Here is a 60,948-nt window from a genome sequence, read left to right on the forward strand (position 1 = left end):
TAAGGTATGTTTTATATCCAAACCGTCCATCCATTTGGCGAGCTCATTTTAAGACTTGAGACAAAAAATAAGATAGATCTAACCATCAACTGGACCACACTGTAAAAACTGGTTATAGAAGTTTTGGATCAATATGAAATTGTTTTTCCTCCTCATTCAAGTACGTGTGACCTTATGAAAATTATTTTTCTTTTTCATTCAGGTACTTGTGACCTTATGAACAGATTGGATGTAAAATAAACATTATGGTGGGCCCTACAAATTTTTTAACGGTGAAAATCATTATCTCCGCCGCTATTTATGGTGTGGTCCAGATGATCTTTGGATATGATTTATTTTTTGGATAATGCTCTAAAATGATCTCTAAAAATAGATGAACAGTGTAGATATAATAAATACATCACTGTGGGGCCCATGTAACTTTGATCTCCTTTGAACCGTTGTCACAACTCAGAGCTCGAGGAGTGTCAGTGCTGTCTTCGCACAACACGTACCTAGAGCGGCTATTATAGCTGGTGCTAGCTACAGGCTAGCTACAGAAAGGTAGTACTTGGTAATTATAAAGCTCCTTCGAGAAGCTATGTAGCGGGTGTAAAGCTTCTTCAAGAAGCTATATACGTTTTTATTTCTTTGAGTAAATTATGTGGGGCCCATCTAGAATATTTTTGGTTTATCCACACCATCCATCAGTTTTTTCAGATCATTTTAGTAGTTGATACTAAATTTTAAGTATATTCAATAATCAAGTAGATCACATCATAGGAGACAGTGAGAATAATGATTTTCACACCGTTGAAAGAAATGAACGAACCGAACCTTACCCAATTCGATCCGACTCGGTTTTCTTGACCGAGTCGGACTCGAATCAATTCAGGCCAGCAGGAGTTTGGATCGATTCGAGTTAGATGACCCAGACTTGGTCCCGGATCGAATCGAATTCGGGTCAAGCATTACAAATTTCGAACCGAGTCGAGTTGGACCTAACTCGATCCGACTTGGTCAGATGCCCAGCTCTAACTCCAACAATAGGATGACACAAAATTTAAATCTAAGATCTAAAAATCAAGCCTATCCATGATTCTAGTGTGCAATACAAAGGAAAATAATTTAGAAAGTGATCAGGACCTACCCATCACATGGTCCACCTGAATCACTGATTGCCACTCCAATCATTAGATGACACACTAAATATAGGTCTGGGACTTAAAAATCAAGTGCATCTATGATTCAGGTGGACAATTACCCATCCATCGTCTGGTCCACCTGAATCACATATGGGAGTGAGGTTTGAGCCCTTGGTTTAACACGAGGTAGCACGCCTGCTGGATTTTACCGAAGCGGATTTCCTGTGGAAGCCTTTTGCGGGGAAGTTCCTGCCCCAAAAACTTAGGTGGGGCCCACCTTGATGTTTGTGAGAAATCCAACTCGTCCATCTCTTTTTTTAGATTATTTTAGGACACAGGGAAAAAATGAGCCGGATCCAATATTCAAATGTGCAGAAAACGTGAGGGTTGGACGTCCATGGTTGAAATATTCATGGGGCCACAGAAGTTTTGAATCAAGATAATATTTGTATTTTCAGTACATCTCAGTAGGAATGATGTTATGAACGGTGTAGATGGCATGTAAACATTACTCTCGACCCCTGGGAGGTTTCAATGGTAGGATTTTCCCTATCCACATTTTCCTTTAGCGCGGCCCACTTGAGTCTTGGATCCTTCTCAATTTTTGTCTCAACTCTAAAATTAGCTCAAAAAACGAATGGACGGAGTAGATTTCTCCCAAACATCACGGTGGGACCCATCTAGGTAACTGAACGTATTGAATGGTAATTATATAGATTAACGAGGTAGTTTTTTGAAGAATAAAAAAATATTAGAAAAAGGTACTGAATGTCAATTACATATTAGTTGGGTAGTTCTTCTGCAAAATTCCCTCTCCAAAAACCGAAAGTCCTCCCGATGATTTATTTCTCCTGAAAGCTGTCTTCCAAAGACTCGAAGAGAAGAAAAAATGCAGGGATTTTGTTTTTATTCTTCAGTAGGTGGCGGAAGGTAGTATCAGCGAAGCGGAAGGGCATTTTCGGGAGACCTGATCCAGGTATTCCACTCTCTCTCTGAGAAATCTCTTTAAATGGTTTCAGAAAAGAGTAAAATGAGAGGATTTTGATCGAAGTCCGATGAGTTAGGGCAGACGATTGCTTCTTTTTTTTTAAAAAAAATATATTTTAAATATCGATTTTCCCTTTATTTCATCATATTTCCGAAATTGCAACCGAAGAAGAAACGAGAGCAGGAAAAAAATCTCCTGAAAATACGAAAATTCAAGCAAATATTTTTGAAAGACCAAGAATACCCCTGATTTTATGATTATTACGGTGTGAACCCCGTGCCAAGCCACGGATCTTATGAAAGAACAGGGGCATCTTTGTCTTATTAGAACCCAAGGCACAGTTTTCGATGGTGGAGGATCTTCTGTTCGCCAGATAGGCTATGATGCGCGTTCATCTTCACCGCAAGCAACTGCGCTCACACGTGATAACGTGGCACGTACGTGCGAGATCCGGGATCGTCGTCAGGTGGGCCCCCCTGTTTCGATTCTCTGGGCCGTGGGCCAAAGTATCAGGGTAGCCCGTCCACTCGGTAGGGCAACGCAACTGTTGCCCATTTATCGGACGCGGATTTCCTACGAAAGCCTTTTTCAGGAAGTTCCTGCACAAGATGCTGGGTGGGGCCCACGGCGATGTTTGTGAGAAATCCACCCCGTCCATCCGTTTTTTGAGCTCATTTAAGGACTACAACAAAAAATGAGGTGTATCCAAAACTCGAGTGGGCCACACGAGAGGAAACAGTGGGGATTCAGCGAACACCGTTGAAACATTCTCATCGCCATAAAAGTTTGGTACCAGGCCAAAGTTTAAACGGTTTTGATGGCATATAAACATAAAGGTGGAGCCTTTCGCACGAACATCACGGTGGGTCCCACCCAGCTTCGCAGCAAATCCGCGTCTCCCTTTTTCTGTCTTTTCACAGTCCGTTTAATTCGTGCACGTGTGGCCCACCAGACGAGCGGCTACCATGAATTCTTTGTAGCTGCGGCATCTACACAGTGCGCTATCGCACGTTTGCCATCGCGTCGTGCCAAGTGCTGACTCTCCCCTCGCACACGTGAGTGAGGTCGGCACCGTTATTGTAGGCGCTCCACTGTCTACGGCTACCCGGAAATTCCGCTGGTCTTCTTTCAATGTGAAACAAGTAATGGTGGGGCCTACCCGATGATCTGCTCTGCTGCTATTGTACTTTTCTGGTGAGAATCGATACCACAAACTTGCGGTACCTTTCCATCTTTGCTGACAACATGCTTCTTCGGAAGAAACTCAGTACGATTAAAACCGTGTAGCCCCCCCATGAAGATACCTCAGAACACATATCAATCTGGTCTGTTCATCAGGTGAGCCACACCCTTGAAATCAATGGACAGCGACGATTTGACTTAACGTATGGGTGTAGCTCCACCTAGTGAGTAGATCATCTTAATTCTGGCTTGAGAGATGAAATCTTGGTTTTTTCTTACCGTGGATTTTCATTTTATTTATTCACGGTTGATAACTAAATTTGAATTTTGAATTTTTAAAATATTCTGTGATATATTTATAGAATAGTGAATGGGATCAGATATATGCTCTCGCATGCTTTAAACACAAGGCAGGAGCATGTTGCATGGTGTGTTGATGTCAATAAGTTTTGTGGGCCCATCATGATGGATTTGTTATATCCCCTATCCATTTATTACTGTGATTATTAGCCAAAATAATGAGGTATATCCAAAACTCAAGTGGACCACATCACATATTGTACCCTAAAAATTTTCAACGGTAGGCATTCAATCCCCACTATTTTTTATAGGGTGGCCCACTTGAATTTTGGATCTGACTCATTGTTAAGCCATGCCCTTAAATGATCTGACAAATTGGATGGACTGTGTGGATGTAACACAAATATTATGGTGGGTCCACAGAACTAGGTGAGGCCAACACACCACCAAGTTACACTATGCAATTCGCTTCCCAGGAGCTTGAACATAAGATGATGAGTCCATTGTAAGAGAACGTTGGCTTCAAAATAAAGTAAATTTAAAATTGTGATGACTTGTAAAAATGAGTTGACTAATTTTATAATTAAAATAAAATTTTACATATTTTTTTAAAGTAGCTGTTTTTTATTATTATTTTTTTCCCCACGATATTGCCTGTATCGTAATTGTAAAACTTAATATTTTTTTTAGTAATTTATTACCCTGATGTGAATGGAAGTAAAAAACAACCGTTTAAATACTTAAAAGAAGCGATAGTGACGAAGGTGAAATATAACCCGCAATATTGAATTTTGCAAGCTTTTGATGTGTTAGACGACCTTATTATTTTGAAATATTGGATTTGAATTTTCAACTGCCCAACCTGTAATTGTGGAGCATGTCGTTTTCACGATACTCATTTTCTTAGGCAAGTGCTCTGAAAGTGGGGAAACATGTCACCGTATGACAATTTGCTGGACCAATTGCTGTAGGTGATCAGTTCTTGTAAAATAAAGGTATACCAATCACGAATTGGAAATGAAGCGATAGTGTTGCCTCCTTGACAAAGTAATCCATCTGGAGATTCCACCCATCCGTTGGAGCAAAATTTCTCTCTTTTGAAGGCATTGCATTGAATGTCTATCCATACGAGACACGGATTTCCCGACAAAAAGGAACTTCTTGGATGGGAAGCTAGGCGGGGCAATGTGATTTTTTGAGAAATTCATCGCATTCATTCGTTTTGCCATATCATGTTAGGACATGGGCATAAATGTTACAACGGTGTATGTTCCATCATCCTTGTTTCATGTAGTGCGGCCCACTTGAATTTTGGATATCTTCATTTTTTTAGCAAACGTGATTTAACAAAATGGATGGCCGGAATAGATTTCTCACAAACATCAGGTCGGCGTCAGCTCTTGGAAGTTTCTGCAAAAGGCTTTCGCTCGCAGGCAATCTGCTTCCCACGTACCATTTTTCTTTTCCTGCCGTTTCTTTGGACGCTGCTTATCGGATGGTTAAGATCATCTGATTTTGTTGGAAATTTGAGGGACATGCCACGTGTACTGCGGTCTGCGGGAGTAGGTAACTCTACTGGCTCTACCACCGCACAGTCGCCAATCTTGGAACGTCGCACGCTTCTCTTTAGTCAAAGTCAGCCCTCTTTTAAAAAAAGGACGGGATGCACGCCTGCACGAAGCGGATCCCGTGATGACCTCAACGAAATCGGATTTCCTGAAGGCGCTTATCCATGTATATCCCTGTTGACCCGACTCTCGGGAGCCATCGTGATGTATGTCCTTTTATCCACGCCGTTCATCTGTTTTTCCAGCTCGAGCCCAGCAACGAAGCAAATCAAAATCTCAGGTAGACCACACCATGGTAAAAAGTGGTGATTGAACACCCACCGTTAAAAACTCTCAAAAGTTTGTTGATATTTGTGTTTTCCCTTCATCCAGCTCTTCGTAACCTTATCAACAGGTTCGATGGCGGCCTAAGAATATTTCAACAGTGGGTGTTGTATCGCCCTTTTCGTACGATGCGGTGCACTTGTGCTTTCGATGGCTTCATTTTAGGGCGTGAGTAACTAAATGAGCTGTAAGAACTGACGGACAGCGTGGATGATAAGAAACATACTAACACTATAATACAAAAGGTGGCGTGATGCACAAGGAAGCCCGTTCCTATACGACTGTTTCGTATGCAAATTTACATCAACTGGTTGCATGTAGGTCCTCCTTGATGTTTGTAAGACATCCAATCCGTCTAAAAGAGTCTTACTACTTCGAAAATGAAAGAATGAGATGGATCCAATAATCAGGTGAGCCATATCATAGAAAATAATTAACAGCCACCTAAATTGTCCAAAACTACCTTGTGACCTAACTGATGATTGGATTGGCTGATTCTTAAGGAGTCCCATTTTCAAAGTAGGAAGACCCTTGAGGACGGGTTGGATGCCATACACAGACCATAGTGGAACCCACACGAAGATAGTTGCACCGAAATTATCCTCTACAACAGTTGCATCAGGCTGGTTATTATTTTTTAATATCAAGAACTGATATTATAAGGGGTGTCAGTGAAAATAGCGGGGCTGCAACTGGCGTTCAAGTCAACTAGAAACCCATTGACCCAACCCGCGTTCAGTTTGAGTCGTCAAGGCCCTCAGGTGGGGTTCGAGTTCAAACCGCCAACCTTGATTTGAAACCGGATTGGGCTTGGTTAAGTAAATTTCAATTGGGTTAGGAGGGGGTTGAAAATAATCACATGTATCTGGGCCGGGTTTGGGCTGAGTATAAAGGAATTCGTCTTGGGCCGAGTATAAAGGAATTCGTCTTGGGTGCCTTGGATTGGAATTCAGCTCTTGCCAGGTTGCAGGTCAAGTCCTCCCGAGCTCGGATCGGGCTTGGTTTAACTGTCAACTCCTCTTTTGTTCCTGAGGTGTTATTCGGGTGGGGTGGGGTGGGGTGGGTTGGGTTGGGTTGGGTTCAGGGTCAGCCCAAGCTCGATCCTACGGACTCAACCACAACCCGACCCTATCTGAATTCCATAGAGAGATGGGGCTTTTTTTTATTTATTTATCAAACTCTTCTTTTATTTCACATTCCTCTTTATAGAGTTAGAAAGCTCTCTCTCTCTCTCTCTCTCTCTCTCTCTCTCTCTCTCTCTCTCTATATATATATATATATATATATCAAATTGGCGGCCATGAAACCCATCGGAAAGAAATGATCAAGCCATCCAGATTCAAACAGGATGGGTTTAGATGACACCCTATCAATGTTGACTTTTTATAGTATGTGTTGTGGGAAAAATTGAACTGGTCCCTCATGCGGGAAGAGCAACCAATGTCTACAAGTGATATGCCTTCAAGCTAGGCTGACCGAGGTCCGCACAGAAGGGCCATCAGCATGGGACCAACAGTTCCTTTAACTTAGTGACAAGCCACCAAGCTAAACCGTTAGAGAACGAAGTTTAGTAGGAGAGGACTCACCCCACCAGGAATGTCTACAACATGAGTAAGGAACCCGTGGGGAAGTAGCTCCCCAGGATCCCGGGTTGACCAAGTTGACCACCGTCAGAGAGGCAGTACGAGAAATCCGAGGCGCATCTTGCCCTGGATCCAAAAGAGATAAGGATCCGATTTGATCTCGGCTGAATATCTCTCCTACATATTTGAGATAAGAATCCCATTAGAACAGGAGCTCTCCAACGTAGCACAATGGGATTCAGTGTTTCGGAACCTTCTCCCACGCCCTATATATACGCCCTCATAGGTTGTAGTTCACGTATCGTGGAATCGAGGAGGTCGACTTAGTTGCCTCGAGAACCAGGTCGGAACCCTGGCTGATAACATGGATCGTATCATGAGATTGCCGGAGAGGCAGCAAGTGTCCTCAACTAACCAATAGGAAGTAGCAGAGGAGGCAATCAAGCAGTCTAGCCCTGAACAATTGCGCCATGAGCTGCATCAGGGGCAAGTACGAGCTGAAGAAAGCCTCGCAGCCCCAACCTAGACGCGGGCGACTATAGAGCTCGCCGGATTCGACTTTTGTCGTACCCTTGATGAGAAGCAACATGCTCGGGGAAAGAAAGCCCCAGAAGTCATGACAGGAAGTGAGGTCTCCTAGGGGGCGAACATCAGAGAGATCTGGGACCAGCTTAATAGTATCCAATAAGCATACCAAGCAAAGGCCTTGGTATCTATAGTTTTTGTAGATCTATCGGAGGGCGATAACAAGGCGATAAGCCGTCTCAACTCTACATCAACCTCATATCTTGACCAGATTTAAGCATCAATACTTCATTCTCGGTACACTTGTTGGACCCTTTGATGCCTAAGTCAGGCTTGTAGAAGATGATCACAAGGAGATAAATTGGGGCTTAGATGCATCACCTTCTTCCTCCATTAGTTTAGAGTCTGTGGTTGTATATATAAGGCGTGGGATGAGTTTTTGGACTTTCGAATCCTATTGTGCTACGTTGGAGGCCACCTGATCTGGCGGGATTCTGATCCCGAATATATTGGAGTGATTTTTGGCCGAGATCGGGCCGGATCCTTATTTCTTCTGGATTTGAGGCGAGATTCGCCCCGTATTTCTCATACCACCTCACTGGCAGTGGTCAACCTAGCCAGCTCGGGATGCTAGGGAGCTCAGGGCTCACAGAGTCTGAGCTCCTTCTCCATGGGTTCCTTACCCATGTTGTAGACATTCTTGGTGGGACGAGTCCTCTCTTACTGAGCTTCGTTCTTTGACGACTTAACTAGACGGTTCGTCTTTGAGAACTGCTCATCCCGTGCTAATGGCTCTTCTGCTTGGATCTTGGTCACCCCAGCTCGGAGGGTCCTCAACTTGGAGGCATATCACTTGTAAATAACTATTGCTCTTCCCATGTGAGGGACCGGTTTAGTTTTTCCCACGACAATTAGCATTAATTAGAAAAAAAACAAAAATTGTATGGTTAAGATCTTTCAATCAGGATTTTCCAACCACAGAGTCCTTAGTATTAGTGTACTGATTTGTAGATCTTATTTGTCAATCACGTGAGTCTATGTGTGAAGTAGTCGGTTGAGCCTTTAGAAATTAGAGACAGAAAACACAAGAGGATAAGAACATCAAAGAGCAAAGAATAGGTAAATGAGGTGCATTGGTGACCTTAACCCTTGACCCAAAACAACCCTTTGACCTCTAGATGATCTAGGCTTAATAAGAAAACCGAATTGATCATCCCTTAACCTTAGGAACCCAAGCGGAATATGATAAGTAAGGTTAGAAGAGGCGCGGAACTACTGTAAAAACAAACGCCCAAAAAAACAACAGTTTTCAAGGGGTCTTCGAGCAAGCCTCGAGGGGTCTTCGATGGCGTCGAATACCCCCTCGATGGCATCGAACAGGAAGTCAGATGTCCAGTAAGAATTGATTATTTAATCTGATTTTTTCAATGCAATCGAGGTCTTCTTCGATGACATTTAAGGACCACTCGATGGTATTGAAGTTAATTCAGATATGTCCAGCAAGAAATACTCATATTATTAAATTTTCTCAATGGCATCAAGGAAACCGTCGATGGCATTGAAGGTGACCTTGATGGCATTGAAGGTGACCTTGATGGCATCGACAGAGCCGTTTTCTACCCTTTTTTTACTATTGAAACTTAAACTTTTTATAAAGGGCATTCTGTTCTTATGCATTTTCATGCGTTTTTGGTGCAATAGAAGCTTAGGAGATTTCATGTTCATATCCCTCACCCCAAGCCTATATTCCATTGAGTTCTAAGCCATTTTTCTCGAGATTAACATGCTAATGAGGATTCCAACCTTCACCTTGAAGATGTACTTGAATTCTTCCATTTTCTAGAGAAAAGACTCCATTTTTCTCGAGATTAACATGCTAATGAGGATTCCAACCTTCACCTTGAAGATGTACTTGAATTCTTCCATTTTCTAGAGAAAAGACTTAACCTTTATATGCATACCATTGTCTAAATCCTCTAGAAGACCCTTCTAAGTGAGTTTTCTAGGAAATACAACTTCCCATTAGTTGTATGAGATTCAACCAACCTCTCATCACCTTGGTCACCTCAAAAGAGCATCGTATGCAAGGTGTTTGATGTTGGAGCCGAAGCCTTGGCAAAGCATCAACATCATAATCGGGGAGCATCGGGGAGCTGATTGAAGCACGAGAGAGCGACGATCGAGCAACTTAAGACAGAGCTGTATAAGGTACTCAATCCGACCAATAAGTTGTCAAGAGTAAGAGTCCATGAACTCTCTCTCCTTGTGTAGGACTGAGGGTAAGAGTTTGTGACCCAAACTCGACTTAGATTTTTGTGTAGGATCTTGGCTCTTGTGTAGGGCCTAAATCAAGTCCTTGTGTAGGCCACCTAGCACAAGTGTTTGCGTGTCAGTCTTCGTGGGAGCCTTCGGTGAGAGTAAACGTAGGGCCTTGTGTAGGACCGAGGTTGTTGGTTAGGCAAAGGAAAACCAACTAAAGTCTCTTATGGGAGCCTCTAACAGGAGGGTATGCACTGGGTTCTTGTGTAGGACCTTGGCTCTTCTGTAGGGCCTAAATTCAGGTTCTTATGTAGGACATTGGCTCTTATATAGAGCCTAAATCTTAGAGTCCTTATGTAGGGCTGTAAAGGTTAGAAGTTAACTTAATTTAAAACCTCTGATAGTGAAATTTGGTACATTTATAGGTTAAGTACGTCCACCGGGAGTGAAGTAGGCAAGTAGCCTAACCACAATACATAATTATGTTTAGGATTGTCATTTGCGCATCTATTTAATTATGCTTAGATGTTGAATGCTTAATTATATGCATGCATGATTAGATGAATGCTAGACGTTGATAGTTAGCACATCCCACACACAAATATACACTATCATGATATAGGCTAGTTGCTTATTTGTAAATTATTTGTAATTTATATGATTGGACCCTCAATTGGCTTGGAAACCTTAAGAGTTAAAATTGTCTTGCTTGGTTTGATTGATAATTAGTTTGAGTCAAACAATTATGTTTTAAAAGGCAAAAATTTTAAATTGGTCCTAATCACCTCAGGTTATGTCTTTATTCCTTAGCTCCGCCAAGCTTCTGCACGCGTAGCGTGGTAATCCCATTACACCACAGGCAAACTTTCACTCAGTTCACCAAAATGTTTGATTGTCGTCGTTGTAAATGTAAGTGAATCATCATAGTTCCTGAAGAATCAATTCTCGGTGTTTTTTTCTGCAGAGAGTTGAAGTTAACAAGAGCTGTGAAGCTGCCCGGATCGATGGCGAACGTCACAGGACATGCCTGCCCAGCTCCGATGAAAGCTACATCGAATGGAGCTTTCCAAGGGGACAATCCTCTCGACTTTGCCCTCCCTTTGGCCATCTTGCAGATATGCCTAGTGCTCGTCCTCACACGTTCTCTCGCTTTTCTTCTCAAGCCTTTGAGGCAACCTCGCGTGATTGCAGAGATTATTGTGAGATCCTCTCTACCATCTTTTTCCACACATTTTCTATAGTGCTCTTGTTTTTCCCTTCTGGATTTCACATATTCCAGTAGTTGTGTTCAAAGACAACTCGTTGTTTTTGTCTCTCTGGGCTCAGGAACCAGCATGTCTCACCACTTACTGGGGTCCACATCCTGAGATGATTGGATGATTTGAACAGTCCTTATTCCCATTACTACATTGTCCCTTGATCACCCTTCAGTGATGATCCTGACATTTGATTTTTGGAGTAGAATAAAATCCATTGAAAACTTCTTCTTTCTTTTTTGTCGAAATTCATCTACTGATAGTGATGGTCTTAGTCGTCCATTTGGTGTTTCTTATGGTGTATAACAGAGTCCACAACATGGACATTTCAAATCATCGGGCCACTCTGTATGTGGGTCCCAGTGGGCAGTGACACACGTTGGATCCTGAGTTGTGGCAGAGGCAAAACAAACTCTTTACAGCATGCAAGGACTTGGGCAAATGCTCAGAAACTGCTTTCATTCGGTCAGAGAGTTTAACTCAACTGGTGAATGGAAAACTTGCCAATAGAGATTGGCCAAATCAACTTTGGCCATTCAATTATTTTGGAACACTTGAGTTTCAATTGGAGGTGCAAAGCCTTTCAAATCTGAGTCGACTCAACCAAGTTCTGAATCAACAGCGAGTTCTTAAACACTGATATATGGTAGAAATAATACATTTGTATGTAAGTATATAGAGGAATTTCTAACCTTTCTTTCTTGATGAAGGGAGGAATTTTGCTTGGGCCATCTGCCTTGGGCCGTAGCCAGAGGTATCTGCATGCAGTTTTCCCTCCCAAGAGCCTCACAGTCCTAGACACTCTAGCCAACCTTGGGCTGCTCTTCTTCCTCTTCCTAGTAGGACTAGAATTGGACATAAAGGCCATTCGACGGACGGGAAAACAGGCCCTTGGAATCGCTGCTGCAGGCATCAGCCTCCCGTTTGTGCTCGGCATTGGTTCTTCATTCATTCTCCGAAATACAATCTCAAAAGGTGTCGATGAACCACCTTTTCTTGTCTTCATGGGTGTGGCACTCTCTATAACTGCCTTCCCCGTCCTCGCCCGCATCCTTGCTGAGCTCAAGCTCCTGACTACTGATGTGGGACGGATGGCCATGTCAGCTGCTGCTGTCAATGATGTGGCTGCATGGATCCTTCTTGCCCTTGCCATCGCACTCTCTGGCTCTAGCAATACCTCCCCTATTGTGTCCCTCTGGGTCCTTCTCTCCGGAGCTGCGTTCGTCATAGTTTCCATCTATGTACTTTGCCCAATATTCTCTTGGATAGCCCGCCGTTCCCCAGATGGTGTGCCCATAGAGGAAACCTACATCTGTGGTATTCTGGCTGCCGTCCTGGCGGCCGCGTTCGTGACCGATGCTATTGGAATTCATGCCCTTTTCGGGGCCTTTGTGGTCGGAATTCTCATCCCCAAGGAGGGCCCCTTGGCAGGTGCTCTGGTGGAGAGGGTGGAGGATCTTGTTTCAGGCCTCTTCCTCCCGTTGTACTTCGTCTCCAGCGGGTTGAAGACCAATGTGGCTACCATCCAAGGGGCCCAGTCATGGGGGCTGCTTGTTTTGGTGATCGTTACGGCCTGCGTGGGGAAGATCGTGGGGACTGTTGTCGTTTCACTCGCGTGCAGGGTGCCGTATCGTGATGCCCTCACCCTTGGATTTCTCATGAACACGAAAGGCTTGGTTGAACTCATCGTCCTCAACATCGGCAAAGACAGAAAGGTAATGCAGTTTTCCCTCATGGTGAAAGCAATGCTTCCTATGAACTTGTGCTTGTCATAGTTGAAAGTTTGATAAATCACGTCTATATTCATATCGAATTAGAATACTACTTACCATAGGTCACCATGTTTGGCAAAGAATAGAAAGCCTTCTGTGAAATTTTGATTTTGGGTACTTCCAAACGCACCCTTCATCTATTAAAAGAACTTTGGAATTTGATAGAGGTGATTGCTCATCTATCATTCAACTCCTGCATTGGCAACCTTCCTGGTTGGGTTTTTTTTTTTTTTTGGCATGCTACTCCGAACAATTAGGAAGTTAAAAACAAAGTCAACCCACTGACATGTTCAGCCAAATTTTGATTTGGGGCACTTCCAAATGCACCCTGCATTTATTAACATTAGGAATTTATGGAAGTGATTCCTCTACTGCTTTACCACTCCTGCATTGTGGAGCTTACCAGTTGGGCTAATTTTCCATGCCACCCACACAATTGGTAAGGGTCTGTTTTGGACGGTGGGAAAAGAAAAGGGGAAGAAAACTGTAATGATATTCAGTGATGATTTCCAATTGATTCCATGAGCATTGTTGAAACATGGATTCGATTTTTGGGCATCTTGTTTTGTCAGGAAGTGGAAATCTCATAAAGCTCTCACGTTGTTCACCTCGTCATAACTTGCATGCGATAATCAGCCTGTGTTTGCAAAATGAGTGCTTTTGGAATCTAATATTTCTTTTGCTATTCAAATATAGTGAGACATCCTGTTATGGGAAAACTCAATCCATTTTCTTTTATTTTCTTTTCTCACCATCCAAACATGCCTTGTCTTCAAACTGAAGTCATCCCATAGACAGGTTCGACCAAATTTTGATTTGAGGGGCTTCCAAACACCCCCCTGCATCTATTAACAGAACTTTGGAATTTGAGTGGCAATTCCCCTCTTCTTTCTTCCTACTGCATTGCCAACATTCCCGGGTTCTTTTCCATGCCACCCCAAATGATTTAAGCATGAAACAAAGTCATCTGACCTACATATTCAACTAGATTTCGATTTGGCTGCTTCCAAACTGAGATAAATAAATAAATTCCAAAAATTTTGGGCAAGTCCAAGGAAAATTTTCCCTTAACATTCATCACATAATACTTCTAGGTCCTAAGACACCCAAGTAACTGGATTCACTATCATGAATCTATTAACAGAACTAAGGAATTTGATAGAAGGCAGATCTTTTGTCGTCTCGCTCATGCATTGCGAAATCATATTTGCTCTGTTTTTGCAGGTGTTGAATGATCAAACGTTCGCCATCATGGTTCTCATGGCTCTCTTCACAACCTTCATCACCACACCCCTTGTCGTGGCATTCTATAAGCCATTGAAGAGGTCAAGTATTCCCTACAAGCACAGAACCATAGAACGGGAAGACCAAGATACCCAACTTCGTATCTTGGCCTGTTTCCACAGCACAGGGAATATTCCGACGATGATCAATCTCATTGAAGCCTCGCGAGGGACCGGCCGACATGCAGGCCTGTCTGTTTATGCGCTGCATCTCATGGAGCTCTCTGAGAGGACATCAGCAATCCGCATGGTGCACAAGGTGAGGAAGAATGGTCTGCCGTTCTGGAACAAGATGCGGGGGTCTAGCGCTGACCATGTGGTTGTTGCCTTCGAGGCATTCCGGCAGCTGAGCAGCGTCTCAGTGAGGCCAATGACATCCATCTCTGCTCTATCCGACATGGACGAGGACATATGCACGAGCGCGGAGAGCAAGCGAGCTGCGATCGTGATCCTACCATTCCACAAGCACCAAAGGTTGGACGGCACCTTGGAGACAACACGCCCCGAGTTCCGGTCAGTCAACCGGAGGGTGCTTGAGCACGCGCCATGCTCGGTCGGTATCCTTGTCGACCGCGGCCTTGGTGGGGCTGTCCATGTATCTGCTAGCGATGTTGCATCCTCCATCGTCGTCTTGTTCTTTGGCGGGCCTGATGATCATGAGGCACTTGCTTACGGAATGCGAATGGCCGAGCACCCTGGGATCCAGCTGACTATGGTTCACTTCAAAACCGAGGATGGGTCCGTTGGTGACAGCATAACGATCGCGGTGGATGGCGATTCCTGCACCAAACAAAAGACTGACGATGAGCTTGTCGCCAAATTCCAAAGGAGGGCAATGAAAGATGACTCTTTTCGGTATGAAGAGAAGGTAGTTGGGAACACAGGCGCAGTAACAGCTATTGGAGAATTCCAGCGGTGCAATCTGTTTCTAGTAGGAAGGATGCCTGAAGGGGCTGCTGCGGAGACTCTGACCAATGTGAGCGAGTGCCCCGAATTGGGTCCGGTTGGGAGCTTGTTAATATCATCTGAATTCCCAACGACGGCATCGGTTTTAGTGGTTCAACAGTATCGTGGGCAAACGACATCAATGGCAATGAACTTGGTATTTGATGCACCTTCAACGGAAAATGGATTGCCGGAAATGCATAGCTCGGCAGATTCGGATATTGACTCTACCTGATTGTCTTTTGCAGTTCATGATTTGTGGTCTGTAGATGGCATGCGTGGCTGCTACACTCACTGCCACTGGAAATAAATGTTCGAATGGATGGTAAATGTTTCGATCGCCTGTTTGGGCACACCGCATCAGTAGCTTTTTTCTGCTTATTGCGTCAAATAAGCTTTTATTATTATTATTATTATTATTATTATTTTTTAATGAAGGTTAGTTTGATAGCTTTGTTAAAATAATTTTATTAACTTAAACTTGCAACCATAATCTTTTTTTTTTTTTTTTTTTTACTCTTTTTGTTTTTACCTCCCTCCCTCTCTCTCATCTATCCATGTAATGGATGATCCTTTTCAAAGGTGGCCCCACGTGATGCACGGTTCAATGAAAGATGGCCCACATGATATACTGTCCACATTGAAGGTGGGCTCCACTTGATGGGCGGTGGATATTGAAGGTGGGCTTACATGATAGAAAATTAACATTATGGCGGGCACACATGATGGGTGACTCACATCAAAAGTCACCCTCTAATGATGAATGCCCCACATCCAAAGCAGGCCCTGCATGATGGATGGCCACCTTCGAAGTTGGGGCCCATATGATGGACGGTCCACATAAAAGCAGGTTCCATGGCTAGGATATGTTGAATGTGGACCCCACATGATAGATGGCTCACATCAAGGTGGGCCCTATAAAACATCCGCCCCTAATGAATGATCCGCAACCAAGGTGAGCCCCGCATGATGGATGACTTACTATGCAGGCACCGTGATGGTTAATTGCCATCTAAAATGTTAATATGGTTGCATGGGCCTGGATGAAGGAAAAACATAAATATTAGTCTGATCGAAAACTTCTGTAGCCCCAAAAGCTTTCAACGAAAAGTGTTTAATCTTTGCTTTAGGGCCCACTTGAGCCTTTGATCTGCTTCATTTTTGGGCTTTAACCATAAAATGACATGGTAAAATGAAGAACTTTGGTACTCTGGCAGAGGTTGCTAGTTGATACACATGCAACTTTAAATTGTACACTGTGATATTAAGGGATCGTTTGGATACTACTAAATGGAGTAATCTTTTAGAAAAAGTAATTTTTATAAATTATTTTTTATTATTTTTTAATTTTTAAAAACAATTTATTTCCTTCATTTTCATTTGTGACACGATAACTTAGAAAATTATTTAAGCAAATGTGCTATCTTTAGCCATGAACCCTTTCTAAGTTCATAAGATTGAAAAATAATCTAATGAATGGGTAGATGTTGTAGTGGGCCTCATACGATGATGGCCCATATCAAGATGGCTCCACATGATGGATGATCCACATCAAAGGTCCACCCCTAATGATGAATGGATCACATTCAAGGTGGGACCCACCTGATGGGCAACCCACATCAAAGGTGGGCTCCACATGATGGGCAATTAATAATGGTGGGCCCCATATGATGATGATAAACATCAAGGTGGGCCCCACATGATGGACAATCCACATCAGAGGTTGGCCTAATGATGAGTGACCCATTATCTAAGATGGTCCCATATGATAGACAAAAGGTAGGCCCACATGATGGATGACTCACATCAAAAGTCACCCTCTAACATTATGGCGGGCACAAATGATGAATGATCCGCATCCAAGGTGTGCGGATTTTACTTTAAAATAGGTTACAGATTGAGAAGATAGTCCCCTTCTATCTCCAAACCTTCAATTTTGTATTCGAAAGCTAATTGGACACCCAACAATAGCCTATCTATCTCCACAAAGGGGACTGAGCATTTCCAAAAGACATCTTGAGAAGGCTGCTGATCTCTGGTAATCCAGCTGCACATTCCTTGTTTTGGCTATGGTCGATAGAACCGTCAAAATCGAGTTTTGAAAATCGCCTTTTGGAGGGCAACACTTGAGCGGGAGCTCGCAAACGGGCTGTGGCTTTGAGAGGCCACCATGATGTATGGGTTTCGTCCACACCGTCCATCCATTTTTCCATATCATTTTCGGATATGAACCCAAAAATGAGGTAAATCCAACGTTCAAGTTGACCACACCACTAGAAGCAGTGGTGATAATGACACCCATTATGAGGGTTAATTGCCATCTAACCTGGTCATAAGGTCACATAAACCCGAATGAAGGTAGAACACAAATATCAGCTTGATCCAAAGCTTATGTGTCCTTACAATAAGTTTTCAGCGGCAGATGTTTAATCCCCACTATGTGGTCCACTTGAGCTTTGGACTGCCTCATTTTTTTATTTTTTTATTTTTTATTTTTAGCTTAGACCCTAAATGATATGAAAAATGGATGGATGGTGTGAATAAAACCCATACTTCACGGTGGCCCCTCAAAGCTCCTGCCTGTTCCGCTGATGGGATCTCAAGACAGGCAGGGGCAATAGTCCAGAGCTGGGCATTTCTGACCCAATCCAACCCGATCCGAGTAGAACTGATGGCTCGGATCGGTGCAGTTCAAGTAGGGCCAATCAGATCCGATTATTCATCGGATCGAGTTCGAATTGTGGTCAATCCGGACAGATCCGAACCGAAATCCGATCTGGACTGATCCAATCCGATCCGATTCGAAGTAATTCTTATAAATATTTATCACATATAGTCACGCCCTATCGTGCAACCCTAGCTACAGCCTCGGGAGTCGGAACCAAACAAAGGGAAGAACCCAGCCACTCCGCTCCACTTCCGATTTAGCTATTCTCTTTCTTCCTTGCAACCATGGGGATTCCACAGCCGGGAGTTGGGCTCCTGATCCCGATCGGACGATCCTGGACTGATGTTGGGATGGCCATTCAGAGTGTCATCTTTCTTGTGCTGGTGCAGCACTCCTCGTAGCTGGCGCAGACAAGAAAGAGTTTTAGAGTGGGAAGGGAGATTTTAAATGCCCAGCTCTACTGACGGGTTGAGTAGCAAGAATGCGACTGAAGTGACGTCACCTAGTTCTGTGGGCCCCACCATGATGCATGTTTTGTATCCACGCCATCCATCCATCTGGAGAGATCATTTTAGGGTAAGATCCAAGGAATGAGTCACATCCAAAGCTCCAGTGGACCCCACCACAGAAAACAGTGGGGAGAGTGACGACACCGGTAAAAACTTTTAAAGGCCACAAAAGTTTTCCATCGAGCTGATATTTGTGTTTTCCATTCTTTAATGTCTTTGTTAACTTTTGAATAGGTTGAATTTCGAAAAAACATCATGGTGGGCCTTAGGAAAGTTTCAACGGTGGGCATCAATCTTCCCATTGTTTTCTATGGTGGGGTCCACTAAAGCTTTGGATCTACCTCATTCTTTAGCTTATACCTTAAAATAATATCTCCAAATGGATGGACGTTGTGGATACAACACATACATCATAGTGGGGTCCACAGAACTTGGTGACGTGACTTCAGTGGTAGCGAGTCTCGCTACTCAAAGTCGGAAACAAATTGGCTACTCCCCCCGCCACCAGCCAATGGCTGGTGGTCGGTGCTCTGTGGGCCCCACCATGATGTATGCGTTTCATCCATGATGTCCATTTATTTTTATAGATCATTTTATGCTATGAGAGAAAAATTGAGGCATATTGAAATCTCAAGTGGACCACATTACAGGAAACAGTGTTGAATGAACGTTGAACATTAAAAACGTTTTGGGGGCCATAAAAGTTTTTGATCAAGCTGATGTTTATTGTTTCCCTTCATCTAGATCTTTATGACCTAATCAACAGATTAGATGTCAAATAAACAGTACAGTGGGCCTTATGAGGATTTTAATGGTGGATATCCAATCATTATTGTTTTCCTGTGGTGTGGTCCACCTGAGATTTATATCCCTATCCTTTTTTTAAATCAAACCCTAAAATGATCTGTAAAAATGGATGAACGGAATGGATGAAACAAATACATCATGGTGGGGCCCACAGAGCACCGACCACCATCCCGAATCCGTCTCCCTCAAAGTCTCAACCTGTCATGCTGTGCACGCCACTATCTAATCCGCCTCCTTTCGTGCTATGCACATCAACACAGTTGGTGTAGATGCGTGTCGTGCAAGGATGAGCGGATACATGCCTCGAGCTCCGAGTTGTACGAGCGGCTCACGTGAGATCAAAATTACATGGGCCCCACAATGATCTATTTATTATATCCATACCGTTTATCCATTTTTCGTGATCATTTTAGAGCATTTGAAGAAAAAAAAATCATATCTAAAGCTCAAATGAGCCACATTGAAAATAACAGCTAGGATAATGATTTTCACTGTTAAAAAATTCGTAAGGCCCACCATAATGTTTATTTTCCATCTAATCTATTAATAAGGTTAAAAATACATGGATGAAGAGGAAAAATAAATTTCATATTGATCCAAAACTTCCGTGATCTCCAAAAGGGTTTCAATGGTAAACGTTCAATCCTTAAGACGAACTCTCCCAATGGATGAAGAGGAAAAATCAGTTTCATATTAAAAATACTATTTTTTGCAATGTGGTCCAACTGATCTTTAGATCTGTCTTATTTTTTGGCTCAAGCCTTAAGACGAACTTTCCCAATGGATGGACAGTTTAGATATAATACATACCTCATAGTTTGGCCCACAGACCTAACCCGATCTAAACAGTACCCAACCCAATCCGACTCGATTTCCTTGACCGAGTTAGACTTGGTTCGGGTCAGGCCAACCGTGCATCAGATCGGTTTGAGTCAGATGTCCCAGACTTGGTCTCGGAACGGATCGAGTTCGGGTCCATCCACATAAATTCGAACTGAATCGAGTTGGACCCAATCTGATCCGACTCGGTCCGATGCCCAGCTCTAGGCAACACCTAATCCGCGTCTTTTTATTAGGTGACACACACCAGGACTAGCTAAAGATGGACAGTCTTATTATGGGATCCGTGGAAGCCTCCATGATATATGTGTTTTACCCAAGCCATCCGTCCATTTTTCAAGATTATTTTAGGGCATGTTTCCAAAAAGGAGGAGATTGAAGGCCCGAGTGGACTACACCACATGAAACAATGACAATGATATCTACTATTGAAACCTTCCTATGATGGCCTTCCTAAGGCTCATCATGGTGTTTATTTTCCATCCAAATTATTCATAAGCATTTGTAGACTTGGATAAAAGAAAAATATAAGTATTAGCTTGATCCAAAAACTTATGTGGCTCACTTTATAATTTGATCTGCATCATTTTTTAATTCATCAACTAAAATGATTTTTCAAAATGGATGGACGGAATGGATAAAACACATACATCATGGTGGGTAGTACCCCATCCTTGTCAGGCTTCACCCACCCAAGTATTTAACCAGACTACTTAAAAGAGTTAGCCCAATGGTTGTAGATGAGTAGGAAAAAAGAAAGAAAGAAAGAAAGATAGAAAGAAAAGAGGTGGTGGTTATATTCATGCCCACGAAGGAAACGTATTTTCAATTGGAATAAGCTATGTAAGTTGTCTTTTGTTGGAATGTATTGACGTAGGAGCTGCTAAAGAAGATCTACTTTTGGTTAGAATGTGTTGATGTAGGCGCTACTAGGGGAGCTTATTTTTGGTGCAGGCGAAAGCTTCCAATCAAATAACTTTTCATAAATTTCAATGGAAGGTTGCACATGTTCTCAACGTAGGCATATTAAGTTAATTTTATTAAAATTTTCTTAGTAGTGGTCCAGCATCGAAGCAGGCTCTATTTGGGCTTAGGATATGATTGGGATTCGGTAGTGACGCCTTCAGTACTGGAAAAACTTTGTGGGCCCCACCATGATGTGTGTTTTTTATCCACACCGTCCATCCATTTTTCAAGCACATTTTCAAACATGAGTCTAAAAATGTGGCAATGCCAAAGCTCAAGTGAGCCACGCCACAGAACCAGGGGGGGATAAGGACACCACGGTCAAAACATCCTAAGGTGCACCACGATGTTTATTTGCCATACATCTTGTTCATGAAGTTAGATAATGGAAAATATAAATATTAGGTAGATCCAAAACATCCGTGGCCTGTAAGAAGTTTTCAACGGTGGACGATCAATCACCGTTGTTTTCTATGGCATGGTTAACCTAAGATCTGTATCTGCCTCATTTTTTAGTTTATGCTTTGAAATAAGCTGGCAAAATGGGTGGACGGTACAGATAAAACACACACGTCACCGACCACTGATACTGAATGCCAAATTCAAGTCTATATGATTGGATTCTTTTGGGACAAATGTCATTTATGACGACAGGGATTACCCGCGTCCCTAAGAGTCCAAAAGTTTCAACGGTAGGCATTTTCCTCTGGACTATTTCTTGTGGTGTGGCCCACTTGAAAGTTGGATCTGACTAATTTTTTGATTAATAACCTAAAACAAGGTGACAAAACGAATGGGCGGGGTGGATTTGTCACAAACATCATGGTAGGCTCCACCTAGTTCCCAACGGCAGGAAGTGGGTGGCAGGCAATCCGCAGCACATCTATGAGATTATAATTTTATGATTGAGAGTTTGGGATCAGCAAAGTCGTCCACTTTAATTGGTTGAGGACAGGACGTGAAGATTTGTTTAGTTGCTATCCATCCGTCCAAATGGGCAGAAAAAAGTAAAAATTAGGCAAGAGGCAGAAACATTAAATATTTGTGTATTTTACTTTTTATTTATTGGGAATCAGATGGGATAGTGACCGGTGCTTGGGAAGTGGTGTTAACCGTGATATATGGGTTTTACATCCATGCCATCCATCTGCTTTGCCAGATCATTTAAGGGCATTAGCTTGAAAATAAAGCATATCTGAAGATCAAGTGGACCACACTATAGGAAACAATAAAATAATGACTCCCACCATTGAAACCTTCCTAAGGCCTACTAAAATGTTTATTTGTCATACGACCTCTTGATAAGATCACGTTGGCATAAAAGAAGCAAAAACACAAATATCAACTTGATCCAAAACTTCTGTGACCCAAAGAAATTTTTAATGGTGGGCATTTAATCACCATTGTTACTTGTGATATGGTCCACTTAAGTTTATGATATGCTTCATTTTAAGGCATGAGCTAGCAAAATGATGAATAGTATAGACAAAACATATACATAAGGGTGGGCCCACGGTGCCCAACACCGTATAGATGGAAGGTGTTGCGGTCCAATCTACTTATGATGGCATGATGTGCCCCACACCACTGAACTTTGGTGGTACATTGCCCATACTAAGTTTTATTGGGCCCAACATGATGTATGTGTTATATATATCCACATTACCCCTAGTTTTACTCTAAAAAATGAGTTACATTCAAAGCTCAAGTGAATTATACCACAGAAAACAATGGGGATAAAGATTCTCAGCTGCCCCCTAACCTTTATTAGTTTCATTATGATATTTATTTACCTGCTCATGAGGTTATATAGACTTAAATAAAGAAATATATATATATATATATATATATATATATATATATATATATATATATATATATATATTCAGGTTGATTCAAAACTTCTGTGAGGCCGTGAAGATTTCATCCGTAGAAGTTCAATCACCACTTTTTGTTTGTGTTATGGCCCACTCGAGCTTTATATCTGCGTCATTTCTAAGTTTAAACCATCAAAAGATCTAACCAAATGGAGAGACGCTTTACATATAACTAATTAATAATGATGGGGCCCATATAACTTTGAGACGTCAACACACTACGCAATCCGCTCCCATATATATGGCGTTTAGACGGTTGAATACTTTCCATTTGAACCGTACATCAGATGTGCGTCAATCAGCCCAACCTCAGGTCAGTGTAATTCATGTTTTAAGACCCATCTGTAGTAGGACACACAGCTAGGATTTTTTCATTAGGAGTTACATGGATTCGACGTATACAATTTCCAAGTATATGCGCATGATCGATTACATTCTTAGCAGAAGCTTGTTTTATAGGTCATGCTAGTTTTAAAAAGAAAATTGACAAAAAAATACCTAATTAATGTGTAATTTACATTCCGGTACCTTTCAAAAAAGATTTCATGAAGCTCACTAATCAACTATAATTATCAGTCCCAACTTCCGTCATTGCTGGTGCAGGGATTTTCTTTTTCTTCTTCAGTTGGCGGCGGAAGGTAATATCAGCAAAACGGAAGGGTATTTTCAGGAGACCTGATCCAGGTATTCCACTCTCTCTCTCTCTGAGAAATCTCTTTAAATGGTTTCAGAGAAGAGTAAAATGAGAGGATTTTGATCGAAATCTGTTGATTTAGGGCAGACGATTGCTTTTGTTTTGTTTTGTTTTTTTTTTTTTTCGATATCGATTTTCCCTTTATTTCATCATACGTTCGAAATTGCCACCGAAGAAGAAACGAGAGCACGGAAGAATCGTCTGCGTCGAAGGCACGCGAAATTCCGGTGCCGCCACTTCTCATTGGTCCACGTAATTTCTGATGACTCCAGTCTCCAGCTAATAAGATACGCAGAATTTCTCCGTACAAAGCACATTGCTAACTACACCGTAACGTGTGTAACTTATCTAGGTCCCACCATGACTTTTGTGTTAGATCTACACCGTCCATCAAAATTTTCAGATAATTTTAGGTCATAAGCCCAAAACTAAGGTACATCTACAGCTCAACTGGAAAGCAGCACAAAAGAGCAGTAGGGACTGAACAAACTATGTTAAAATATTCTTAAGGCAAACCGTTAGGCTTATTTTCCACTAGACCTTGTTCATAAGATTACACATACCTGTACCTGTACCTGAATGAAGTTAAAATACAAAATATCAGCTACAGGGGCTTCTGTTGGCCCAAGATGGTTTCAACGGTATCATCAATTTCTACTGTCTTCAGTTGTGTGGTACACTTTAGTTTTGGATTTGCATTATTTTTAATTTAATATCCTAAAATTATCTGAAAAAAAAAAAAAAAACATGGACGGCGTAGATGTAAGAAATACATTATAAATTTCACACATCAGAAAATTCCGTGACTTGCGGTGCGTGAACGGGAACGGATTAGGTGAGACCCGGCCTCACCCAAGACGGTGTAGACCTCACCGTGGATCCCACCTTGATGTATGTATTCTATATCAACCACGTTCATCCATTTTTTCAGATCATTTTAGTGCTTGATACCAAAAATCTAGAAGACATAATTACCAGGGGGACCATACTCCAGGAAACGGTGGTGATTGAACACCCTGCCATTAAAAGCTTCCTAGGCTACTCTTAATGTTTCCATTGTTTTTATTTGCCATCCAATTTGTTGATAAGTTTACGTAATCTTGAATGAAAAGAAAAAGCAAATATCAGCTTGATCCAAAATTTTGTGGCCCATTAAAGGTCAATCACTACTGTTTCCTATGATATAGTCCACCTGATGATTGGATTTTTATTATTATTATTTTTTTACATAATGACCTAAGATTACCTGAAAAAACGGATGGACGGCGTGATGAATATACAGTTCAAGGTGGCGCTATGGTAAGGGACGCATGTATTGGGTTGAGGCCCCGTGCAGCACATTCCCGGTAGAGGTAAGTGTTGACATGTGGAACATTCTTGGGCCTTATAATGACCTATGTATCTGATCCACACCGTCCATCCAATTTTCAACACCATTTTATAGAATGAGTCAAAAAAAAAAAAAAAAACAAACAAACAAACACGAGGCACATACAAAGCTGAGTAAGCCAGATAGGTGAGAATTAGATGCCTATAGTTGAAAACTTCTTTAGGCCACAAAAGTCTCCAATCAATATGAAGTGGTTAGATGGCAAATAAAACTCAATATGGGCCCTAGAAAGGTTTCAATGGTAGTAGTTGATCCTCTTTGTTTTCTACGGTGTAGTTGGCTTAAAATTTTGATGTGCCTCGTTTTAAGGCTCTTCATGTAGGAATACCCTATCCATAGCTCAAGTGGTGGGTGAAAGATACCTCGTTTCAACACTTAGGTCTGGTATCGATCCTAGTGTAGGGTAGCTAACAGTGAAGGGAAACGGATTGGCTACTCCCCTTGACACCAGCTCCGTGGCTGGTGGTCGGTGCTCTGCGGGCCCCACCATGATGGGGTATCTTCTGTATGATAGATGGACTATACCAAATGCGCGTTCATCTTCACTGCGCTTACACGTGATAACGTGGCACGTACGTGCGAGATCCGGGATGCTCGTCAGGTGTGCCCTGCTGCTTCAATTTTCTGGGCCATGTCCCAAAGTATTAGGATAGCCCGTTAACTCATAGTTTAAAGATTTGCTTATTGGTATTAGAAGTGATTTTCATCCACTAAATATTTTATATTACTAATCTTATTATTTGCACTTAGAATAAAAAGCTACGTGGATGTGGGGCCATAGTTGGGTCATCCGTACCATTAAGATAGTATCCCCTTCATTGATGGACCATGCCCAAATGACCTGACATTCAAATAGTGGTTAACATTCAGTTGGAAAAGCGGGCCAAAGATTGTATGGCTAGGATCTTCCAATCAGGATTTTCCAACTACAGAATAATTAGTTCACCAGAATGTTTGATTGTCGTCGTTGTAAGAGAATCATCCTAGTTCTTGAAGAATCAATTCTCAGTGGTTATTGCTGCAGAGATTTAAAGTGAACAGGAGCTGTGAAGCTGCCCGGATCGATGGCGAACGTCACAGGAGATGCCTGCCCGGCTCCAATGAAAGCTACATCTAATGGAGTTTTCCAAGGGAACAATCCTCTCGACTTCGCACTCCCTTTGGTCATCTTACAAATATGCCTAGTGCTCCTCCTCACACGTTCTCTCGCTTTTCTTCTCAAGCCTTTAAGGCAGCCTCGCGTGATTGCAGAGATTATTGTGAGTTCGTCTCTACCTTATTTTTCCATACATTTTCTGTAGTTTTCTTGTTTTTCCCTTCTGTATTTTACATATTCCGGTAGTTGTGTTCAACGACTTACTCGTTGTTTTTGCCTCTCTCTCTCTCTCTCTCTCTCTCTCTCTCTCTCGACTCAGCAAGCAGCATGTCTCGTCACTCACTGGGGTCCACATCCCGAGATGATTGGATGATTTGAACCGTCCATATTCCCATTACTACATTGTCCCTTGATCACCCTTCAATGATGATTCTAACATCTGGTTTTTGGAGTTGAATAAAATCCATGAGGTCCACAACATGGACGTTTCAAATCATGGGACCAGTTAGCATGTGGGCCCCAGTGAGTCACAGCAGAGGCAAAACGAACTCTTTACAATATTCAAGACTTGGGTTAAGCTCAGAAACTATTTTCGTTCAGTCAGAGAGTTTTAACTCAACTGATGAATGGAAAACTTGCTAATAGAGATTGGGCAAATCAATCTTGACCGTTCAATTCTTTTTTAACACCTGAGTTTTAATTGGAGGTGCAAAGCTTTTCAAATCTGAGTCGACTCAACCAAGTTCTGAATCAACAGCGAGTTCTTAAACACTGATATATGGTACAAATAATACATTTGTATGCACGTATATAGAGGAATTTCTAACCTTTCTTTCTTGATGAAGGGAGGAATTTTACTTGGGCCATCTGCCTTGGGCCGTAGCCAGAGGTATCTGCATACGGTTTTCCCTCCCAAGAGCCTCACAGTTCTAGACACTCTAGCCAACCTTGGGCTCCTCTTCTTCCTCTTCCTAATAGGACTAGAATTGGACATGAAGGCCATTCGAAGGACAGGAAAACAGGCCCTTGGAATCGCTGCTGCAGGCATCAGCTTCCCTTTTGTACTTGGCATTGGTTCTTCATTCATTCTCCGAAATACAATCTCAAAAGGTGTCCATGGCCCGGCATTTCTTGTCTTCATGGGTGTAGCCCTCTCTGTAACTGCCTTCCCCGTCCTGGCCCGCATCCTCGCTGAGCTCAAACTCCTGACTACTGATGTGGGACGGATTGCCATGTCAGCTGCTGCTGTCAATGATTTGGTTGCATGGATCCTTCTTGCCCTTGCCATCGCGCTCTCTGGCTCTAGCAATACCTCCCCTATTGTGTCCCTCTGGGTCCTGCTCTCCGGAGCTGCATTCGTCGTAGCTTCCGTCTACCTACTTCCCCCAATATTCTCTTGGATAGCTCGCCGTTCCCCGGATGGTGAGCCCATAGAGGAAATCTACATCTGTGGTACTCTGGCTGCTGTTCTGGCGGCCGCATTCATGACTGATGCTATTGGAATTCATGCCCTTTTTGGGGCGTTTGTGTTTGGAATTATCATCCCAAAGGAGGGCCCCTTGCCGGGCGCTCTGGTGGAGAGAGTGGAGGATCTTGTTTCAGGCCTACTCCTTCCATTGTACTTTGCCTCGACCGGGTTGAAGACCAATGTGGCTACCATACAAGGGGCCCAGTCATGGGGTCTGCTCGTTTTGGTGATTGTTACGGCCTGTGTGGGGAAGATTGTGGCGACTGTCACCATTTCGCTCGCATGCAGAGTGCCATTTAATGATGCCCTCATCCTCGGATTTCTCATGAACGCAAAAGGCCTGGTAGAACTCATCGTACTCAACATCGGCAAAGACAGAAAGGTAATGAAGTTTTGTTTTTGTTTGGCAAAGAACAGAAAGCTACTTGTTATGTTTGGAAATAGTTCAGAAATTCCTTTTCTGAAGATGAAGAATTTGTTTTTGTTTCTTTGAAATGCTTCAACAATTGGTGTTGGGCAGAATGCTTTCCCTCAAATTGATATTTCGCCTGTTTTGAGTGGAGGGCTGAAAAGTGAAAAACTGATAGCCTTCCCAGTTGGTTCTGTTTTCCATGCCATCCCAAACGATTGGTAAGATTGAAACAAAATCATCCTGCTGACATGTTCAGTGAAATTTTGATTTTGTGTGCTTCCAAACGCATCCTTCATCTATTAAAAGAAATTTGGAATTTGATTGAGGCGATTCCTCATCTCTATCATCCGACTCCTGCATTGCCTACCTTCCTAGTTTAGTTTCTTTCTTCTTCTTCTTCTTCTTCTCTCTCTCTCTCTCTCTGTTTTTTTTTTTTCTGCATGCTGCTCCAAACGATTGGGAAGTTCAAAACAATGCTACCCCACTGACATGTTCAACAAATTTTGACTTGGGGTACTTCCAAACTCACCTTGCATTTATTAACATTTATTTCGAATTTATGGAAGTGATTCCTCTGTTTTCCCACTCCTGCATTGCCGACCTTCCCAGCTGGGTTAATTTTCCATGCCACATGCAAAATTAGGAAGGGTCCGTTTGAATGGTGGGAAAACAAAAGAAAAGTTAAGAAAATTGTAATGAGATTTCCAATGAATTTCATGAGTATTGTTGAAACATGGGTTCGATTTTAGGGGGTCTTGTTTGGTTAGAAAGTGAGAATGTCATGAAGCTCTCACATTGGAGGACACCTCTTATCTTGCATGTGATGATGTGTTAGTGTTTGGATAATGATTGCTTTTGGAATCCAATATTTCCTTTACCATTCAAACATAGTGAAAAATCCCATTATGGAAAAACTCATCCATTTTTTTTTCCTTTTCTTTTCTTTTCTCGCTATCCAAACAGACCCCATGTTCAAACAAAAGTCATCCCACAGACATGTTGAACTTTGGAATTTGATAGTGGCAATTCCTCTTCTCTCTTCCAACTCCTGCATTGCCAACCTTCCCAATTTGGTCCTTTTCCATGCCACCCCAAACGATTTCAAGTTTGAAACGAAGTCATCCCACCAACATATTCAACTAGATTTCGATTTGGCTGCTTCCAAACTGAGAAAAATAAAATAAATTCAAAAAATTTTGGGCAAGTTGAGGAGAATTCTCCCTTACATTCATCACATAATACTTCTAGGTCCCAACACACCCAAGTAACTGGATTCATTATCATACATCTATTAACAGAAATAAGGAATTTGATAGAATGCAGAACTTCTTACGTGGTCCCGTTCCTACATTGCTGAAATTGCATTTGCTCTGTTGTCGCAGGTGTTGAATGATCAGACGTTTGCCATCATGGTTCTCATGGCTCTCTTCACAACCTTCATCACCCCGCCCCTCGTCATCACGTTCTATAAGCCGTTGAAGAGGTCTAGCATTCCCTACAAGCACAGAACCATAGAACGGGAAGACCAAGACACCCAACTTCGTATCTTGGCCTGTTTCCACAGCACAGGGAATATTCCGACGATGATCAATCTCATTGAGGCCTCACGAGGGACAGACCGGCCTGCGGAGCTGTGTGTTTATGCATTGCATCTCATGGAGCTCTCTGAGAGGCCATCAGCAATCCGCATGGTGCACAAAGTGATGATGAATGGTCTGCCTTTCTGGAACAAGATGCGGTGGTCTGGCGCTGACCATGTGGTTATCCCCTTTCAGGCATTCCAGCAGCTGAGCAGCGTCTTAGTAAGGCCAATGACATCCATCTCTGCTCTATCCAACATGGACGAGGACATATGCACGAGCGCGGAGAGCAAGCGGGCTGCTATCGTGATCCTACCATTCCACAGGCACCAAAGGTTGGACGGCACCTTGGAGACAACACGCCCTGAGTTCCGGTCAGTCAACCGGAGGGTGCTTGAGCACGCGCCGTGCTCGGTCGGAATCCTCGTCGACCGAGGCCTTGGTGGGGCTGTCCATGTATCCGCTACCGATGTTGCATCCTCCATCGTCGTCTTGTTCTTTGGCGGGCCTGATGATAATGAGGCGCTTGCTTACGGAATGCGAATGGCCGAGCACCCTGGGATCCAGCTGACTATGGTTCACTTCAAAACCGAGGATGGGTCCGTTGGAGACAGCATAACAATCGCGGTGGATTGTGATTCCTGCTCCAAACAAAAGACCAACGATGAGCTTATCGCCAAATTCCAGAGGAAAACCATGAAAGATGACTCTTTTCGGTATGAGGAGAGGGTAGTTGGGAAGACAGGGGTGGTAACTGCTATCGGCGAATTCAAGCGGTGCAATCTATTTCTAGTAGGAAGGATGCCTGAAGGGGCTGCTGCGGAGACTCTGACAGAAGTGAGTGAGTGCCCCGAATTGGGTCCGGTTGGGAGCTTGTTAACATCATCAGAATTCCCAACGACGGCATCGGTTTTAGTAGTTCAACAGTATCGCGGCAAAACGACATCAACAAACTTGGTATTTGATGCACCTTCGACGGAAAAAGGATTGCCGGAAAGGCATCGCTCGGCGGATTCCGATGCTGAGTCTAGCTGATTGGCTTTTGCAGATATTGATTTTTGGACTGTAGATGGCATGCATGGCTGCTAGACTCATAGATACTGGATATAAATGTTGGAATGGATGTTATATATGTTTAGATCGCCTGTTCGGGTACAGTACATAAGCAGCTTTTTTTATATATTGCAGCAAATATCCTCCTTTTCTAATGAACGTTAGTTTGATAATTACCTTCGTAAAAGTAATTTGTTAACTTAAAACTTACAACCATAAATAAAAATTTTTGACTTTATAGCTTTTTACATTTTTTTACATCTCTCCTCTCTCTCTCAACATGATGGACGGTTCATTTCAAAGGTGGCCCCACATGATGTACGGTCCACATCAAAGGTGGGCCCACATGATGGACCGTTCACATCGAAGGTGGGTTCCGCATAATGGGGTTGGACATTGACGGTGGCCCTACACTACAAGATGGAAAATTAACATTACGGTGGACCCCACATGATAGATGGTTCATGTCAAGGTAGGCCTACATAATGAAAGGTCCACGTTAACGGTGGCCCTACACTACAAGATGGAAAATTAACATTACGGTGGACCCCACATGATAGATGATTCATGTCAAGGTAGGCCTACATAATGAAAGGTCCACGTTAACGGTGGCCCTACACTACAAGATGGAAAATTAACATTACGGTGGACCCCACATGATAGATGATTCATGTCAAGGTAGGCCTACATAATGAAAGGTCCACGTTAAAGGTTAGCCTCTAATGATGAATGGCCTACATCCAAATTGGGCCCCACATGATGGATCGACTACTTCAAAGGTGCAGCCCACATGATGGAAGATCCACATAAAAGTGGGCTCCACATGATGGGCAATATATGTTGAAGGTGGGCCCCACATGATGGATGGCTCGCATCAAAGTGAGCCCCACCTGATAAATGGTCCAAATAAAACATTGGCCCCTAGTAATGAATGGTCCTCATCCAAGGCAAGCCCCACATGATAGATGACCCACTTTGAAGGTGGCTCCCACATGAGGGATAGTCCACATCAAAGGTGGGCTCCACCTAATGGGCAGTGGACACTGAAGATGGGCCCCACATGATTGACAATTAACATTGATGGTGGGCCACATATGATGGATGACCTAAATTAGCAAGCCCCATGTAATGGATGGTCCATATCAAAGATCACCCCTTGTGATGAATAGCCTACATCCAACGTAGACCCACATGACGAAGGCCCACTTAGAAGTTGGGTTCCACGTGATGGATGATCATATCCAATCTCTAACATGACGACCAACACACTTTGAGTTAGTTCCCTGGAAAGCTATCCGTGTCCTAACCCACTAGCCATGTGAATGTGAATCGTGGTAACCATGGGTTACAAATTAGACATGTAATATGTCTTGGACGGATTTATTATTGCTCACATTTATTAGGTTTGTTGATGAGTGATTACTTTGATAGTCCTTAGGAAGTTGAGCTTGGATATGACGGTCATTGACCAGGGGTGGCAGAACACCATACTAAGTACATCCATGAAACTTAAACCCTCCTTATTTACATGATCTTATCTTAGAGGAGATGAAGAGCTAGCCTATATGTCCTTGCTCCATGGGACGTATAAATGTGAAGAAAAAGAGAGAGAGTCTGATAGAGCTGAGATCCACTCCATCCTCCTCAATTATCCTCATGTGTGGTATACATGTGTGAATGGTATACTTATTTCTCGACACCTACCATAGAATTAGATGTCGGATTATCTTGACTCTCTGGTACTAAGATAGATCATGGAGACTCATTGATTTGAAAGATTGACATTGAGAGATTGGTATCATAGACCTCTCTTTTGTGCACATCCCGTGCAAATATGATCTCCACCATTTATATATTTTGTTATATTTGAAAATAAATATTCTTGTAATGGGTCCTTATCAAATTGCATTCTACTATATTCTGCTACATTAGGCTAGGCACTCGACAATACATGTTTGTACGCTAGGAACCCGGCAATACATCTAAGGTGGCCCTGCATAATGGACAACCCACATTGAAGATGGCCTTGCAAGATGGATGCTCCATTTAAAAGTAGGCCCCACACAATGGAAGGTTCAGATTGAAGACAAGGCCAACGTGGGCCTAACATGATGAACTATTCACGCCAAACATTAGCCTTAAACGGTGGACGGTAGAAATTAAAAATAGACCCTACATGAATAAGTAAAAATCGAAAGCAATTTCAATGAAAGATATTTCAAAAAAAAAAAAAAAGGTGAAAAGAGAATGATGTTAAAACTACTCAAGTGATGTTTAAAAATTAAACAAACATTTTTATTTTTACTTTCTGGATGATAAGGTAAAAAGTAGAAACCAAGACAAGTTATCTTGGGCATCAGTAGCATGAGTAAAAGACTTATGATCCAAATTAAACAAATCAAAATTTTCTGGTCACCAAAATCCCAGACATGCGGCATGGTGGACCATCGTTCTGTACCAGTCCATTTTCCGGTCACTGATCAGATGGACGCCACAATCCAGATTTTAGGGAGGATATTGCTCATCCATCCATGTGGTATGTTGTTGCACCTGAAACAGACACTCGTCTTCCAATACCATACTATCTTCGGAGGAAATAGACCTTGGTTTGCAAACAGCACACAGCAATGAAAGAAGAGAGCAGAAGGCATAGAACAACACTTGCAACAGAGAAAAAAGCATGTATCTTGAACATTATTCATTTTCTCTTATAACTGCATGCCCATTCCCAACAACAAGAAATCTACAATCCCTTAGATAAAGGTAGAAGGAAGAAAGAGGCATTTGCTACAAATCACACTGCAGTAACTGCAGAAGGAAGAACGAGGCATTTGCTCCAAATCACACTGCAGTAACTGCAGAAGGAAGAAAGAGGCATTTGCTACAAATCACACGGCAGTAACTACTGCCCTCTCTCCCATCCGACCATCTACTGCTTTGAAGGCAGACCCAACTACCAGTTGTCGCCTCACCTTCAATTTCTTCTTCTTCGTCAACTTCCTCTCCAAATCCCTCACCCTACTATTGAGATCCGATATGACCGTCAGCTGTTGTTTCCCTGCTTCTATCAGCTTCTCCAACATCTCTTTCAGGTTCTCCGTCCCGCCCATTGGTTTCTCATCTTCCGTCCTCAATTCAGCATCAACAGCAACAGAAAGTTCTTCTTTCGGTGCTGAGAGGCTCTCTGCCAGAGGAGATTCAACTTCAACAATGGCTGCCTCAGAGCTAGGAGATTCAACTTGAGCAACAGGAGCTTCAGCTGTTACAGAGGCAGATGGTTTATCTTCGACACCAACTTCAGCTGGTTCTGCTGATCTGTTCTTGGTAAATTCAAGCTCCAGTAATTGGTCTTGAGCATTTTCTGCTGAGATTGTGTCCTCGGTAACAAGAACAGCAGTCTTCACTTCCAGCCTCTCACCACCTCCCTTGGCCTTCTCAACATCATTCACAGGAGCAGTGACATCCAGAGCTGCAAGTTCTGAACATGGGGCATCAGCATCAGCTACAGAATCCACACCAGGGCTTGAGATTTCTGAAAGAGCTGGAAGCTCGTCTGGATTGGAATCAACCTCCTTCTCCGTCTGCACTGGGGGTGGCTCTGCAACTGCATTTCCAGCAGGTTCTCGTGAAGCTCCAGACTCAATCTCTCCGCTCTTCTCTAACAGCAGCTCTATCATTCCCCCCAACTTTGAGCTAAGCTCCTCGTTTTTCACCATTGGCACAGCCTCCACCAACAGCTCTCTGGTTCCCAATGCATCCTCTCTTTCATGCACATCTTTAACTGATGGAGGTTCCTCAGATTCTTCTGGCATTGAATTTGGCAATTTGCTAGTTTCTGCTAGATTTGAGAGTGACTCCACTATGGACTCTTTCACTGATGGAGGCTCCGTGAATTCTTCCGTCTTCAAAGCAGGCTGGACCTCTGCCAGCATCTCCACTCCTGAACCGCACATTTCGTCTCTTGCTGTGAATGCCGCGGATCCCTCCATTGTAGAATCTACCTTTTCACCCTTCACCAATGCCAGCTCTGTGAGAGACTCCACCTCGGATTCTTTCACTAATGGAGGCTCTGTGAATTTCTCCATCTTCAAAGCAGGCTCTTCATCTTTCTGCACTGGTGGGACCTCTTTCGGCATCTCAGCTCCTGAACCGTGCATCTCATCTCTTGCTGCAATCACGATGGATCCCTCCACTGCAGAATCTACCATTTCATCCTTCACCAATGCTAGTCGGACAGATTCCTCGAGTGCAGAATTTGAATCTTCATTCACTGGTGGTGGTGGCTCCACCAGCACTTCCACTACAGCATCCAGCCTTCCATTTTCCACAGCGAGCATTTCTGGTTTCTCATTTCCAGAGCCAGATATATCAGCTACAGCTGAGGATGAAGGCTCCACAGATGGCTCTTGTTTGGACACTGGCCCTTCATTCTCCACCAATGGAGACTGCAAAGTTTGTTCAATTTCAAGCACTTCTTTCTCTACTGTTGGCGGTACTACAACTTCCTCTATTTTACCAGAATCAGATACTACACGTCCAGCAGTAGGTGGATCCACTGATGCATCAGGTTCAGAAGTGGACTCTGTTACCATAGAAGAACTGACATCTCCAGCAGCTCGGTGACGATCTTCAGAAGCTATCTTCATGGGCATCACTTCAGCCACTGTGGACGTGGGTCCAGCAGATGTCTGGGTGGCCAAGGAATCGAGCTTCTCCTGCAGGAAAACCAGCTCCCTCGCCACAGATTTTCTGACCTCTCTTACACTTGGGTGCAAGCCCTGATGATTAGACAACCAAAAACAAAGAGTATGAGATCTCCACCCCATCTTCCAAGATCAAATAGCATGGACAGATCACCCAACAATGCCAATGATATGACAAGAACATCACCAAAGCAGTGGCAATAGGTTGGATCAGCCCCGCTTATGAAGCAGGCTTTGGCAAATGTGTAGCAGGTTGGGGTCGGGCTACTAGTAAATGGGTTGGGCTTGGGTTGAACACTACCCAACCTCACCAGCCCATATATGCAATTAATGGGCTGGGGAGATGATCCAACACAACCCAAAACTGAGAGAGAACAATATATACAGAGATGTATATATGAGACATCCATAGATGTATCCACTAATTGTGCTGATTTCATTCTGACACCTAAGTTGGGTCATGATGGCTCGGTTGGGCCCAAACCTATTACAACTAAATGGGTCGATACAGGCTTGATAATGGTAATGGCACATGGGTCCAGTTTGGGCTAGAGGTCTTGCCCCTTTAGTAAATGGGTTGGGCTTGGGCTAACCCCAATGTGACCCATTGACACCCCTATGCAAAATACTAGTGCATCATCCCTGATTGAGCCAAGCATACTTAAGGGTGAATTTGAAGCAAAGATCCTTTAGATTGATTTCTTTGGATCATATGCTCGAACCATCTACTTGAGAACCACAATCTTGACAGTCATTTCAGGCGGCATCCCCCTGGATTTCACTCAGAATTTGAGTTCTGACTCTTTCAATTGCAGCCCCATGTCCTTCCAGTGCATAGTTTGGTAACATGTTGGAATACAACCAACTGACCAAGCAAGTGTTAAAGAAAAGACATGCTTTTGGAAAACATTCCAACACACCACAACATATCAAGGAAAACATGGTTGCAGGGATCGCAAAGGTGTAAAGAGATTGCATGCACATTTTGGAGATGACACGAAAGAAACTCATACCTGAATAGTGTCCAGTTGCAGGAGTAGATTCATTATAGTCTCACCAATGACTAGCCTTTGCTTCTCATCCTGCTGCATATCACTAGAGACTTCAAGACGGCGAATCCTCTCTCTGACATTCCCCACCTGCTCACGAACTTTCACTATCTGCCTCAATTTCTTCAATGGTTCCAATTTTCTGACCTCAAAACCGCGATATGTAGACTGAATAAGGACTGCTGCATCTGTGGTTGATAGCTCCATCTTCTCCATTTCCTCTCCAGTTTTAACCTCTGCAGCATCCACAGTTCCCTTGCCTTCTTCAGAAGCATGTTTTCTTTCACCTATTTCTGCTGTCTCAGTCACTGATCTATCCAAAACAGCTTCAGCAGAATCTGTATGCACCCCAACCTGACTTTGAACCTCATCTTCTTTCTTCGCACCTCCCTTCCCAGTTTCAGTCATCTTATTCTCCTCAGCCTCAACCCTGGGCTCTGCCGCTTTCTCCTTTGATAATTCTTGTTTGGCTATGTCAGTCAGGACGCTCTTCTTGTTCTCAACCTCAACAACCTTCATCGCCTTTTCTTTTAACCCTTCCTTAACGTCATAAGTTGGGGCCGCTGCCTTCTCCTGCACCTCAACAACCTTGATCTCCTTTTTCTTTGGTTCTCTTTCCTCGGCCTTATCCAGGACAGGCTCTTTTGGTTTCAAAGCCTGATTACCTTCGTTACTTTGGACCACCTTATTTTCCTGTACCTCGACAACCTTAGGCTCCTTTTTCTTTGGTTCTCCTTCCTTGGGCTTGTCCAGGACAGGCTCTTTTGGTTTCGAATCCTGTGGCCTTCTGTCTTTCACACCAGGTGGACTAGGTGACCTCGAATTGCCATTTCCATTTTTCTTCTTAGGAAGTGGATCAACTCTCAAACAAACAGGAGGCAGTTTAGATGCCTTCTTTGCAATGTTGTCTGAAGACTTCTTCTCTTCAACATGCTTCACAGGAATGCTTCTGGTCGTAGTCTCGGGAGGCTGCGTCTCTCTGCTATCTTCTATTTGCTTGGGAGGATTGCTTTTGGGTTTAGTCTCTTTCGCAGGCACAGCAGATGAATCAACACCTCCCAAAATTTCTTCAGCAACCCATGGCTTATCCCCACGATCACCATTCTCAAGAAGCTTCACTGGAATGATCTTGGACTTTGGTGGCTCTTCTGTGAAATTCGGGCTGACATTAATGTCATTCAAATCCTTCTTTTCAACCTCCTTAGCCTTATCATAGCCAGGCATCCAGATTATCGGAAAAGGCAAATTGGTTATCTTGTCTTCGGTTTGCTGATCTCTGTTTCCCTTCTCTTCACCACCCCACTTCAATGATTTGATGCTGTTCAAGTCGAGTGGCACCCATCCATTCCAAGCCTTCGGATCTGTTTCTGGAAGTTTGCTGCTCTTTTCGTCCTTCATGTAACCAGGTGGCACCCAAATTATAGGGTAAGGGTGGTTTGGCATTTTGGTCAGACCCCCTGCAGAATCATTATCCTTCTGCTCAACATCAGGCCTCGCTTCTTCGATTTTCACATTACTTTCAGCCTTGCGATCAGAAGCATGGTTTGGACACCCACAGCAACGGTCTCTACCCATGTTTTTATCATATTCATATCGAGCTTGTTCTGCTGGATGATGCGGAGGAACGAAATAGGTAGGGAAAGCATCAGGATAAAGAGGATAGGGTCCATGATAATACAAAGGAGGAGGTGGTGAGGGATGAGCATGTGGAGGTCTGAAACTGTAGAAGCCAGATGGGTAACTATGGTTGCAGAAGGAATGACATTCTGTTGTCTGTGGATAGCCAAAGCTGCCATTGTACGGCCAAGATTTGAAAGTTGTTGGAGGTTCAGATGGATCAATTTTCATTTGAGGAGGGATAGTTTCCCAGCTCGGATAGTAATGGTGAGGGTACGGGATGTGATTTCTTGGATGGGAATGAGTCTGGGGAAATGAATCCATGTAACTATAAACAGGATACATTGTTCTGAGACTTTATTTTGAAGCTAAACCTGCTTCGACAGGTCTTCTGAGGTGAAGACCAGTGATTACGTAAATTTGTCTACGAGATTGAGCAGCAAGAGATCAATTGATGTGCCAAAACCAAAAGCTTATTCTTAGAACTGCAACATAAGTATGGAGAAGTGAGGAAGATGACAACACAAAGAAAATAATAATAATAATAATAAAATACTCGATTGAACACCTACTTCAGGTATTGAGAACAGAAGTAAAATGGAAAGCTGAATAGACATTACCCAAAGAAGTGGGTTTGGTTTTCCATTGTTACATAGTGACAGAACCACTGCACTGTGGATATTTCATATGGGCAAAGAGACCCCAGTTTTCATAGGCATATATATAAACTAATGAAACAGCTATGACTTGGCTCAATGCATATGATCGATCAAGAAGAGTCTCAACGTCTACCTCAGATGCAAGTAGTTTTTTTTTTTTTTTTTTAAGAGCTCAAAACAATCAAAGATGCGTTAGAGGTAATGCCCACATTAATTAGACATAAATGTGATCAATGCGAATCGTCCATTTTTCAGGCCACTGATCGAATGTGCAAAGCCATCCAATCAAAGAGATTGTTCAGAGTTTTCTGCAACTGATGGTGGGCCAACAAAATGGAAGATCCATACCAACATCAGACCTTTTGCACAAACTGATCTAGGACATCCATTTTCCAGACTATTGGTGAAAGGTTTAAGGTTAAGAGTTTCATGATCAAAGTGATTCTCAAGCGACATAGCCAATCAAATGCGAGGCACCACGTTATGGACGGCCTAAATCAATTATCAGACCTTTCTTCAGTGTAGCCCATGACCAGTTGATTCAAACCATGCTTGTAAAGTTTGGTAACTAAACTCAAAAACTCAGTCAACTCAATTCAACTGGACATCAAGCCAAGCCACTAGGAAAGTCAATCATTCAGGTAACTTGGTCTCTAAGAGGAGAGACTCTTCAAATTCACTCTTTGATTCACTAGAATCAACAAAACTCATGATAACTAAAGCCGATTCACTCACCTTGTCAAATTTTCTTATTTAAGTTAAAAGAAGTCCCGAGTCCATGGGTCAGATTCACAAACTCTTTTAACAAAAGCTAAAATCGGTTTCAGTCACAAATGGAGATGGATCACGGAATGTGTAACCAGATCGACATAGCAGATGAATGCATTCCTTCTAGGAAGACAGCAAAAATGCCAAGAATCACGCATGAAGTCAATATCGAAAAGGTGTATGATAGAGTGGCATAGAACTTCCTAAATTACATGATGGCAAGAATGGATTTTGGTAACAAATGGAGAAGATAATTCACAGAATGTATTTCAACAATGAACCTTTCCATTTTGGTTAATGGATCTCCATGCAAATTTTTCAAACGCTCAACGGGATCAAGGCAGGGAGACCCCCTATACCTTAAGGGGAGAGATTCAGTTTGATTGAGGGTTTCAGGGTGGGTAGCATTTTGATATCTCACCTTAAGTTTGCAGACAATGCGATGCTCTTCTGTAAAGCCTCTAGGAGAAGTGCGGAACATCAAAGTCATCCTTAGATGCTTTATGCGGTGTTGGCCTGTTGGGGCTTAAAGTCAAGATGAGTAAAAGCTCCATGGCTGGTATTTAAGTCAGTGAGGACTTCCTAGCCCATCTCACGAAGAGGTTGGGGTGCAAAACATAAAGATTTTTCAATTTCCAATGGGCCTTCCTTTTGGGGCAAGCGGATCTTCCAAGCAATGAGAGATCCGGTTATTGAAAGAATTAGAAAAGAGACTGGCAGCTTGGAAGAAAGAATACTCATCATTGGGGTTGCGGCTAACCTGCCATTTTATTTCCTCTCCTTATTCACGATCTTCTCTCGCTAACCCGCCATTTCATTTCCTCTCCTTATTCAAGATCTAGGCGGCAATTGCAGCTAAAATCAAGAGGCTTCATCATCAATTTCTGTGGGGAAGCATCTTGGAGAAAAAAGAACACTTCCATTTGGTGAAATGGGAAGAAATCCTAAAAGCTAAGGAAGCTGGGGACCTTGGCATCAGAGAGAACAAAGAAAAGAATAGAAGTCTTCTAAGAATATGGTTGTGGTGTTTTGGTAGGGAAAGAGCAGCTCTAAGGTGGAGGGTTCTTGTGGGAAAATACGATCTGGAGTTACATCTCTTTTCAATTTCCATTCAAGAGCTCTTATGTGTTTCCATGCCCTTTTGAGACCTCAAAAAATGGACAAATTCCTTTTTCTACAGAAAGGATAATGGTAACCCCACTATTAACTACTTCATTTATTAATTCAATAGTAATAGAAATACATGTCCTACCGAGACAAAATTTGTAACTTGATATCCTCTTGCCTTCTCACCCTGACATTCCTCAAGAGATTTCAGTTGGCCAGGATTTGGAAGAATACAGTTGGAATGGGATCTGCTCAAAACCACGGGGAAAACTCTGATTGAAGGTTTCACAATGGCTGGCAATGGAGGAGAATTTACATATTTTTGTGAAGAAGTTTGGCTAGGTAGTTGTTCTTTAGCCTGCAGATTTCCTAGTCTGTAAAAATTGGCCTGGGAGAATTTTATCTCGGTGAGGGATAGTGCGCCATTCAGCGGGGACAATCTTTCATGGTACATGGTTCTTAGAAGGCATTTCAACTACGATAAATGAGCTCATCTGCAGCCCCTGTTAGGGATGCTTCACAGTCCAATGATCCCATGCTATTGCAAATGAAAGAGTGTGGAAATGGGAAAAGATTCTGTAATTCACAAACTGTCATCACGTTTGTTTGAGGCTCGCCCTGCAAACAACGCATTTGCAAACCCTAGCCCCAACACTCCACTATTCCAGACTATTGTAATTCGATTCGATTGTGCATCCAAACTCACTCTCAAATCTCCCCTCGGCGCTTAAATGGCATGCAATTCCAACAAAAAACATAACAAGAACATCAAAGAAGAAAAGGGTGACCGCTCGATCGGTACGGATTCAAGCGATTCGCATCTCAAAAGACGCCATCTCCCCTCAGCGCTTAAAATTTCATGCAATTCCAACAAAAGACATAACAAGATCATAGAAGGAGAAAAGGCGATCGCAAGATCGGAACGGATTCAAGCGATTCGCATCTCAAAACACGCCATTTTCGATTAAATGAAAAAGAAAAACTAAGAGAACAGAAACTGAAATCGCTTACCTTTTTCTTCTCTTGAATCCTTCCGAACAATTCCTCCGTCCAAATGACTCAGTTCTCGGTTCGACTTGTCCACAATTCCAAAAAACGCGAATGCTTTTGCTTCTGTTTGCTCAAGAAATCGGTTCCGTCGATCTTCTGGAGAGAGAAATGGAGAAAAACGGATTCTTATAGCGATATTGAAACAGGAACGCTTCTCACATCTTCCAGATGTTTCCCGCCCTCTCTGGATTTTTCGTGCAACAACATATGCCACGTGTACATATAAGACTGCTCCACGTGTGATTTATTTTAGCCGAACGGAAACTTACAAGACCCGCATGGAATTCGCCAGAGATAACGCGAATGAATGAGATGGGGAATTCGCGCGTGTGCACTGGAGAATGGGGCTTGCATATCACGTGCTTATACTCCAAACATGTGAAGTATTGTGGACATTCACCATGTGGGTTATTGAATAAACATGTTCTTATCGATAAAACCGGAGGTGTCGCTGATCATATTGGCCAGAAGCGTACATTGAATGTGGACCGTCTGTTAAATTTCTCGTACATTTGTGGTCCGCTGATGTGTTAAACGACCTAAAATTTTCTCTAGTTAATTATTTGTTACCCAGTTAATGCTCGGGATCTATTACACGTATGCCATGTTGGCGTGTGCGAGACCCTTCACGCTTTTCGCAGATCACATTATCAGGGACCGAAGATGGATGGGAATTGGAGACTGAAAAACTCTTTTGGATAACGTGTCAGTGAGTTTTTCCCTGACCGTGGGGCCATGATTGATGCATCTGTTGCATATCCATGCCGTTCATCAGTTTCTCCAGCTTATTTTGAGTCATGGTCCCAAAAATAAAGTAGGTCCAAAATCTCAAGTGAACAGTGATTATAAAAAGCCTAACATTAAAAGCTTCCTACGCGACTCAAGAAAGCGGATTAGGGGCCTGATTTATGTACCTGTTTTATATCCATGCCGTCCACCAATTTCTTCAAGTTATTTTAAGAAGCTGATAAAAAATGACGCTGATCCAAATTTCAAGTGACCATGGTCATAAAACACCAGCATTAAATACTTCTTCAAGGCCCCAGTAACGTTTAATTGCAAAAATATCAGTCGTTTCAAAAAATTTCAATGGTGATCTTTTAATCCCCACCGCATGGTCCACTTGAAATTTGAATCTGTTTCATTTTTGGGACAACCCACTAGCTGATGGACAGTTTATATACATCACATACATGAAGGCAAGTAGGGGTGCACATCAAACCGGTGGAACCGGACCGAAACCGTTGGATCGGTTTGGTTTGATCTGGTTCTAAACAGTACTGGTTCCGATTCGAGTTTCAGTTTCAAAATTTCAAGAACCATTGGATACGGATCGGTTCAGTTTAAGACCCTTTAGAACCAAACCGTGAACCGAACCGTTGATCCGAACCATGGCCGGAACCATAGATCCAAACCGGTTAGAGCCCTCTTATATCATTTCATCGAAACCCAATTCATCTTTTATTTTGATTTTCCTTTCTTTCTTTTTTTAATTGATGATGATGGGATATATTTTTTTAATTTATAGATGTAGGAATTAGTTAAGATTCTGCACTAGAGTTGACTGTGGATGAAGAGACTCTCATTGAAAGGATGTTTAATCTTCTTCGAGAGGTTTCTTTCTTTCTTTGGAATTTGATTAGGGACAGATATTTTACACCATGTTTTGATGTATTCACCCCTTTCCTATTTATGAAGTGGGTGTTTGTCAAAACGAATTTCATGTTTGAGAACAGATCCATTAGCCCACAGGACTATCCCTAGGGCCCCCATCATACATGAACCCAACGTAAACTGAACAGACAAATGATTTTGTGGGCTTTTTGACAAATGACCCACCTGCCTCACCTGGAAAACCTAGAACCGTGGAACCGAACCGTTTTCCATGGTCCAGTTCCGGTTCGGTTCTAGGATGCTAACGATCTAGTTCTGGTTTCAAAAATCGTGGAACCGTTATGTACGGTTCGGTTTCGATTTCACCCCAGAATTGGACCGAACTAACCCATGTGCACCCCTAAAGGCAAGCCCCTAGATGAAGGCAACACCCACTAAGTAACACCTAATCCATTCCCGCAGCTGAAAATGCAGAACCACTTGGTAGGTATTACTCTTACTATAGTGCTTATTTTAATGACATTTTGTATATCTCATCCATTCGTTTTTACAAAACATATTAAGACAAATTGTCAAAAATTACGTGTATCAAAATGTCAAGTAAACCACACCACAAGAAACAGCGATGATTGAAGTGTCATCATTAAAAACTTCCCAACACCCACTTTAAGCAGATTTTTTATGTTTATTTTCCATCCAACCCGTTGATAAGGTCAAACGGAAATGGACGAAGCGAAAATAGAAAGATTATCTTGATCCAAAACTTTTTTAGCCTAAAAAACTTTTAATAGTTATTCACCACTTTTTTCCAGTGGTGTAATCCACCAGTGATTTGGATCTGCTTAAAATTTGGGATGATATCCTTAAATGACCTGAGAAAAAGGATGGACAGCATGGATATGAAAAATATTAATCAAGGTGTGCCTCACACGGTAAGGTTATCACACACTAAGCTGTTATCCGAATAACAGCTAATCCACTCCTATCTCAGAGATGACTCTAACGTATGTGTTCTGTTAATATATTTCAACCATTTTCTCATTTCATTCTATAGCACAGGCCCAAAATTTAGAAATATCTTAGTCTCAATGCACCACCGTTGAAACCTTCCCAGGGCCTCCAAACCATCGTCAGACCTACAATGATGGTTAATCTCCATCCGACCTGTTGACAAGGTATGGAGAAAGGAAAACACAAATATCAACTTGATCCCAATCTGCCCATACGGTCACATAGGGTTGGATGAAAAGAAAACACAAATATCAGCTTGACACAACTTCTGCAGAATCCACAAAGTTTACAAACGGTGGTGCTGTGGCCCCCAATAAGCTTGCAACCGTCGGTGTTTGATTCTCCGTGTGATCCACTAGAGCCTTGGAGATAGTTCAATTTCAGACTTGTAACCTAAAATAATAGGACAAAATGAATGGATAGTATGGATAAAACCCATACATGTCCCTTCCTAGCTAGGGGCGAGCAGGGGTGATATTCAATCCGTGTCTGCGATTTGAATGGAAGCTGACTGTGTCGTGCCCCTGCTTCAACAGGGGCTATGTAGAGCCCACCATGATCTATGGCTTTTATCCCCATTTTTTTTTTTTCTCATATCATTTTAAGTACTAACTTTAAAATGAACATATCTAAGTAGATAACAATGTGAGGACTGAACTCCCCCGCATTAAAAACTTCTTGAAAGCTATAAAAGTTTTGATAAAATTGTTATTTTTATTTTCCCTTCATCTAGGTTTACATGACATTATAAGTAAGTTAGATGACAAATAAGCATCACAATAGACCTTGGGAAGATTAATGTGGTGAGAGTCATTAGCACTGTAACTTTTTATGGTGTGGTTTATTTGAGCGTTGAATCTGCCTTATTTCTTTTAGCTACGGGAACACTGGGGCTGTACACAAACCAAGTTAATTAGCTCTGTTAACTCACTCAACTCAACTCAAGAAAACTCAATTCGACTCGGCTCAAATTAAGTTCGAGCCAAGTCCAGCTGATTTTTTTAGCTCGAAAAAATTTCGAGCCAAGTTCTAGCTAGACCAAGCTCGACTCGACTCGGCTCAGCTTGGAACTTGACTCAAGCTTGACCCAGTTTGAATCAATTCAGCTTGGATCAGTTTTGCTTAATTTAAATGTTTTGTATGTGTGTGTGTGTGTGTGTGTGTGTGTGTGTATATATATATATTAAAAATTTTAAAACCTAAACTCGAACTCACCTCATTGGCTCAAACTTGAACTTGGCTTGAAAGATTGAGCTCGAACTCGACTTGAGCTGGCCCAAGCACTGACCAAGCTGAGTCGAGCTGGCCAGTGAGGCTTGAAGACTCAACCGAGCCAAATTTAAGCTAAGGTAGCCTATTGGTTGAGCCGAGCTGAGCTAGGCCAAGCTTGACTCAGTTCAAAATGCATACAGCTCTAGTGTACATGTTGGAGCACATGCCCAACTGCTTTTCAATTTAGTTGGGTAAATGGGTCATGGCATTGACTCAAAAGTAAAGTTGTTTTTGATTTTATGGTCATTACTAGTCAAATAAAGCTTTCTAAATCTAATGGTAAAAACACTTGAAGGTTGAGAAATCGCAAAATTTCCACCTCAGTGACCATAAATTTTGAATAATGGTCTCGAAACAAAAGATGAATTTTGTGGCGGCACTTGTGATTTCTGTATTTTATCCGCTCTGTTTATCCATTTTGCCAAATAATTTTAGGGCTGAGACCAAAAACTTAAGCATATCCAAAGCTCAAGTGAACGACAACACAGGAGGAAACCATGTGAATTGAACATCTACCGTTGAAATTTTTTTGTGGGCCACAGAAGTTTTGGATCAAGCTGATATTTGTGTTTTCCCTTCATCCATGTCTATGCGATCCTATGAACAGGTTGGATGACAATAAACATCACTATAGGCCCTAGGACACCATGATCTTGGGCACCACAATGCCCGTCAGTTGGATGGTTATAACATGATTCGGCAATCCCTACCTTTCATCTGTTGCTTCCCACTGGATTAGCCATGACACAAAAATTAATCTTCCACATCAGAAGATCCTAGCCACCAGTTTCGAGCCTTTTTTAATTGTATGTGGGATGTTGCTGTGTTTATTTTCACCAACGTCTATCAGTAGTCCAAAATCTAGAAGCATGCACCCACTTAGGGCCGTCAATGGGCCAGGCTGGCTTAACTTGTGGGCCACGATTGGGCTGGAGTACTATGCCCGGGCCAGGTCTGGGGCTGGGCCTAATTTAAGCATGCTTAAATTGGTCTTGGCTCCAGCTTCACTTAAGGGTCCATCAGCCCAGCCCGGTCCATTTCGCCAGTCCAGGAACTTGCTAGGCTCTGGCAGAGGTTTTTACTTTGCAGGCCTGGTTTGAACAAACAACCCGACTAAGCCCGTCTCATTGAGAGCCCTATGGGCGTGGACGGGTGGATCCCTGAGTATGGGGCCTATAGGAATGTATTTTCCTTAAATCTAAGCCATCCATCCATTGTGACAGACCATTTTAGGTCACGGTCCAAGGAATTAAGCAGATCCACATCTCAGGCAGACCATACCACAGGAAACAGTGGTGATTGACTGCGCACCATTTCAAAATTCTGGCGGGCCACCGGAATGTTTATTTTCCATCCAACCTGTTGATAAGGTCACAATAAAACCTGGATGGAGAGACCGATTAAATATCTGCTTGATCTAAAACTTTTCTTCTCAAAAAGAAGTTTTTAATGCTCGATCACCACTGTTTCCTATGGTGTGGTCTGCCTGAGATGTGGATCTCCTTCATTTTTGAGACATGTTCTAAAATGGTCTGCTGATATGGAAGGTTCAGTGATTTTTTGCACAAGAGTTTATTATTATTTTTTTATTATTATTATTTACATAAAATCATGTGTTTTTTATGCTGTTTTGCTCGAATTAGTCTTTCACTTATTTGATTGAACACAAGATTTGCTTCCACAACTCACAACATGACCATATATATAGTGAAGAAGAAAGCTTGAAGTTGCTCCATGAAATAAGCATACTGTTGAATTACGTTAATCTTCATATATCTTTTTTCTTGTTTTGATTTAATCTTTTTAGCTTTTGTTTAACCATTTTCTTTTGTATTTCAGCCACACCTATATTAATTGCGTGTATATATTTTTCTACAACTACAACGTTTACTTTTCAAATATACCCTTTTGGAAGAGGAACTACCAAAATGCCTTTTATCACTTGGGTCATAAGTGTATGAAAAAAATATAGCCACTCAGATCATCAGATGGATTGCACGTGAATTTGAATATTTTGAGTTGAGTTTATTTTTTTAATGACATGGGCCACCTTATATGCTTGGATTATTTCTATTTCAGTTCATCTGATTGTTTACGGTGGGTTGTATATTTTTTCCTCCATGGTAGGTTGCATTTAAAAAGGATATTTTAGATATTTTATTCATCTGAAAAGCATAAAATCACAATGGAGGAATCTTGAGTTTAAAATCTCAAATAACATGAAAAAAAATTGCATAGAAATTAAAAACTAAAAAACTAAAATAATTGGCACTGCAGAAAGTCGTTAGGAGGAGACTAGAAATAAGTGAATATTTCTCGGAAGCGGATTGGCTGGTATACCACACACCACAGCTGGTGTGTACACTAAGTACTGTGGGTCCCATCATGAGGTATATGCTATATCCAAACCGACAGTCCAATTTACAAGCTCGTTCTAAAGCTTGAGCCGAAAATAAAATAGAACTAAAGGTCAAATGAACCACCCCACGAAAAGCAACGTGTACCTTTGAAACCCTTTTGTATATGACTTATTTTTGGGCTCATGCTCTAAAATGATCGACCGGTGGATCTTATCACATGGTGATCCGTTGGTTGAGGGGACGTCCTCTAAGTACTGGTAATCAGGCTAGACGGTCCAAGGTAAAGCGTATACGCGGATATCTAAATACCAGACAAGTGCCCCTGTTTGATGTTTTACATTGTCTGTTTCGATGCATGCATAATTCCATGGAAGTCGAGATTTTATTCTCGGATGTTAGCGCGTGAAATTCATGATAACTATTGAGAATTCAACGGTGTCTGGAGTTTTCTAATCTAAGGTTGATGTCTGGTGGGTCACCAATCGCTCAAACATTTTCTGGCCGACTATTTAGGTGTCGTCAGAAGTTGGGAGAAAGGTAATGACAACGATAACGGTGATGATGATGATGATGCTGACTGAAAATTAATGAACGCTTTGGCCTAAGGCTGTGTTGAGGGTCTCATCCAGTCGGACCTAGTCCGGTTCAATACACCGAGTCACCTTTGAACTCAAGTAATTCCGGCTAATTCGCACCCAACCTGGTTGAGTCATGACTCGACTCAAGACCAAATGGGTTAATCTGAGTTACAGAATCATTTAACGATTAGAGCTGGCAACAGGATGGGTCTGGTCAATTAGGTTTATAAGCCTAAAATTCAGTCATGGGACAAACATTTATTAATCAAGACTCACTTCTATGGGTCTAGCTCCATGGCCCAGTGATAGGCAGACTTTGTTTCAGTGCTGAAATCATGCCCATATGAGGTGGGTGGGTGTGGGCCTTTTTTTTTTTAAGGTGCTGTTAGAGCAAAATCATCATTTAGGAACGGTTTTAAACCGTTCCTAACTGCTTCAGAACGCTTCGGACCCGTTTTCCGTGCCGTTTAGTTAGGGACGGTACTTTGCGAACGGTTTTAAACCGTTTCTTTTCTAACGACACTTTTTCCAAACAATTTTAAACCCTGCTTTTTTTTTAAATTTTTTTATTTTTAAAGCCTAGAAAAACTTCATTGATGGAGATCCAATGATAACATCTATTGCATACTTTTACCAAAGCACATACATCTAAACATCAACATTAAGATTATTTACAAAATATATAGAAGGAAAAGAAAGCAATAAAGACCATCCCAACACCATAACCAAAATTACAAATTTTAAAAATTTTCTAAAAAATCCATTAAATAAGAATTACAAAGTAGGGCTCAAGCATTCATCCCAACCCAATCAATCCTTTTTTGGAGATTTTGAAGCTTCTTCAGACTTCTTAGGCAAGAGAAAGAGTTTATGTTTGGCAAAACACCACCACTTGAAATTGTCACACCAGCTAGCAATTTTCCAAAATCCTCATCATTTCTGACAGCCAAAAGAACATGCCTTGGAATGATGCAGGACTTCTTATTTTCTCTAGCAGCATTCCCAGCCAGCTCCAAAACCTCAGCTGCCAAGTACTCAAGAACAGTAGCCAAATAGACAGGAGATTCATGCAAGCTTGTGCCATCAGCCTGTAGTAGTTGAAAGATCATTAGATAAAATACAAAATCTCAGTTGCCGAAAAGTATTATTTTCATAATACAAAAGGATCTATGCATACCGGGGCAGGTACGATGTTTCTGTCAGCAATCTTCTTAAGTATTGTAAGCATAAGATTTGGACATCTAAGTAACATTAATCAGTGCATGCTAGAGATGCAAAGACATGACTCTTTCAGGTACGCCTGTTTTAATCGTGTTTATGCTGCAGGGTGAATTTAGGAGCTTGGACTAAAAAAGGATGTTAAAAGCATGGATTTAATGCTCATGAGTCATCAAGGCAAGGGACAGACCCCAGGGGCCCAAGATCGACATATTTACATGCTAGAGATCCAAGAAAATCGAGAAATTGAAGCTCAAGTAGTCCGAAATTGGTCCAGAATGCAAGATCACAAGGTTCCAACCATCCGTTCGACTCGAAACTTTATTTATTGCCTTAAGACCATAAATAAACTGTACACGTCAAATTTGAGCCATTGGATCCTTGTGAAAGCGGCCCAACGAACAGATAAGCCCATAAAAACTGGATTCTGGACCCACCTGATCTCTAGATATGCTTCAATTTTTTCTCAATGTATTGAATAAGTTGAAAAAGCGGATGGACGGAGCAGATGTCACATATACATTACAGTGGACCCCATGTACAAGGCGAGAGTGCACTGCACGGTGCACTCCCACGCTGCACCAAAAGCCATACTGGTTTTACCCGAGCCATTGCGCACTGAAACAGCGGACGGACAGCGTCCGTCCGATTTTGGGTTGTGGGGTCCATTCAGGGTTCAAAAGAAAGATCTGGACCGTCCATTAGATCCCTATGGTCCGTCTTACCAAGACCTAGGTGACGGAATTTCAAAAGACAGCCAGCCGTTCAAACGCAGGTTGGACGGTGGAAGCAAGGCATTAGTGGACCACACCAAAACTTAACCAGAACCGTCCATATCTGACTATTTTTCCGACGTGATTGCAATGGACGAAGTTGATTTTGCAGACACCGAAGGCAGTGGGCCCCACCGACAGCTAGCGCAAGTGCTGGCTCTGTTCGTAGTCCGAAAAAACCGGATGCAACATGCCGATGTGGGCTGGTTGCTTGACTGTGATCAGGGTCAGATCAGTGATTCAAACCGTCCATTTGATCAGCCAAGGAGTTTTTACCCTCACCACGTTGGCATATTTCAAGGATGTGAAGTTTCCTCCTCTTAAATTCATTCCAAACGGCAATCTGTCTCTGCGTTTTCTTGCACAGAAACAGAGGCTGACGTGGGGTCCTGCTGTAAACGGGAATCACAAAGAGAGTCGGTTCGCCGACTCTAGTCAGACTCCCAGCCGACCTCCAGCAATTATAAAAGAAAGAGAGAGGAGAGAGCTGAGATATCAAAGTTTTAGCGTGAAGACAGGGAGAGAAAGGAGAAGTCTTTTTCTTTTCCTCATTTTCTTTGCTGTTGTTTTTTTTTCTTTTTCTTTTTTCTCTTATGACTCCTAAGGTTATTAGTCCATTCATGAGGGGCTAAACCTCGTAGTTAGGGCTAAGAGGTGAAGCTTGTAGCTTGATGGGGGACTCTTTTGCTTATGTTTTGTATTCATACTGAACTGATGCTGCTTATAGTTTATTTAAGGGAGTGTTTTTAGTTTTTAATGGTCTGTTGTGACTAAAATTACAATGGATCTGCAATGGCTTTGAGCATGTTCCTTCCTTTTATGTTTATTAGTTTAATTCTGTTGTTTGCTTTGTCTCCTGGGCATGGTAGGATGACGGTACCCTTCCTAACCTTCATAGCATGTTGATTGGTTGGTAATTAGTTTAATTCTGTTGTTTACTTTGTCTCCTGAGCATGATTTGGTGATGGAATCCATTCTGATTCATATACTTTTCATCTCTTTAAAATTTTATCAGAGGAAGTTCAGTTTAATTTCCATGATTTTTGAAGTAGGCATAAGATCTCCCTGATTTCTACAAGTGGATCCTCTGAATCCCTAGTTTCTTATCTATGATTTCTCTTAAGTTTTACATTAATCTCTCACCATTATTCATCAATTTATATTTAATTTAGATTTCATCTTAGGCTAGTTCTATTTCTACCTAGTTTTAGATTACGTACAGGTATCAGTCCCTTGGGATTCGACCTCGGTCTCACAGAGTTTATTACTACATCACAACCTTATACTTGGGGAGTGAATAAGTTTTTAGCGCCATTGACGGGGATTGACAGTTGCGTTTTTCTAAAATTAACTAGTTTTAGAATTAGTTTGAGATTAGGATTTTACTAACTTTAGTTTTAGATTTTTTCTATTTGATTTCTAGAACTAACTTGTTTCCTGTTTTGTAGGATCCTGACATAAACTTCTAAATTGGTAATCCTTTTCTAGTTCCTCTACTTTTCTATTTTTAGAATTAGGGTTTGAGTTTTAGAAACTTTCTAATTCTCGGGAATTCTTTTAGAAACTAACTTTTTATTTTTATTTTTTTAGTAACTTTCTAATTCTAACACTTTTAGAATCTAACTTTGTCTTCTAATTTATTTTTAGAAATTTTCTACTTGTAGACTTTTTGTTTAGAAATTAACCTTCCTATTTTGTAGGCTTTTAAGATAGAAATTTCTAATTTGATAAGCTTTCTCTCTACTTTTTATTTTTCAGTTCTCTTTTAGTAATTTACTTTCTAGTTAGGACTTTCCTAATTTATTTTAGAAATTTCCACTCTCTTTTAAGAATTTCTTCTTTTAGAAACTAGTTTACTTCTATCTTTCTTTTTAAGGATTTTTTAATTTTAGATTTTCTCTTTAGAAACTGACTTGTTTTGTTTTTTTTTTTTTTTGCAAGTTTTTAACTTAGGAACTCCAATTTGGTAACTTCTTTCCAACCCTCTCTTTCTTTTTAGATTTTCTTTTCCTTTCTTAGGATTAGGTTTCGAATTTGATTGAGGGCTGCGAGTGTTTCATGCCCAAGTGGGCCCGTGACAACACTCGACGTCTCTTGACTGAAGGAGGATTGGTTGAGGGGTTAACTATCCATCACAGGACTAAACAGCACTCGAAATTCCCTGAGTTAATTGAAGTGATGGCTGAGAACCAACCTCTTCTACCTTAACCCAGGGTGGAAGACATTCAGGATGAGAATGAGGTGCATCAAGCACCCCGCCTCGTACTTTACGAGATTATTTACAACCAGCGGGGGTGAGTACGCCCTCATATATGATTTTTTCTGAAAATACAGGACATATGGACAAGAAGCCAGGGGTTATCCAACTCTTTCCTAAGTTCCATGGGCTTGAATCTGAAGAACCATATCTACATTTGAAAGAGTTTGATGAGATCATAGCCACTTTATATTTTCAAAATGTGTCTGAGAACACAGTCTGGCTGAGACTCTTTCCTTTTTCCTTAAAGGAGAAGGCTAAGACGTGGTTACATTCACTGCATCCTAGATTCATTAGCACATGGAATGATATGTAGAGGGAATTTATAAAGAAATTTTTTCCACATCATAAAACGATCACCCTTAGAAAAGCAATCATGAACTTCACCCAAAAGGAGGATGAAACATTTTACTGATGTTGGGAAAGGTTCAAGGATTTGGTCAGTTCATGCCCATAACATGGCTTTGAAACGTGGCGCATTAAAATTTTTTCTATGATGGACTGACATCTTCCATGCGCCAAATGGTCGAGACAATGTGTAATAGAGAATTAATTAATAAAAATGTCGACGAGGTATGGGATTACCTCGATAGTCTTGCTGAAAAAACACAATCATGGGATTATTATCCAAAATCGAACACCACGTCTAGGCCGACTCAATCCAAGGAGAAAGGTGGATTGTATCTCTTGAAAGAAGAGGATGGTCTCAAGTATAAAGTGACTACGCTCATAAAAAAATTTGAGGCCATGGAAGGAAAGAAGGATAAGGTTAATGAAAGTGTTTGTGACATCTGTGATTGCAACATTCATACAACTGAAAATTGTCCTATGATACCCGCCTTTCGAGAAGTGTTGAATGAACAATCTAATGCTGTAAATATTTATCAAAGACCTTTCAATGGACCAACCTCTAATACGTACAATCCTGGTTGAAAAAATCATCCAAACTTTAGTTCGAGAAATGGACAAATTGCTACCCCTCAAGGTTTCTTCAATCAAAATTCAAATCAGGGAAAACCTCAAGAAGAACCGGTTCAAAATTTCATGTAAGAGCTAACCCAGGCAATGCGAGATTTTATGCAAAAGATGGATTCACGTATGACGGTTATAGAAAAGGGGATGCTTCCTACACAACCGCTCTCTAATCCTAAACCGCATTACGAGATAAGTAATCCCAGCTCTTTAAATCAAATGGAGCACACTAAATCCGTCACCACTCTTAGGAGTGGGAAGATCATTGATAAAACCCTTCTGGTTAGGCCCGAAAAACCTCAAGAACCAGAAGAGGACAACAATGATGGATCTAGTGAGGCCCCACAAAAGTTAGAACCGGAACTTCTAGAAAAGTCAGTTGCTCCATTTCTCCAACGGTTGGTCGCACCAAAACCTCTCTCTAACTCTCAGCATATCCTAGAGGTGTTGAAACAAGTGAAAGTCAACATTCCTCTACTTAATGTCGTAAAACAGATACCTTCATATGTCAAATTCCTGAAAGACTAATGTACAACCAAACGACGACAGAGTATTTAAAAGAAAATCTTCTTGACCGAGAAAGTGAGTGTCATTCTAAAGCAAGAAGTGCCATAGAAATTCAAGGATCCCGGTAGCCCAACTATATCATGTGTAATCGGGGACCATCGAATCGATCATGCACTTCTTAACTTAGGAGCCAACGTCAATCTGATTCCCTACTCGGTATACAAACAGTTAGGTTTAGGTGAATTAAAACCCACCCTAACCACACTACAACTTGCTGATTGCTCTGTTCGTGTACCAAGAGGGATAATTGAGGATGTGTTGGTCTAAGTTGATAGATTTTACTACCCTGTAGATTTTATCATCCTGGACACCGAACCCATCAATAACATGAGCACTCAGATTCCTATCATTCTTGGTCGCCCATTCCTTGCCACTTCAAACGCAATTATCAATTGCAGGAATGGTGTCATGACTATGTCTTTTGAGAATATGACATTGGAGTCAAATATCTTTTTTAATAACGACGGAAACTTAAAGGATGATGACGATTCTCACAACATTAACATGATTGACTCTTTAGTGGAAGATACGACACCTCTAACCTTATCCTTTAACCCTCTAGAGATGTGTTTGGCCCACTCCCATGATTTTGATGATGACATGATTAGGGAGATATGTGTCATGCTTCATGACGGTACTTGAAGTTAACCGGTGGAGGCCACAATTTGAAGAGTTGCCCCAAACGATGTAGTGCTTCTACCGTCTAACCTCAAGCCACCGAAGCTTGACCTAAAACCTTTACCCTCTGATTTGAAATATGCCTATTTAGGTTAAGATGAGACATACTCGGTGGTGATCTCTTCCCATCTAGAGAAAGAACAGGAGAGTATGCTCATATCTACTCTCATTGAGTATAAGGGATCCCTTGGATGGACGATAGCGGACCTCAAGGGAATCAACCCCTCGATTTTTACTCACCACATATATCTTGAGGATAATGCGAAGACCGCTCGACAATCACAACGTAGACTAAATTTAAACATGAAGGAAGTGGTTAAGGTCGAAGTTCTTAAACTATTGGATGTGGGTATCATATACCCCATATCCAATAGTCAATGGGTGAGTCCAACTCAGGTGGTTCCTAAGAAGTCTGGGATCACCATCGTAGCCAATGCCAATAATGAACTCGTGCCAACAAGAGTTACTACTGGTTGGAGAATGTGCATTGACTACAGGAAGCTAAATACCGTCACGAGGAAAGACTACTTTCCTTTGCCCTTCATTGATCAAATCTTGGAAAGGCTAGCTGGTCATTCCTATTACTGTTTCCTTGACAGGTATTCGGGCTACAATCAGATTGAAATCGCCCCTGAGGACCAGGAAAAGACTACATTTACATATCCCTATGGCACCTTTGCCTACAGAAGGATGTCATTTGGATTATGTAATGCCCCCACAACCTTTCAGTAATGTATGATGAGTATTTTTTCTGATATGGTGGGGAAATATCTAGAGGTCTTCATGGACGATTTCTCTGTTTTCGGTTCATCTTTCAGCGAGTGCTTAGAGAGTCTTAAATGTGTGCTGAAAAGATGTGAAGAAAAGAACTTGGTACTTAATTGGGAGAAGTGTCATTTCATGGTTTATATGGGAATTGTCCTTGGACATATTATCTCGTCTAAAGGAATCGAGGTGGATAAGGCAAAAATTGATCTTATCTCTAACCTACCTCCACCCAAGAACATACGGGACGTGCGATCCTTCTTAGGACACGCTGGGTTTTACAGAAGATTCATAAAGGACTTTAGTCTCATCTCTCGTCCTTTATATAATCTACTTCAAAAGGATGTACCATATGAGTGGACTGCGCCATGTCAGGAAGCTTTTACTAAGCTTAAGGGCATGTTGACTAGTGCACCCATCATACAACCACCCAACTGGGGCATTCCTTTTGAACTTATGTGTGACGCGTCTAATTATGCTCTTAGAGCGGTTCTCGGCCAGAGAAAAGATAAGAAACCCTATGTTATTCATTATGCAAGTAAGACTCTAAATCTTGCCCAAGTGAACTACTCGACTACAAAAAAGGAACTCTTGGCTGTAGTGTTCGGTTTGGACAAATTTTAGTCCTACTTGATCGGATCCAAGATCGTTATTTACACTGATCACGTGGCGCTCAAGTATCTTCTGTCTAAGAATGATGCTAAGCCTGCCTAATACGATGGATCCTCCTACTCCAGGAATTTGACCTAAAAATAAAAGATAAAAAGGAAATAGAGAACGTAGTGGCTGACCATCTTTCTCACCTTAATCCCTCTGATTCCCTTGAAATGACACATATCAATGACATGTTCCCTGATGAACAATTGTTCAGAGTCTCCCATTCACCTTGGTTCGCTGATATTGCTAATTATCTTGCCACAGGTTCCATACCGACACATTGGATTGTGCGAGATAAGAAGAAATTTTTCACCGAGGTGCGCAACTTTTCTTGAGATAATCCATATTTATTTAAATATTGCCCAAATCAAATCTTAAGGAGATGTGTGCTAGACGTTGAGCATCAGAGTGTCATCTCTTTGTCATTCACAGGCTGTGGTGGTCACTTTTCTGCTAAAAAGACTACGGCCAAGATTTTACAGTGTGACTTTTATATTTGCCCACTATGTTCAAGGACACTCATGAGTTTTACAAAGCTTGTGAGCATTGTCGAAATTGGGAGCGTTGTCTTGTTGAAATATGAGGCCCTTGAATCCTATTCTTATCATCGAGGCATTTGATTCTTGGGGCATTGATTTCATGGGACCATTTCCTCAATCTTTTGAAAATTTATATATTTTGCTCACTTTGTAAACTACGTCACTAAATGGGTTGAAGCGATTCCGTGTCGGAACAATGACCATCGCACGGTCATTAAATTCCTAAAAGAGAACATCCTTTCCCGATTCGGAACGCCTCGAGCTATCATTAGTAATGGGGGCTCACACTCTTGTAATAGGCTATTCGAGAGTTTAATGAAGAAATACGATATCTCTCATAAGGTGATCACCCCATATCACCCACAGACAAGTGGGCAAGTTGAGATTTCCAATAGGGAGATCAAACACATTTTGGAGAAAACGGTTAACCCTGAACGTAAGGATTGGTCAATCCGATTGATCGATGCCTTATGGGCTTATCGTACTGCGTTTAAAACCCCTATTGGAATGTCTCCCTTTAGACTTGTCTATGAGAAGGCTTGCCACTTGCCTATGGAGTTGGAACATAGAGCCTACTGGGCAATCAAAAATTTCAATTTCAATTTGGACAATGCCAGCTCGCTATGCAAACTACAATTGAATGAACTTGAAGAAATCCGGAATGATGCGTACGAGAACTCGAGAATTTACAAGGACATGATGAAGGTGTTTCATGACCAACACATTCTTCGAAAATCATTCACACCAGGTCAGAAAGTTCTCTTGTATAACTCTCAGTTACATCTCTTTCCGGGCAAACTTCAATCTCGTTGGACTGACCCTTACATTGTGGTCACTGCGTATACTCATGGAGCCGTTGAAATAAGAGATCCGACAATGGCAAGGAGTTTAAAGTGAATGGACATCTATTAAATCTATTTGTTTAGAAATTTGATTCAGAGGACATGTCCATACCTCTTAATGATCATATTGGCCGAAAGAGGAACCTTGCGGCATGATGGAGTAGTTTTTATCTGCTTTCATAGGACTAGGGTAGTTTATTTTATACTGCCTTAGGATAGATGGTAAACTTAGCACTCCTGGTAGGCAACCTAGCTTTTCATTCCATTTTATTTTCTTAGTTCAATGTTTGTGGGTAACATTGCTACAAACCCTCACGAGACTACAACTCGTCCACTAGAGGCAACCTAGGGGTTTAAAGGCTTGTTGCATATGCTAAATGCAATCGAGAGCACCTACGAAAGTGGTATAGGTAGGATTTTATTTTTATTTTTGTTGGTTTCTCTCTTGTGCTGACCCGCTCTTACGTAGAAATCTATGGAAAGCCTCTTGATTCTTTCGTTCAAGTATTATCTTCCCATCACTTCTCATTTACTTTCGTTGTCCCATGTGCATTGCATGCTTATTCTTTTACATTGAGGACAATGTAGATTTTTGGTTGGGGGTGGGAGATTTGGTCACCTAATCAGTACTTTCTCGATCTTGAGCAAATTGTGTGAAAAAAATTTAAAAATTTTTCTGAAAATTCTTGTGAATTCGATGTGATTTTGACGATCATCATTGATTTGGAATTATATGATATGGGTGTTGTGGATTTACGTCTCTTGGATTTAGCTGTCTGATAGATTCCACGGTTGAAGTTTGAATTATCAATCCATGATTAGATGCTTTAAACATTGATTGAGTCATGATTTCACATGTCACATCTCGCTTACACATTGAAGTTTCAGTTCGTTATTGAAGGAATAACCTGGTAATCCCTAAGCATGAAAGGAACCAACTAGATAAAATTGAAAGGGTTAGGCGAATGGTCTTCACCATAGGTTTGCTCCCTATAGGTGAAGGTTCAATTCCCTAAGGTTGACATTCGGAAAGGGATGGGCGACTGGTTTTCACCATAGGTTTGCTCCCTAGAGGTGAAGATTTGACTCCCCTCCTTGGTGTTACTTTTAATGAAAAAATAAAAAGTTGGAAAATTCAAAAGTTGGTAGGATGATCTATGAGGCAGGTTTTCATGAATTCTCTTATTGGTTACCAATGATTTCATGAAATAGAGAAGTGAATCTTAAGGTTGATAAGCAAGATTACACTATACACCCATGGATCTTAATGTTTAGAATTTTTCTAATTAATGGATTAATACTTCGAACTTGATTATGAAGTCTACCGTACGCTCAAGCCTAGGAGAAAGTAATGCCTATCATTCATGAATCTTAAAATTCTAGTACTTGAATTGTTTTTCAAAAATCACTTGAGTTTATAGAAATCAAGCAACCAGCGCACATCGGCACGTTGCTGGGGCGAGACAAGACGCGAGCTGTTGAGGGTCAAATATTGCATATTAAACCTCAATTATTACCTGAATTTATGAACATGATGCCGTTTAACGACCTATTTTAATCGTGTTTATGCTGCAGGGTGAATTTAGGAGCCTGGACTGAAAAAGGATGTTAAAAGCATGGATTTAACGCTCATGAGTCATCAAGGCAAGGGACGAACCCCAGGGGCCCAAGATCGACAGATTTACACGCCAGAGATCCAAAGAAATCGAGAAACTGAAGCGCAAGTAGTCCAAAATTGGTCCAGAATGCAAGATCACAAGGTTCCAACCATCCGTTCGACTCGAAACTTTATATATGGCCTGAAGACCATAAATTAACTGTACACATCAAATTTGAGCCATTGGATCCTTGTGAAAGCGGCCCAACGGATAGATAAGCCCATAAAAACCGGATTCTGGACCCACCTGATCTCTGGATATGCTTCAATTTTTTCTCAATGTATTGAATAAGTTGAAAAAGCGGATGGACGGAGCAGATGTCACATATACATTACAGTGGACCCCATGTACAAGGCGAGAGTGCACCGCACGGTGCACTCCCACGCTGCACCGAACGCCAGACTGGTTTTACCCAAGCCATTGCGTGCTGAAACAGCAGACGAACAGCGTCCGTCCGATTTTGGGTTGTGGGGTCCATTCAGGGTTCAAAAGAAAGATCTGGACCGTCCATTAGATCCCTATGGTCCGTCTTACCAAGACCTAGGTGACGGAATTTCAAAAGGAAGCGAGTATGGGTTCTCAGCTGTTCAAACGCAGGTTGGACGGCGGAGTAAAATATTCGGTGGGCCACACCGAATCCAACTTGAAACCAGCCATTTCTTACTGGTTTTTTGACGTGATTGCAATGGACGGAGTTGATTTTGCAGACATCGAATACAAAAGGATCTATGCATACCAGGGCAAGTACGATGTTTCTGTCAGCAATCTTCTAAGCATTGTAAGCATAAGATTTGGACATCTAAGTAACATTAATCAGTGCATGCTAGAGATGCAAAGACATGACTCTTTCAGGTACACCATAAGTTATGTACAGGAATGCTTGCAGCCAGCTTGAAGATGCAACTAACAGGACATTTTCATTTTTCAGCAAATGGCAAGAGACAATGATGCAATGCACCTCTAATCGAAGGGGTCAATTTGAGGATCATGCTCGCTTGCATTGCCATCCCCTTGTAAAGGCACGTTTGACACATGACCTGCAATAAATGAAAACCAACAACATCATGAATTATGACAAAACAATCCCATCTTTGTAAAACATAATGAAGAAGAAACATGTGGACTGAATGTTAAAGATCATTACAATGAAGCAATGACCCAATATAAAACCTGTGCTTGAGTAGCACTCCATACATCTAAAAATTGTCATGTTGGGTGCACATGTCAAAATCCACATTGGCAAACAATAAATGGACATCAGAACAAAAAAAATTTGATGTTTGCAGCATGTTGGATTTTGATGTTTGCCCGTTTGGGAACACAGGTTTCTCGGGGTGGGTGGTTGCATTAAAGACCATGGTGGAAATAGCTTGATAGAATTCTCTGCAGCAGCTGGAGTACAAGACTCCCAAAATTTGCAGAGGCTGCTACACTTCTCCAAGTGACTAGATTAGTGATGTCATATTGGTACAACTATAAATTGCAAAGAAAAGATTGAGACTCATATGGTTTTGATTCAATCCGAACCTCCAAAAAAAGATAAAAAGAAAGCTTAAGTATAGCAAGAAGAGCTTATAAAAGAAACTGAATTCCATGATGGTTTTGATTTTATATGAACTTCTAAAAAGAAAGAGAGCTATGATGAAAGAAACAAAAAATAAAAATAAAAATAAAAAAATCATTCAGCTATGTATTTGTGCAATGGTAAGTTTGTTTTGGCTTCATTCAGCTATGTATGTCTTTGACATCTTCTTTTTGCTGATGT

The 60,948-nt window shown here is 41.8% G+C and overlaps 4 protein-coding genes and 1 non-coding gene across 13 annotated transcripts; 2 read left to right on the forward strand and 3 right to left on the reverse strand.

The window, feature by feature from the left end:
• Positions 1-1,964: 1,964 nt before the first annotated feature.
• Positions 1,965-15,612, forward strand: LOC131245099 (cation/H(+) antiporter 18-like). Of its 5 annotated transcripts, XM_058244319.1 has the most exons (5): positions 1,985-2,100; positions 4,566-4,641; positions 10,818-11,052; positions 11,820-12,824; positions 14,106-15,612. In XM_058244319.1, exons 3-5 carry the CDS (start codon positions 10,858-10,860, stop codon positions 15,342-15,344), a joined length of 2,439 nt encoding a protein of 812 aa, XP_058100302.1. In that variant the 5' UTR covers positions 1,985-2,100; positions 4,566-4,641; positions 10,818-10,857; the 3' UTR covers positions 15,345-15,612. The 5 variants fall into 5 exon arrangements, with proteins under 5 accessions (XP_058100301.1, XP_058100302.1, XP_058100299.1 ...); XM_058244318.1 differs by lacking the exon at positions 4,566-4,641 and having other exon boundaries at positions 1,965-2,100; XM_058244316.1 differs by lacking the exons at positions 1,985-2,100; positions 4,566-4,641 and adding an exon at positions 3,392-3,450.
• Positions 2,008-30,714, forward strand: LOC131245101 (cation/H(+) antiporter 18-like). 3 transcript variants are annotated; one of them, XM_058244323.1, is made up of 4 exons: positions 2,008-2,100; positions 25,870-26,119; positions 26,802-27,806; positions 29,219-30,714. In XM_058244323.1, exons 2-4 carry the CDS (start codon positions 25,925-25,927, stop codon positions 30,449-30,451), a joined length of 2,433 nt encoding a protein of 810 aa, XP_058100306.1. In that variant the 5' UTR covers positions 2,008-2,100; positions 25,870-25,924; the 3' UTR covers positions 30,452-30,714. The 3 variants fall into 3 exon arrangements, with proteins under 3 accessions (XP_058100306.1, XP_058100307.1, XP_058100305.1); XM_058244324.1 differs by lacking the exon at positions 2,008-2,100 and adding an exon at positions 23,053-23,805 and having other exon boundaries at positions 25,885-26,119; XM_058244322.1 differs by lacking the exon at positions 2,008-2,100 and adding an exon at positions 23,053-23,460 and having other exon boundaries at positions 25,885-26,119.
• A 2,438-nt stretch (positions 30,715-33,152) lies between these two features.
• Positions 33,153-41,539, reverse strand: LOC131245098 (BAG family molecular chaperone regulator 6). 2 transcript variants are annotated; one of them, XM_058244315.1, is made up of 5 exons: positions 41,384-41,539; positions 36,186-38,323; positions 34,566-35,247; positions 33,317-34,382; positions 33,153-33,268 (listed from the first exon to the last, which is right to left on the reverse strand). In XM_058244315.1, the coding sequence occupies exons 2-4, from the start codon at positions 38,181-38,183 to the stop codon at positions 33,358-33,360; spliced, it is 3,705 nt and encodes a 1,234-aa protein (XP_058100298.1). In that variant the 5' UTR covers positions 38,184-38,323; positions 41,384-41,539; the 3' UTR covers positions 33,153-33,268; positions 33,317-33,357. The 2 variants fall into 2 exon arrangements, with proteins under 2 accessions (XP_058100298.1, XP_058100297.1); XM_058244314.1 differs by having other exon boundaries at positions 33,153-34,382.
• Positions 41,540-49,023: 7,484 nt separating this feature from the next.
• LOC131247179 (histone H2A.1-like) lies at positions 49,024-60,176 on the reverse strand. Of its 2 annotated transcripts, XM_058247607.1 has the most exons (3): positions 59,967-60,176; positions 49,435-49,472; positions 49,024-49,345 (listed from the first exon to the last, which is right to left on the reverse strand). In XM_058247607.1, exons 1-3 carry the CDS (start codon positions 59,980-59,982, stop codon positions 49,046-49,048), a joined length of 354 nt encoding a protein of 117 aa, XP_058103590.1. In that variant the 5' UTR covers positions 59,983-60,176; the 3' UTR covers positions 49,024-49,045. The 2 variants fall into 2 exon arrangements, 1 of the variants encoding a protein (XP_058103590.1); XR_009171558.1 differs by lacking the exon at positions 49,435-49,472 and having other exon boundaries at positions 59,920-60,176.
• On the reverse strand, positions 52,864-52,970 carry LOC131247581 (small nucleolar RNA R71). Its single transcript, XR_009171859.1, has one exon. It is a non-coding gene; the product is annotated as a small nucleolar RNA R71 (small nucleolar RNA).
• Positions 60,177-60,948: the final 772 nt, after the last annotated feature.

The sequence above is a fragment of the Magnolia sinica genome, chromosome 5 (genome assembly GCF_029962835.1).
Source record: "Magnolia sinica isolate HGM2019 chromosome 5, MsV1, whole genome shotgun sequence".
Taxonomy (NCBI): Eukaryota; Viridiplantae; Streptophyta; class Magnoliopsida; order Magnoliales; family Magnoliaceae; genus Magnolia; species Magnolia sinica.

What these genes read in the sequence shown, in the direction of transcription:
- LOC131245099 (XM_058244316.1), top strand. Translation starts at nt 3,407, where the DNA reads ATGAAGATACCTCAGAACACATATCAATCTGGTCTGTTCATCAG. An exon ending in GCGTGATTGCAGAGATTATT is followed by an intron (nt 11,053 to 11,819) that starts GTGAGATCCTCT and finishes TTCTTGATGAAG; the next exon opens with GGAGGAATTTTGCTTGGGCC. An exon ending in ACATCGGCAAAGACAGAAAG is followed by an intron (nt 12,825 to 14,105) that starts GTAATGCAGTTT and finishes CTGTTTTTGCAG; the next exon opens with GTGTTGAATGATCAAACGTT.
- LOC131245098 (XM_058244315.1), bottom strand. Translation starts at nt 38,183, where the DNA reads ATGTATCCTGTTTATAGTTACATGGATTCATTTCCCCAGACTCATTCC. An exon ending in TGCAACTGGACACTATTCAG is followed by an intron (nt 35,248 to 36,185) that starts GTATGAGTTTCT and finishes TCTAATCATCAG; the next exon opens with GGCTTGCACCCAAGTGTAAG. An exon ending in AGTGCAGAAAGATGAAGAGC is followed by an intron (nt 34,383 to 34,565) that starts CTGCTTTGAAGA and finishes CAGAGGTCCAGC; the next exon opens with CTGCTTTGAAGACGGAAGAA.
- LOC131247179 (XM_058247607.1), bottom strand. An exon ending in GAAACATCGTACCTGCCCCG is followed by an intron (nt 49,346 to 49,434) that starts GTATGCATAGAT and finishes CAACTACTACAG; the next exon opens with GCTGATGGCACAAGCTTGCA.
- LOC131245101 (XM_058244323.1), top strand. Translation starts at nt 25,925, where the DNA reads ATGGCGAACGTCACAGGAGATGCCTGCCCGGCTCCAATGAAAGCTACA. An exon ending in GCGTGATTGCAGAGATTATT is followed by an intron (nt 26,120 to 26,801) that starts GTGAGTTCGTCT and finishes TTCTTGATGAAG; the next exon opens with GGAGGAATTTTACTTGGGCC. An exon ending in ACATCGGCAAAGACAGAAAG is followed by an intron (nt 27,807 to 29,218) that starts GTAATGAAGTTT and finishes CTGTTGTCGCAG; the next exon opens with GTGTTGAATGATCAGACGTT.